Source organism: Prionailurus bengalensis, chromosome A2 (genome assembly GCF_016509475.1).
Source record: "Prionailurus bengalensis isolate Pbe53 chromosome A2, Fcat_Pben_1.1_paternal_pri, whole genome shotgun sequence".
Classification (NCBI taxonomy): domain Eukaryota; kingdom Metazoa; phylum Chordata; class Mammalia; order Carnivora; family Felidae; genus Prionailurus; species Prionailurus bengalensis.
In genome coordinates, this window is record NC_057348.1 from 11467738 (window position 1) to 11532339 (window position 64602).

The 64602-nt window shown below is 51.0% G+C and overlaps 3 protein-coding genes and 1 non-coding gene across 6 annotated transcripts; 3 read left to right on the top strand and 1 right to left on the bottom strand.

Moving 5' to 3' along the window:
• Positions 1 to 12252: 12252 nt before the first annotated feature.
• On the top strand, positions 12253 to 13310 carry LOC122486385 (olfactory receptor 1I1). Its single transcript, XM_043585818.1, is given in 6 exon segments — positions 12253 to 12373; positions 12376 to 12486; positions 12489 to 12903; positions 12905 to 13022; positions 13024 to 13264; positions 13267 to 13310. Coding segments are annotated over 6 exon segments (1050 nt in total).
• An 8961-nt stretch (positions 13311 to 22271) lies between these two features.
• Positions 22272 to 29234, top strand: SYDE1 (synapse defective Rho GTPase homolog 1). Of its 2 annotated transcripts, XM_043586872.1 has the most exons (9): positions 22273 to 22424; positions 24068 to 24409; positions 24510 to 25154; positions 25309 to 25523; positions 26122 to 26248; positions 26460 to 26620; positions 27203 to 27428; positions 27806 to 28191; positions 28815 to 29234. In XM_043586872.1, exons 1-9 carry the CDS (start codon positions 22337 to 22339, stop codon positions 28899 to 28901), a joined length of 2277 nt encoding a protein of 758 aa, XP_043442807.1. In that variant the 5' UTR covers positions 22273 to 22336; the 3' UTR covers positions 28902 to 29234. The 2 variants fall into 2 exon arrangements, with proteins under 2 accessions (XP_043442808.1, XP_043442807.1); XM_043586873.1 differs by having other exon boundaries at positions 22272 to 22424; positions 27806 to 29234.
• A 10-nt stretch (positions 29235 to 29244) lies between these two features.
• ILVBL (ilvB acetolactate synthase like) lies at positions 29245 to 39341 on the bottom strand. Of its 2 annotated transcripts, none has more exons than XM_043586874.1 (16): positions 39155 to 39341; positions 38474 to 38618; positions 37118 to 37319; positions 36868 to 36995; positions 36643 to 36781; positions 36436 to 36547; positions 33683 to 33782; positions 33444 to 33541; positions 33190 to 33326; positions 31832 to 31966; positions 30690 to 30804; positions 30408 to 30577; positions 30261 to 30331; positions 30110 to 30181; positions 29841 to 29946; positions 29245 to 29706 (listed from the first exon to the last, which is right to left on the bottom strand). In XM_043586874.1, the coding sequence occupies exons 1-16, from the start codon at positions 39193 to 39195 to the stop codon at positions 29531 to 29533; spliced, it is 1947 nt and encodes a 648-aa protein (XP_043442809.1). In that variant the 5' UTR covers positions 39196 to 39341; the 3' UTR covers positions 29245 to 29530. The 2 variants fall into 2 exon arrangements, with proteins under 2 accessions (XP_043442809.1, XP_043442811.1); XM_043586876.1 differs by having other exon boundaries at positions 38888 to 39328.
• A 606-nt stretch (positions 39342 to 39947) lies between these two features.
• On the top strand, positions 39948 to 40135 carry LOC122488868. Its single transcript, XR_006298779.1, has one exon. It is a non-coding gene; the product is annotated as a U2 spliceosomal RNA (small nuclear RNA).
• Positions 40136 to 64602: the final 24467 nt, after the last annotated feature.

The following is a 64602-nucleotide window of genomic DNA, read 5'->3' on the forward strand; positions in this document are numbered from 1 at the left end:
ATATCGTAAACTTATAAAATGTTATAGGTCAATTACATCTCAATGAAAAAATACACACGTACGATAAATTTGCCACTTTGTGCACAGGTACAAACATTTCTCTAGGAGCAGCATTGTTAAGCCAAAGGTATGAGCATTTTTATCTTCCATATGTTTACCCATTCACTGCATTAAAATAATTTATCACGCCCCTACCAAATGCCAAAAACACCTCTGTACTATAAATTCGTAATTTTCTTTAACGTGATTCTTTGCTTTCATTACTTAAAAGCAAACTGTTACCCATACGATGGAATATTATTTGGCAACTTAAAAAAGAATAAAGAACCTTGAGAACATTACGCTTTTAAAGGGGAGGCCACTCTGAGGTTTGGGAGGAAAAGCAAGGACCCACAGGCAAAAATGTTGAGGAAGGAGATTTTAACTTACCTCGGGAAGAATCTTACAGCACTACAAATTACCCCCACTGAAACCATCCAGCTCTGAATTCCAAGGTCTCCCCCCTCACTTCCTCGGAAGCTATTTAAGCAGAGCTCACCCACAACAATCCACAAAAGAGGCCATATAAATTACAGTGGTCAAAGCAATGCAAACTCCACCAGCCCCGCAGGGACCTGTTAAAACTCTAACAAATTCGCACAAAGTTTTATGAACTAATAGTAAAACTCCTGGTGGCGGAATGGCTGAATAAATTCTTACCATCTTGAGAAAACACTAGCTTTGTCAAAAGCTATAAAAATGTTCTCTACTTTTCATCCAGTAATTCCACTTTGAGAAAGTTATCAGAAAGAAATAATCCAAGGGGAGCCTGGGTGACTCAGTCAGTTTAAGCGGCTGACTTCATCTCAGGTGATGAACTCGCGATTCGTGGGTTCCAGCCCCGCGTCGGGCTCTGTACTGACCGCTCAGAGCCTAGAGCCTGCTTCGGATTCTGTGTCTCTCTCTTTCTCTTCCTCCCCCGCTTGCTCTCCCTCTCTCTCTCTCTCTCTGTCAAAAATACAGAATTTTTTTAAAAATTAATAAAAAATAAAACAAAGAAATAATTCAAAATAAAAGAAGAAAGGTTTAAGTGGTTACTTCAGCCTTATCTACAATTTTAAAAAGCAACAAAAAGGTTGAGTAAGTCATTATTTATGCACTCCATGGAATATTAAGCAGCCATTGAAGTGGTAATTATGTGACAGTAGAGAGGAGAGTGAGCACAGAATGTTAGGTAGGAATTAGCTCAGAGGAAAATGATACGTTCCATGCAGTTCCAACTGAGCTCAAAAAAATACATATATGGGCCAAAAGTAGAAGGAAACCAAACTATGCAAAATTCTCCAAATACAGCATGATTTTTTACACGTGCTATTTCTTCTGCCTGAAATGTTCTCTCACACACAGAGACACACACAGATGCACACATTGATATACACACATATAGACTCATATATACACATACGCCCACACAATACACAAACACACACACACACACATATGCACCTGAGTACACATACATACATAAGGATATACATACTTAAGCACGCATACCCAAACACATAAGCATACATTCATATGCACACGTAGACATGCCCACTCAATGCACATACACACATATACAAACACATATAAGTACACATTCACATACACCTTTATACATTTATGTGCATAGTATTATGGGTTAAATTGTGCCCTCCCCAAATTCATATGTTAAATTCCTAACCCCCAGGACCTCAGAATGTTACCGTATTTGGAGACAAAGTTTTCAAAGAGGTAAATTAAGGTTCACTGAAGTCATATGGATGGGCCATCATCCAATAAGACAAGTGTCCTTATAATAAGAAGAGATTAGGACAGTTACAGAGGGAGAATCAAGTGAAGACACAGGGAGAAGATGGCCAGCTACAAGTGCAAGTGACAGGCCTCAGGAGAAACCAGCTCTGCTGACACCGTGACCTCACACTTCTAGTCTCCAGAACTGTGAGAAAACAAATGTGCTGTGTAAGCCATCTGGTCCGCGGTACTGTGTTATGGCAGCTCCGGGAAGCTAACACACACACATACACAGGTGCCTACACAGGATGTGTTCATATATGTCCGTACACATGTGCCTACACAATACACATACATGCACATTCGCAGGCACGTGTGTGATCATATATGCATGTACGTGTGTGCCCACACAATACACACACACAAACACTCCCTTTCCTTCAAGACCTGACTCACATCACCACCTTTGTGAAGCATTCCCTGGCCCTTTCAGGTAGTATGAGTTGTTCCTTCCTCCATTACCTAACCCTTTAGAGAACTCTGTTCATTCCTTCTTTCATCCCACAAATACCAGGTGAGCCCTGACATTCCTCAAGGAGCCGAGAATACAGCAGTAACCAGACCCAATTTCTTCTCCCTGCACTTACACTCAAGTATAATGCTTACCTCATTGTATTAAAGCTCTTTGTTTATAAGCCTGTCTTCTTCTTCAGGCCATGAGTTCATGAAATATCTGCCAAATGATGTCTGTATCATAAGAGTAGGGGACTTGATGGATTTCTGTTGACCTCATCAATAGATGGATGGATACATTTGCCAAAATAAGTGTGTATGTGAATGTGTACTTACATGTATGTGTGGGGGGGGGCATGTTTATGTGTGCATATGAATGTGCACTTACGTGTTTGTGTACGTATACTTAGGATGGTGGAGATCTAGATTCCTTGGCTTGTTAACTTGGATTCTCCCAAAAGCAGACATGAAGACAAGATGTCTGATGCTTGTTTCTATTGGGAGACGGCAGTGGTGGGTAGCAAACTGGAGACATTTAGTCCATCTTTGCTAATGTGACTTTGGCTGACATAGGGAACAGTAGAGCAAACTGTCCAAAGAGGCCATCATTATAAATGACCAAGCAGAGGGCACCTGGGTGACTCGGTCAGTTGATTTCAGCTCAGGTCATGATCCCAGGGTCACGGGATTGAGCCCCACATCAGGCTCTGTGCTGAGCATGGAGCCTGCTTGAGATCCTCTCTCCCTCTCCCTCTGCCCCTCCTCTGCTTGCTCTCGAAAGAAAGAAAGAAAGAAAGAAAGAAAGAATCAAGGAGAGGTTGGTGCACTGACCAAGAAAGATGCAAAATTCTGGAAAGAGCATGCAGTGCTGGGTGGGATGCACTGAGAGTGCACTGAATACCCATTCAGGACAAAGGATCAAGACTTGGGAGGTAGGAGCGTGCATAGAAACAGTCCTGAGAGATGGACAGAAATCATTATGAACATCTTTTCACAGATAAAGAAACTTGAGACTCAAAACGTGACATCATTTGTTTACAGTTTTGCAACAAGTAAGGAATAGGGGTGACATTCTAACTGTGGTCTGCTTGCAAAGCCAGAGCTCTCCCTGTTCAGCTCACTGCCATCAGTGGAAAACCTTAGGGATGCCTGGTTACAGCAACAAATCTTTAAAGGTTTGTATCCATGATGCTGAAATAACCCAACGCCCACACACACACCCCACTAAGGGCACCAGCCTCTAGAAGCCCAGAGGTACAAAGGTACAAAGTCAGAGGCACATACATGGTTATTGGCCAGCTTTGCACAGTGAGGTGTGCTTGCCACCTGCAGGAGAGGCAGGGGACAGACTTGCTTAATGCTCCTTTTTACAGCCATGACTTCTACCTACAGGTATCCTGGTGACCAACAGCAACAACCAAAGCTAAGGAGTGGCACAGTCTGAAACTTTCTACTCTGTCTCCAGTGAATCAATTCCTCATTGTCTCGATAATTGATATACACACATATAATAAGCCATAATCAGGCAGACTGGTCAGAATAGCCTTTCTCTTCCCCTTTCCCCCAGCTAGACTTTACTCCTTCTTGGCTAGATCTCACTAAGGGCTATGACTCTGAGACTATAACACTGTCACCTGAGCTCTGAGGGAATGTGTCAGGTGCTGGAAACACACACAAGCCTGCTGAGCTCTAGAAGCCATCAAGGAGCTACAGTGAAATGACCATCGGCGCTTTTATTGAGTGCCAAGTGTATGCAATAGCTGCCCTATGCCCTTTATGTACATTGGGACTTATAAACCTCACAGCCTGCCTGCGAGGTAATAATAGTCCCATCTTCCTATCTCAGGTGAGGAAACGAAGGCTCAGTTGTACTTAATTACTTCCCAAGGATCTCACACCTGCCAAGAGGCAGAGCTAAGACTTGCCTGAGTTTAGCCACTACACTCTTCTGCCCCCCCAACACTCCCAGAGATCAGCAGGCATAAACAGGAGAGGGTGTCTAGCAGCAAGGAAAGATACCCAACAGACTGAGCTCAAGTTCAGACCCTATCATCTTCCAGCTCAGTGACTGAGCCAACTTCTCACAGAGGTTGTTTACTGAGCACCTGTGACATACATTCCCAGGACTTTGGAGTATTTTGTTAATCATGCTCACTCAAATACTGGATATCAAGTTTAAGGATCCTTTCCAAGAAAGAGAAACCCAGTTCAAAATAACCAGTATAGGGGCGCCTGGGTGGCTCAGTCGGTTAAGCGTCCGACTTCGGCTCAGGTCATGATCTCACGGTCCGTGAGTTCGAGCCCCGCGTCGGGCTCTGGGCTGATGGCTCAGAGCCTGGAGACTGTTTCAGATTCTGTGTCTCCCTCTCTCTCTGACCCTCCCCTGTTCATGCTCTGTCTCTCCCTCTCTCAAAAATAAATAAATGTTAAAAAAATTAAAAACAAAACAAAACAAAAAACAAAATAACCAGTATAACCAAGTCATACTGCAGAGCAGTGAAAAGCAGTGAACTCTTGTTATGCACAAAAACTGGAATGACTCTCACAAGTACTATGTTAAGTAAGAGACCACATGGGAGAAAAAGTATGTATGACTGTGATTAAATAATGTTCAAGCCAAGGCACACTAATCTAAGGTGTTAGAAATCAGAAAAGTGGGGGGCACCTGGGGGGCTCAGTCGATTGAGCGTCCGACTTTGGCTCAGGTCATGCTCTCACGGTTTGTGAGTTCGAGGCCCGCGTTGGGCTCTGTGCTGACTGACAGCTCAGAGCCCGGAGCCTGCTTCAGATTCTGTGTGTGTGTCTCTCTCTGCTCCTCCCCTGCTCACATACGGTCTCTCTCTCTCTCTCTCTCTCTCTCAAAAATAAATAAAGTTTTTTTTTAATTTTAAAAATAAATCAGAAAAGTGGTTATCTCTGGGGAGAATAGATGAGTGAGAATGTGGAGCAGTCATGAAGGGGCTTTGGGGTGCTAGATAGATGATAGGTAGATAGATAGATATATAGATAGATGATAGATAGATAGATAGATAGATAGATAGATTATAGATAGAGATAGATAGAGATAGATGATAGATAATACATAGATGATAGATAGATAATACGTAGATAGATGATAGATTGATAGATAGATAGATAGATAATAGATAGACGATAGATAGATTATAGATAGTTAAGTAGATAGATAGATAGATGATAGATACATAGGTGATAGATAATACATAGATAGATAATAGATAGATAGATGTTAGATAGATAGATAATAGATAGATAGATGATAAATAATACATAGATAGATGATTAATAGATAGATAGATAGATGATAGATAGATGATAGATACATAGATAATAGATAGATGATAGATGATAGATAAAATGTATACAGTTTTTATATAGCTTCTTATAAATATATAAATATTTTTATATATTAGAACACAGATAGTTTCTTATAAAACTTAAACATATACTCTTGGAAATATGAAAATGTATATCCACCCAAAAACCTGCACATGAATGTTCATAGCAGTTTTGTCTATAACAGCCCAAACTAGAAATAACCTTCAGTGAATGAGTGGATGAACACATTACAGTTCGTCTATACCATGGATACTACTCAGTCACAAAAAGGAAGGACATATTGATACATGTAACAACTCAGTTGAATCTCAAGGCTATTATGTCATGTGTTAAACGCTGAACTTTATCAAAAGCATACACGCTGCACGATTCCATTAATATAACATGTTGGAAGTGTAAAATAATGTGTGTACAAAGTATTCATTTTAGCAAAGACTGGAAACACTCATCAAGAGAAAATTGATTACATAGATGGTGGTACTATCTACTCGATGGGAAATAAAGAGCTGTAAAAAAAAATTACAGATATGAAAATACCACCAAAATCAATTAAGCAAGAACTGTAAGATTCAGAACACTATTATAGTTTGCTAACTTTTATATGCAGAAGGAGGGGAGAGTAAGTGTGTAGCAAAGGTGGGATTGTGGGAGTGAAGATACTCTGGCAGGTTACATAAGAAATCATTAATAGGGGCTGTTCATTGATGGCGGGCTTGTTATGAACTGGAGGGATGGGGATCCAGTTTGGGGGACAGCATTTTGTGATTTCACTGTAGGACTATTTTCTTTTTTTTTTTTTTAACGTTTTATTTATTTTTGAGACAGCAAGAGACAGAGCATGAACAGGGGAGAGACACAGAGAGGGAGACACAGAATCTGAAGCAGGCTCCAGGCTCTGAGCTGTCAGCACAGAGCCCGACGCGGGGCTCAAACTCACGGACCGTGAGATCATGACCTGAGCTGAAGGCCGCTTAACCGACTGAGCCACCCAGGCGCCCCACTGTAGGACTATTTTCTAACCAAGAATGAGTATCACACAATTTTTTTAAGTGTATTTATTTTGAGAGTGAAACAAGTGGTGGCGGGGGGTGCCAGAGAGAGAAGAGAGAGCAAGAATCCCAAATAGGCCCCTCACCACAGGCAGGGCTCAAACTCATGAACTGTGAGATCATGACCAGAGCCAAAGTCAGATGCTTAACCAACTGAGCCACTCTGCCCGCCCCCCCCCCGAGTATCACACACTTTAAAAGTTAAATTTTTTAAAGACAACAGAAAGCCAATGGACGAGAAGGTTAAAAAAAAAAAAAAGATCCCAGGAGATAGAGAGGCTCCCCCCTGGGGTGGGGGGGACAAAAATTGGGGTCATGATGGAAACACCCAACACCAAAAAACAAAGGTTCACCAACATTGCTGGTGGCAAGGATCCAACAAAGATTTCCTAATCCCATCCTAAGTGGGCTTGGTAGAGTTAACGAAGATTGAGCCCTTCATGTGGCTGATAGGAGGGTGTTTTTTGTTTTTTTTTTTTTAATTTTTTTTTTAAGTTTTATTTATTTTTGAGACAGAGAGAGACAGAGCATGAACGGGGGAGGGGCAGAGAGAGGGGGAGACACAGAATGGAAGCAGGCTCCAGGCTCTGAGCCATCAGCCCAGAGCCCAACGCGGGGCTCGAACTCATGGACCGCGAGATCGTGACCTGAGCTGAAGTCAGACGCTCAACCGACTGAGCCACCCAGGCGCCCCAAGGAGGGTGTTTTTAACAAGGATGTGGATTCAAGTCCCAGTTTCAAGTACAGGACCTGACCTATGGCAGGTGACCAGGAAGTGTTTGATAAATTCATTTATCTGATCTGAGATTTATTACTTTCCTTGGTGAACCCAACAGTATAAATTCCCTTCCTCGTGGAATCAAGACATTGGGTCAGACATCTGAGTACTCCGTGGAGGGCTTGGACCTTCAAACCACCCTGCCTAGGAATTGCCAGGAGGCCCAGTCTGGGCTAGGAGGGGATTTTAGGGGGGTGTCCTGTGAGAGTGAATCCCTGGTGATTTCTCCATTTCCTCGCCCTCTCCATCATCCCAAAGTGCACTTACCCCAGAGAACAGGCCATAAGTAGCAAGAATAGAAACAAAACAATGAGCATCTTCTTTCTTAACAAGGAGCCATGGGGCTAGCGTCCCCCAAGGGCCCCCAAACTGTAAGTATCCTGTTGTGTCCCTGGCCCCCTGCTCACCTGCCCCAGGCCTGGGTGGACACATGATTCCCCCACACACACAGACATCAGACTCGCCCCAGCCATCACAGCCTCAGTGGTCTCCTGTGCCCTTCTTGAGGGCTTAACGCTGACCACAGGATACCCTGGAAGTCAGTATAAAAGGAGGTTGGCCAACACCATCCCCTTGGTGATACTATCCTGGTAAGTCAGTGAGGGATGGAGAAGGGAATTGAGCTGGTTGGGGCTGGGAAAGAGGAATCCCTTTCCTTCTTGGATGCCCAGAGAGACAGGAGTGTCTGAGACCAATTCTGCACCCTCTGAATGGACAGAGGACACACACTCTGTGGCAGCTCACGTGAAGAAAACATTTAGGGTCTGCAGCTGAGGGACATGTGCACAAATGGGACAGCTTTCTCCACTGTGGTGCTCATCTAGATGTGGTCCCCGGGGCGAGCAGCAGCACAGCTCCCAGGAACTTCCTAGGGGCGTTGATTATCGAGCCCCACCCAAGATGCTCCAGCCCTCTACGAAACACTGACACAGCTCAAAGTGGAGAACCACTACTCTAGGGCAACCAAGGACTTCACACCAACAACCAAGGACAGCTGCAAATACATTGCCAGGAAGGGACTCTCAGGAATAGTCACAACCCACAGCATCCCCTTACAAAGCCTCCAATGCAACTCTGAAAAATCTTCAAAAGTAATATAAGGGGGGTTTTATTTGTTTCTTATTTTTAAGTCTATTTATTTTGAGAAAGAGAGAGAGAGAGAGGGCGTGAGCTGGGGAGGGCTCCACACTGCCAGTGCAGAGCCTGATGTGGGGCTTGAACTCACCAACCGTTGAGACCACGACCTGAGCTGAAATCAACAGTGAGACACTTCCCTGATTGAGACACCCAGGTGCCACAAAAAAAGAGTAGTTTTGCCAGAGATTGCCAAGGAGGCGATTATGCTGTTAACCTTCCTAAAAGCCCCCTTCCAACACCTCTTCCACCTCCAAGGGTTCTCCTCATAGCAGATACTTGCACCTCTCTCTTATTCTCACAACCTCTCGGGGTCACCTGTAACCTTTCTTATACACACCTATCTACCTACTCTGTTCTCCCATATACGTCCTGATCCCACTTCAGCTAACCCTAAATCTTTCTGGAGACCAATATTCCTTGGAAGGCAAGGAGACGATAATTTTAGATGCTTGTGGTTGAATCGTTTTCCCTAGCACAGTGTAGCTCTGAAATGCCTCTCATCACGAAGCACACTCTCAGAGAAGCAGTGGCTGGTGAGAGAATAAGAATAAATCTGTCCAGATGGGAGTAGAGCCATTACAAGCGGAAGGCCCCTACCATCGCTCTCAGCCTGTGCCTCATTGTCAGGTATGACCAACACTGTCTCCCTGCGGTGGGTGTTGAGAGACCCACACATAAAGAACCAGTGGCTCCTTTTTTTTTTTTTAATTTTTTAATGTTTATTTATTTATTTATTAAATATAATTTATTGTCAAATTGGCTAACATACAGTGTGTAAAGTGTGTTCTCGGTTTTGGGGCTACATTCCCATGGTTGATGTTTCCATACAACACCCAGTGCTCATCCCAACAGGTGCCCTCCTCAATGCCTGTCACCCATTTTCCCCCTCTCCCCCACGCCCCCCATCAACCCTCAGTTTGTTCTCTGTATTTAAGAGTCTCTTGTGGTTTGCCTCCCTCCTTCTCTGTTTGTAATTATTTGTTCCCTTCCCCTCCCCCATGGTCTTCCGTTAAGTTTCTCAAGATCCACATATGAGTGAAAACATATGGTATCTGTCTTTCTCTGTATGATTTATTTCACTTAGCAAAATACCCTACAGTTCCATCCACGTTGCTGCAAATGGCCAGATTTCACTCTTTCTCATTGCCAAGGAGGATTCCATTGTATATATAAACCACATCTTCTTTATCCATTTGTCAGTTGATGGACATTTAGGCTCTTTCCAACACTTGGCTATTGTTGAAAGTGCTGCTATAAACACTGGGGTACAAGTGCCCCTATGCATCAGCACCCCTGTATCCCTTGGGTAAATTCCTAGTAGTGCTATTGCTGGGTCTTAGGGTAGATCTATTTTTAATTTTTTGAGGAACCTCCACACTGTTTTCCAGAGTAGCTGCACCAGTTTGTGTTCCCACGAACTGTGCGAGAGGGTTCCTGTTTCTCCACATCCTCTCCAGCATCTGTTGTTTCCTGAGTTAATTTTAGCTACTCTAACCGGTGTGAGGTGATATCTCAGTGTGGTTTTGATTGGTATTTCCTTGATGAGGAGTGACGTTGAGCATCTTTTCGTGTGTCTGTTGGTCATCTGGATATCTTCTTTGGAAAAGTGTTTATTCATGTCTTCTGCCCATTTATTCACAAATATTTATTTATTTGTGAGAGAGAGAGAGAGAGAGAGAGAGAGACAGAACATGAGCATGGGAGGGGCAGAGAGAGAGGGAGACACAGAATCCGAAGCAGGCTCCAGGCTCTGAGCTGTCAGCACAGAGCCCGACGCGGGGCTTGAACTCACAAGCAATGAGATCATGACCTGAGCCAAAGTCAGACGCTTAAGCAACTGAGCCACCCAGGCGCCCCACATTTTTGTCATTTTTATGAAAACAACTCACCTTTGAACAATCCAGGCTGTGTCTGGGAGTTTTGTTTTGAATAAACTTCTTACACAGCTGTTTAACACACTATAACAATGCGTCTTTCACTGAGGGTTTCAATTGCTAGTGATAGCCTGTCTAGAACATGAGAAAATACAAAATTTCTTGTCCTGGAAGGCTACTGCTAATGTCAAAATGTACTTCCAAAACGCCATTGGCTTTAAATCTCCAAGTATACTTTTTTTACCATGAAATTCCTCTTTAAAATCTCCACTTAACCAGCTTTCTGGGTTCATCCATGGTCTCTATCTCCCCCTGAGAATGGACTGGGTGCTGTCCCAGTATGCTGAATGCTCGTGGCCAGAAGGTTAGTCACAAACCTGCCAAAGCATTTCTGCTCTCATCAGTTAAGTTGAGTTGAATTGTTTTAAGTAATACCAAATATGACTGTACTGGTTGTAGTTGCTGCTGCAATTGTATCATTTAATTCAATGCTATAGAAATAAAAGAATTGCAGGAAGGGGCGCCTGGGTGGCTCAGTCAGTTAAGCATCCGACTTCAGCTCAGGTCATGATCTCACAGTTTGTGAGTTCGAGCCCCACGTCAGGCTCTGTCCTGACAGCTCAGAGCCTGAAGCCTGCTTCAGATTCTGTGTGTCCCTCTCTCTCTGCCCCTCACTCATTCTGTCTCTCTCTCAAATATATATATATATTTATATTTATATATTAAATATTTATATATTTATATATATATTTATATATTTATATATATATCGCAAGAGAAGGAAGGGAAGGAAAGGAGGAGGGAGGGAGAGAAATGTTTTTTGATTAAATCCAAGTTGAATGCTTTAGAAAGACTTCATAAAAAGGAATCACTAAAAAAACAATTGCTGTCTAATGAGATGTGAGCAAGATAACAACATAACTGAGGTGTAAAATCATAAAAACCTGCAAGGCTTCTGTCCTTGGATTGTTTCGCAAGGATCCCCAATATCTTGTTCCACATTAGTGGAGCAAACTAGAGCATAGCAAGAAGCCTATGGGTATGACTCAGGCAGGAAAGGTGATCAGGCAGATTCACCATTGATGCGTTCATACCCAGAGAGAACACTGTGGTCCTCATCAAAGCCCGGTGAATAAATTTACATTCTTGACCAACGTTAAAATTCGAAAAGTATGTTTGTGCATATTTGTGTTCCCACGAGATGTTTAGCACTGGTCCTCATCACAATGGATGAGAGGGGTTTTACTGTAGTCATGATGTGGCAGCAGAGCATAAAATGCCCCTAATAAATGTGGCATTCATTGGAAGCAGAAGAAGAGTGCTATCTGTCCTTATATCCTTAGTCATTAACCTGAAATGGATGCTAACATTGCATCACGTTCAGGAAGGATGACTGAAGGCAGGAGAGAAAATAGAGAACGACAGAGGGAAAGGAAGAGAAGGAAGAAAAGAGAGTGATCGGGTTCCCTTTTTCTGTGCTGGGTTTGGTTTAGGTTTGATCCAGCTTCATTGTGTTTTCTGCAAAGCATTTTTCCACTGGGAAGAAATAAAACAACAACAAAGGTATTTATGGGCAATTTCTGAGTTGTCTCTAAACAACCAAGTTAAGTTTTTGAGATGCAAACTATCTCAGGCATGGTCGGTTTCATTGGGGACAAACAGAAACCCACAGATCTTCACAGAATGCTACAACCTCCAGGCCTGGAGCTCCATATCCAACTTCCAGCTTTATGTTGTTTTCCTCTCCTTTTCCCTCCCCTGTTTCCTCTGCAGTCGACACAGGCTGTCAATGGAACCAAAACACAAAAAAAATGAAACAGCAGTCTCAGAATTTCTTCTTCGGGGAATCTCAGAAAGGCCAGAGCATCAGATGCTCCTCTTTGGGCTGTTCCTCTCCATGTACCTGATCACTGTGGGAACCTCATCATCATCTTGGCCATCATCACAGACTCCCACTTCCACGCGCCGATGTACTTCTTCCTCTCCAACCTGTCCCTTGTCGATATTTTCTTCTCTTCCACCACTGTCCCAAGATGCTGGTGAACCTTCGCACCCAGAGCCGGGCCATCTCCTTTGTGGGCGGCCTTGCTCAGATGTATGCCTTCCACCTGTTCAGGACCATGGACAGCTTCCTCCTGGCCATGATGGCCATTGACCACTTTGTGACAATTGTCCACCCTCTACACTACTCAGTCATCATGAGCCCTCGTGTCTGTGGGTTGCTGGTTGGGGGGCCATGGCTGATCACCAGTCTCCAGTCATTCATGCACACCTCCCTCATGGCTCAACTGACCTTCTGTTCTGGCTCCGAAATCCCCCACTTCTTCTGTGATCTCATGCCCCTGCTGAAGCTCTCCTGCTCTGACATGCACACCAATGAGCTGGTGGTTTTTGCTTTTGGCATCATCATGGGCATCAGCCCCCTCTCCTGCATCCACCTGCATTTTCTGGGCAGTCTTCAAGATCCCTTCTGCTCAGGGCAAGTGGAAAGCCTTCTCCACTTGTGGCTCGCACCTCACCACAGTGTCACTGTTCTATGGCACCATCTGGGCCGTGTACTTTGCAGCCCACATCTGCCACTTCCTCCCAGAAGGACAAGGCGGCTGCCCTGATGTGTGGGGTGCTCATCCCCATGCTGAGCCCCTTTATATACAGCCTAAGGAACAAGGACATGAAGGCAGCCCTGAGGAAGTTCATCAGCAAAGCAGTCTCCTGTCAGTGCTAGGTCAGAACGGTGGTTGTCATTTACCGTGTTCCAGAACCACTGTTGGGTGGTGAGAACACAGAGATACATCCCATCCCTGCCCTCAAGGCATTCAGAGTTGAGTGGGGGACAGAGATGTGTGAATAAATCATTATGGTACAACATGGTAAATGTGTCACAAAAGTTGAATGGAAAGTTATGGGAACCCGAAGAGAGAGATGTGTGTTTTCCCCATGGTTTGTCTTCCCCGTGAAGATCAGAAAAGTAGTCTTAAATTCGCCCTCTCTGGGCTATTGGGCTTATGGGATTGCTACGTGGGTAACACTAGTTGAACAAAAGATTGGCCACACCATTTTAATATTGATAAAGACAACACATATTAGCCAGTTACATCACCATGCTTCCCAAGTGACTCGGAGAAGGACATTGAAAGCATCTGTTGAGATTAGCTCACTTATCATTCGTGTCAGCAGCCACCAGCCTCGGTCTCACAGGGGCCTTGTGGTCACATCTTGTGTCCATGAGTTTGGAAATCATTGTCATCAACAGGCCTCCCATGTGCACCTCTCCTCCAGGTCCATCCATCTGACAGAGTTCTTTCTCTTATATTCATTTATTTATTTTAGAGAGAGAGAAGAAGAAGGAGGAGAAGAAGAAGAAGAGAAGGAGGAAGGAGAAAAAGAAGAAGGAGGAGGAGGAGGAGCAGAGAGAGAGGAAGAAAGAGAGGATCCCAAGCAGGCTCTGCAGTGTCAGCACGGAGCCTGATGTGGGGCTTGAACTCATGAACCACGAGATCATGACCTGAGCCGAAGTCAGATGTTTAACCGACTGAGCCACCCAGGCACCCCCTGTTTTTACATTTTTAAGTGGTTGGGAAAAAACTAAAAGACTACTCTATGACAGACTGAAATTATATAAAATTCTAATTTTAGTGCTCATGGAATTTTATGGGAACACAGCCACACCCATTAATCATCTATGACTGATTTCAAATTACAGGACAGAGCTGAATAATCTTGAAGGACACTTCATGTTGCACAAAGCCTAAAATGTTTACTATCTGGCCCTCTACCAAAGGAGTTTACTGACCCCTTTTCTATAGAAAACATAGAAATTGATACCCAAGTAGATCCATGAATCAGAAGCATCAGCTTCATGGGGAGTTTGCTGGAAATGACGCAAACGCCATCCCAAACCATTGAATCATAATTTAACAACAACCCAAGGGGCTTATATGAACCTTAAAGTTTGGGGATCACGGGAATCAGTGGGGGGGTGGAAAGAAGGGAAGTAGCGATTTGGGACCCAAATAGGCCTTCAGTTCAGAGATACAAGAGAACCATATCTGGGACATTTTTCCAAAGACATTTTCCATGTTTCCCTTCCATAAACACCGCCCTGGAGAGGAAGGTCCAAAGACCCCACCAAACGCTTTCAAAGAATTGCAGCTACAGCTGGAGGACGTGGCCACCAGGTGGCGATAGTGCCGTTTCACAAAACGGACTTAAAGTTCGGTTTTTCAGAAACCTTTATCCTGGCTGTAAACTGGCCCAGTTCCCCCGACCTCCCGCGCAGTCGTGCTCTGGGAGGGACGGCATGTGTAAAGTTCCTGTGGTGGGACCGAGCCTGGGTTGCTCAGAGAAATCACGGAAAGGTGTGTCCCCAGCCCACAGAGGTGTGGTCACTCACCGCAGGGATTGGTCCACAGGGCAGAAGGGACCAGAACATTAAGCAGGGATATAGGGAGGGCTTGTGCTTCTGAATAAATCCACTGGTGAACCATACCATGGATTGGGGGTCAGGAAACGTTCTATAAATGGCAAGAGAGAAATTATCAGCTGTATAGATCCTACAGCCTCTGGCACAGTGGTTCACCTCTGCTGTTCCATCATGGAAGCCACCATCGACAACACATCAAGGAATGGGAGTGGATGAGAACCCATGAAACTTTATAGACATTGAAACTTGAATTTCAGGGGCGCCTGGGTGGCTCAGTCGGTTAAGCGTCCGACTTCAGCTCAGGTCACGATCTCACAGTCTATGAGTTCGAGCCCCGCGTCAGGCTCTGGGCTGATGGCTCAGAGCCTGGAGCCTGCTTCCGATTCTGTGTCTCCCTCTCTCTCTAACCCCCCCCCCCCATTCATGCTCTATCTCTCTCTGTCCCAAAAATAAATAAACGTTAAAAAAAAAGAAAAAAGAAACTTGAATTTCATATAATTTTACATGTTGTGAAATATAGCCTTTTTTTTTTACTGTTTCATTAAAAAAATGTATTGACATCAAAATGATTCAGAAAGACTCTTAACCAACATCCACCTTCTGTGCGCTTCTCTCCCCCAGACTGTAGTGATAAAATATAGCATGTGCCTTCTATATTTTCAAGAAAGTCAAATATGTTGCAAAAATGGATCTGGCTGTTTGGGTTTTAGTGACTGGCATTCGGTTCACTCCTCTTCTTCCCCCTGCCCCCAGAAACCCTCCTACACACTTGCCTCTTCTAATTTGACTACCTGGCAATGCAGGATCCCAATGTATCTCAACTACCAAATTATTTCAGCTGTCGCCCACAAAGAAGAAATCAGGAGGAGGTTTCTACCTTCTCTTTCAACTGGCTGGGCTCCAGGGTTGCAGGAAAAATAATAATAACTAAGTTGTGAAACAGAAAATCCTGTCTAAAATCTGCCATCCAGTGTGAGCTTTCTAATATTACCTATTGTCGGACGCATTAATGCTACGGTTACCACTAAGCCTACCTTCGTGGATACTAGCTTTAAAGTTTTGATTATCCAACAGAATTATCAAAAGTAGCCCACAAAATGTTTTTCTTTTTATTTGTTTCCAAACATTTTAAACTCTTAAAAATCAGGGGTGCCTGGGTGGCTGGGGCGCCTGGGTAGCTCCGTTGGTTAAGTGTCCAACTCTTGATCTCGGCTCAGGTTATGATCTCACAATTCGTGAGAGTCCCAGAGTCCCACTTTGGGCTCTGCGCTGACAGCGTGGAGCCTGCTTGGGATTCTTTTACCCTCTCTCTCTGCTCCTCCGCCATTTGCACGTGGGCTCTCTCTCTCTCTCTCTCTCAAAATAAATAAATAAATGAAATTTTTTAAAAAAATCATTCATAGCTTGAGAGCCAGATTTGGCCCACAAGCTCTAGTTTGTAAACCCTGGCACATGTGGATGGGAGTGACAAGAAGCAGGGAGACCAAAAGGGACCAAAGAGTAAGAGATGAAATGAGCTGAATCCCAGCACCAGACAAGGAAGGGACAGGTGGTGCCACAGGACCTTTGCATATGCTAATGCCTCCTTAGCTTTGAGGTTTCGAGGCAAACCGCACTTCCTCAGGGAAATCTTTCACCCCCTCCTTATCTCAGCTATGTCAGGTGCCCAAATACATTCACTATTCCTCATTGTCCCCATCACATCAGTGATTTGGTATTCATATGTGTGATTCTCTCATGAGAATCTATGTCACCGACTGAACTGTGAGCTGAGAAATGAGAGACTGTGTTTTCTTGTTTATCTTGCCCAACTCCATACCCCCATGCTTAGTACATTGGTCACTCGAAATATATGTGTCGACTGAGTGAATGAATTAACAAATGAATGGATGAAAAAATGAATGAATAGGGACGCAGTGCAATGACAAGACTCTAGGAGGTAGTCCAGGTTGGAAGAGAGGCATCTAATAGTCAAGGTTAAGTTGCTGTGGTATGCAATGTAAACTCTCCCTCTGCTCCCCCAGCCTCAGTAAAGGCTGTTACACACCCAGGAGCCCTGGTGAAATCAAGGAGAGAAGCCAGTGCACCTCCTCGTAGAGACCAGAAAGAGTAAGCTCACTATGAAACTAACTCAGCGATAACAGAAGACCATGAGAAAACAATCATCTAGTAATTCTCCAAAATCTCAGCAAGGTGTTCGAAGGGGGTTGAGCCGATTTATCTGAAGAAGTAGAGTGGCCCTGGCCAGTATGAGAGCACAGTAACACTTCTTTCTCTATACATGGGACTTTATTGGGTGACGCAAAGCAATTTGGAGACTCGGACCCTGAGGCTCAGAGAGGGAAAATGACTATGCCAACATCATAAGCTAGATCAGGGCAGAGGGGGGGATTCCAATCCAGCATAGTGTGACCCCAAGACTTGACCCCTCCTTCCACCGTGCTGGATGCCCTCTCAGGTGAGTGCCCAAGGTCACGCTGCAGCCCCATGTGGGGCTCAGTGTGGGGGGGGACAGGGGCAAACGGTGGATCAGCTGGTGAAAAAGAAAGGCACGTCCAGGAAGGCACGAGGAAAGATGCAGTAAGGCTACAGCCTGAGGCCCTGGAGGGGAAGCTCCTACTTTTAAACGTACGTTTAGATTTGGGGGGAGTCACTCCTATCTCTGTGAACCTAGTGGGTGGTCCCCAAGACCACCCTCAGGTTCAATGCTTCCCTAGGAGTCACAGGACTCAACAAAATTGTTACACTCACAGTTTATTACAGGGAAAGGATACAGATGAAAACCAGCAAAGGTAAAAAGCACATGGCGGGGAGGGTCCAGAAGAGACCAGCCAACAGGGGACCAGTTGTCCCCTCCCTGTGGGCTTGTATAGACGCACTTAATTCTCCCAGCAATGATGTTTGACAACACACGTAGTATATTGTCAACCAGGGAAGCTCCTTGGAAAAATATTCCTCGTCCAGAATTTTCACTGAAGGTAGGCCTCTGTATTATCGTCCTACGGCTGCCATAATAAAACACCACAGACAGGGTGACTTAAACAAGAAAGATTTATTATTTTCTTGCAGTTCTGGAGGCCAGAAGTCTGAGATCAAGGCATCAGTAGGGCTGGTTCCTTCTGGGGCCTCTTTCCTTGGCTGGTAGATGGCCGTCTTCTGTGTCCTCATATGCTCTCCCCTCTGTGCACACACATCTCTGTGTCCAAACTTCCTCTTCTTATGAGGACACCAGTTACCTTGGATTAGTTCCCACCCTAAAGATTTCATTTGTTTCAATCACTGTTTAAAGGCCCCATCTCCAGATACAGTCACATCCTGAGGTACTGGGGTGGGGGGGAAGGGGGAGGGAGTCAACATATGAATTTGGTGTAGACACAATTCAGCCTATAACAGCCACGTAGACATGGTTGACCACCCATGTGGCTGGCCTTGGTTATTCAGTCTCTTGCCCTTCTAGAGGTCAGACTGATACCTCTTGGGTCAGTGTGGCCCAAGGTCCCCACTATAAACCACGTGGTTAGCATGGCCCCCCAGGTATACAAAGGGATTCTTGTCAAGTAGGATACTCCAAGGGCTTAGGGGCCACCTCCCAGGAGCCAGTCAAGGGCCAGATCTTTCTGTGGACAATGCAGTAGAGCCCAGAGACCTGGGAGAGAGGAGAGAGAAGGTAAGGAATGACACGGGGTCTCTGCCTGGCTCTGCCCACCAGGCCACTTGCCCCACCTAACTGGTCTGTCACCCCTCTCCAGGCTGCCTCCCCTTCCTGTGGAACAGCCAGAGGTCCTGCAAGCTGGACACCAATGGCAGCTCTTGGCATGCCAGCTGGTGGCCAGTTGCTGAACGTGTCCTGGGGCCTGTGCAGGGGCCTGGAGAGCAGGAGGGCCCCGCAGACCTACAGCTGATGGAAGGAGGGCTCTGCACAGGGAGCTGGGGGCTCTGATGCACCTTAGCTTCCACTCTACAGCTTGTCTGCTGGGCTTTGCCGAGGGCCACTGAGAGGCTCCTGCCAAGATATGCCGCCCCACTAACTGCCTGCCAGGTGACGCCACATTCCGCCTCAGGAAGCTGCCTCATGGTGCCTTGGCCACCCTCTGCCCCTCTAGGTGCTTGAAGCCACCCTGGTGGATGTCTCTGAGCAGCCACCTGTTCCCTGGCTCCTCTGAGGATGGACTCCCAGCCAGGCAAGTGCCTCTTCACCCTGGAAGATACCTCCTGCAGGTGAGCTGTGGGCACAGGGGCAACTGAAAAGTGGGTGGGGGGAGCTGGGAGCCTGTTCCCCATAACCTTCTCTATCTTCTAGTCCCGGGAACAGAGGGCCCTAGGGAGATGGCATACAGGAGGCTTAGCCCACAGACACACACCCCACCTCCATTGTCCCCACCCCCACAGCCTGGATAAGAGGGGGCGCATAATTCTTCCTTTTGGATGGATAAGGAAACGGAGGCCTAAAGAGAATGTCTGCGTTTAGGGCTCCCAAGAAGCTGACTCTGAGATAAGGATTCAAGTGCAGGAAGTTTATTTGGGAAGTGATCTAGGAAATGCTGGAAGGGGGGTGGAGGAGTGAGAAAGGGAAGGGAAGAGAAGGAAGGCAGTAAAGAGTGTGCTGATATTCAAGTTTCCAGTGTGGGCAGCTGGAACTCAGTCCCAGGGGAACCCATGGGGGTCAGTGTGGAACATACACATCAGTCATCCCACATGAGGGGTGAGGGAGCTGGGGTACTTATCCACCACCCCCCACGGTCTGCCACAGGGGTGCAGAGCTCTGTGCAAACCTCACCAGCCCCCTTTGCCTGCATTTCTTCTTTCAAAAAATCCCCATTCTGCTGGGGCTATCCATCAAGCAGCCAGCGAGAGCATTTGGGGGAAAGAGAATACACACACACACACACACACACACACACACACAGGCTCCTAAATCCAAACAGCAACTACCAAAATCCAGATTAATAATTGTACACACTTCACAAAATTTGAAAATTAGTATACATAGCCATTTTATTAACACTTACCATGAATTTCTGGTTGTTAAGAATCATAGCAGACTGTGAATTAAATGAGCTACAATGTAGACAAATAAATGTAACAGGGAAAGTGCAGAAACACAGTCAAAGGAGTTTACCAAAAATGAAGATTAATGTGGTACATGTTTTTTTAAGTTTATTTATTTATTTTGAGAGACAGAGAGAGCAGCATGAGCAGGGGAGGGGCAGAGAGAGGTGGGGAGAGAGAATCCCAAGCAGGCTCAATGCTGTCAGTGCAGAGCTCGATGAGGGGCTCAACCTGATGAACCATGAGATCATGACCTGAGCTAAAATCAAGATTCACATGCTTAACCGACTGAGCCACCCAGGCGCCCCAGTGCTTGAATGTTTTTTAATCATTTGATGGGTGATTCTAAGGGCTGATCTCATCCCCACATCAGCCTCTAGCTTCTTGGAGGTTCTGGGGTACCCTCCCTGATGGGGCCCTCTTCCTGTACCCCCTGCCTTGGACTTGTGAACAGGTGTTGTGTTGACCCTGACCTCTCTCCCCACTGTCTGCAGCTATGTCAAACACATCTGGGGTGAATCCTACTGCTCTTCAGCCTGATTCCTCCCAAACACACACATCCAAGACAAATGAACATAACCTGAGAGATGTGTAGGACACTAACAAGAATACTAACATACGCATAATGGGAGTCCCAGAAGGAGAGAAAAGGATAGAAAACAAAAATAGTTGAAGAAATAATTGCACCAAAAAAACCCCCAAAAAACCTCCCAGAGTTGATGAAAGATATGAATCTACACATCCAAGAAGCTCAACAAACTCCAAGTAGGACAAACACAGACATCCACTCTGAGACACATGATAAGCAAACACTCACGACCTCCTCTTGTGCAAACCTCTTGGCCACCACCCCCTCCTATCCAGGCCTCTGGTACCTGGCACCTGATCTCCCACCTGGACATTCAGCAGTGAACAAAACAGGCAAGCCTCTGGTGGAGTCCCAGGTTAGACAATTAAGCAGATGAACTAGAACAAAGCATTGGAGCTATTAAGCTCAGGCTGCGACAGTGTTCAGAGAAATGAAATACAATGAGGTAATAGTGAGTGGACAGTGGTGGGTGTTGAAGGAGGGCCTCCCAAGGAGGCGCTTTTAGAACTAAAGAAGAGAAAGAGGCAAATTCGGAGGAACCAAGTCTTCCCACACAGAGGGGACTACTTGTGCAAAGGGATTGGGACAGTTTGATGTAAAGGAGGACCAGAGAGAAGGTCATGGCGAGCAACGGAGACAACAAAGGAAATGAGGCTAGAACTCTTACTGGGAATCTGGGTTTTATTCTAGGCGGGATGAGCAGTCATGGAAAGACTACAGCAGGGGTGGGGCGTGCTGGAATCTGACTTCAGCTTTTTAAGTCGACCCTGGGCACTGCACAGAGAATGAAATGTAGGTGTGAGGCAGCTTACATTTTCCAAGGTGGCCACAGTATCTCCCAGCCCACATCCTGTTCACAAGGTCACCCTGACACATCGCCCACTGAGAGGAGTGGGGTCTATGAATCTGGCTCCAGAAGTGACACAACGTGACACCCAAGGCTGGGTCAAGAAAGGTGATGCAGCATCTGTCCTGTTCACCTTCGGAGTCCTGGGTGGCCATGAGTGAAGTCTGGTCATCCTGACTACTGACCTGCTGGGAAGAAGGCCGGACCGTAGGGAGAGGCCCACGTAGCAGCCCTAGTCCACAGCCTGTGAAGAGGTCCCAGCCCTCAGGACCTGTGAGTGACCGTGCCTCCAGATGATTCCAGCCACGTCTGTTGAGTTCCCCCTGAACCATTGATTGAGTGGAAACAAGCAATGTCAGCTCTGGCCTGCCAAAATCCCTTACCCATGGCACCTGTGACATAAAATGGCTTTCACACCACTAGTTTGGGGGGTGGCTTGTCAAACATCAGTAGTAACCGGAATGGGGGTGGGAAAGTTAGGTGGAGGACGGAGGCGCCCCGAGGGGCATCCAGGATACCAAAAAAGAGGAGCTGTCATGGAAAGGAGAGAGGCCAGGGCTTGCACCAGGCTGGGGCAGTAGATGGGGGGGGGATAGGAGAGGAAATATGGGCAAGATGCGTTTTGAAGGTAAACCCAGCATGACGCGCTGTGTTCCATCACCAAAGCAGGGTGGGTAAGAGGGAAGACGAGGGCTGTGCCATGATAGTCCCAGGGGGAGCGAGGAAGGCAGCCTAGAGCCCCCATTCCCTCCCCACCCGGCCCGGGCGACTACATCTCCCAGCATCGCTCGCTCAGGCCGCGGGAAGGGGAAAAAAAAAAAAAAAAAAAAAAGTTTGGGCCAAGCATTCCCGGAATGCGCTTCCTGCTGGCGCGGAGCGGGGGGCGGGCGGGGCGGGGAGGGGAGGGCAGGGGGGCGGCGCGGCCGGAGCCCGGGGCGCGCACTCGGCCCGGCCCGGGCCCCAGCATGGCCGAGCCGCTCCTCAGGAAAACCTTCTCCCGCCTGCGGGGCCGGGAGAAACTTCCCCGGAAAAAGTCGGACGCGAAGGAGCGCGGTGAGCGCGGCGGGGGGGAGGGGGACGGCGGAGGAGGGGGCGCCGAACCCCGCCTGGCCCGGGAGGGTGGGGGGGTCCTGGAGCCCCGAGGAGGGCCGGCTGCGGCGGCTAGGGGAGCCCCGCGGAGTCCCCTGCGGCCCGGGGTGGGGGACCAAGAGTGGGCAGGGGTCCTGGAAGGAAGGGGCTGGGCAGGGGGAGAGGGGGCGCGGACCGTTATGTGCGCCCGGCCGGGGATGCCAGCGCTGCGGGCTCCTTAGGAGGCCCGGGAGGGGGGCCTCGCCCCTGACAGGAAATGGGGCCGAGACCGAGCGCCTGGAGGGCGGAGGGGAGGAGGAGTTGGGAAGCTGGCAAACGGGCCCCAGTCAGGCCAGGCCGGGGACACTCTGCGCCCCTCCAGGATGGGAGATGGGTGGCGAAGTCCTGCAGAGGAGGGAGAGGGGCGGTGCATCAACCCCAGTAGCCACCCGCCGGCCCCCTCCTACCTATTAACCAGTGACTGCAGCTGCACCCACCTTAGGCAGCCCCAGGAAACTGTCCCCTTTATGCAGGAGGGGAAACTGAGGCACGGAGCTGTTGGGTAATTTGCCCAGAGCCAATGAAGTGAGTTAAACAGCGCTTTGGACTATGCTGCTAATAGAGACCCCCGAGGCAGAGTCCAGGGTGTTGGAAATCAGAGTTGACCAGAGGAGGGACTCTACCAGCCAGAAGACAGGATCTTGAGGAATTGGGAGCTGCGTGGGACAGAAAGTCCCGGGAAGGAAGGTGTTAAAGGAGGGAGGCCTGAGGACTCCACATCTGAGCTCCCCTACCCCCCCCCCCCCACCGCCGCCAGCCCTTCCCAAAGATTCCCAAGGCTCCTAGAGCAGAGAGAAGGGACCGGGGTGCCCACGCACAAACACAGACAGGAAACAGCCCAGGATGTCAGAGAGGGGAGGACGGTAGAACAGAGGAGAGGCCCCAAGACATTGACCATGGGGATCTGGACTGCACTGAGAGACAGGGCCCACTCCAGGATAGGGAAAGAGTTTGGAAGACAAGCTCTTAAGAGGTGGGGGGTTGGGGGGGGGGGATGTTGCAGGAATGGGAGGACAGAGCACTAGCCGACGTGCCTGCTCCTGTCTTCCTAAGGAAGCAAGCCAGCGTTCACTGTGGGCTGTGTGCTTGACCGTAACCTGGATGCCTAGGAAGCATTCCCCACACCGAGCTCTCTGATGCCTCCCTGGAGGGGGCATTGACTAGCCCCCCCCATTTCACAGAAGGCCACTGAGGCTCAGAGATGGAAAGCAATTTGCCCAAAGCCACCCAGTAAGAAGGGACAGGAGCAGGGCTCCATGCCAGGGGTGGGAGGTAGAGCTGAGAATGCAGGGCCCAGGTCTGGAGAAACCCCACTGGACCCCTGAGGCTGAAGGGCAGAGGGACAGAATCCCGTTTGGGACCCCAGGAACTAAGGGGGGGGGGGGCTGTAAGCTGGCAACCAGTGAGACTGCTGGCCTGTGCCCGCCCATTCCAAACAAACAAGTGGAGTGAATGCCAGAGCCGCGTACACCCCAGCCCTGGCCCCTGCTGGGGAAAGAGCTCTTCGCTGGGGCTGCACTGGGGGCAGCAGGCAGTAGCTGGGTGTCACTCCCCTTGCTCTCTGCCAGGCCGGCCAGCCCAGCGCCCGGAGCCCAGTCCTCCAGAGCCAGAGCCCCACGCCCCCGAAAAGTCCCAGGCTGGGGCAGAGGGCCCCCCTAGCCCCGAGGCATCCCGGAGCCCAGCTCGGGGGGCCTACCTGCAGAGCCTGGAGCCCAGCAGCCGCCGATGGGTGCTGGGTGGGGCCAAGCCACCAGAAGAGGCTGCTTTGGGGCCCAGGGCGCCCGGCAGCGGGGAGCCCGCGGGTGAGATCTGGTACAACCCTATCCCTGAGGAAGACTCCAGACCCCTGGCACCTGAGCCCCCGGGGCCACAGCCAGGCTCAGCGGAGCCAGAGGACCCAGCCTCGCAAGGTGAGCACAAGCCTCAGACCTCCGGCCCCCCAAGATGACCACAAGCCTCACCCCGGTCCCAAGCCCATGCTTCTGACCCCTGAGGTATGCTGTTCCCCAGGCGCGGCCCCTGCCAGCCCCCCAGCCAAAGCCTCCCGCACGAAGTCCCCCGGCCCAGCCAGGCGCCTCTCCATGAAGATGAAGAAGCTGCCTGACCTTCGGCGCCGCCTGAGCCTGCGGGGCACCCGGGCGGGCCGCGAGCGTGAGAGGGCCGCCCCCGAGGGCTCCGTCATCAGCCGCTACCACCTGGACAGCAGTGTGGGGGCCCCTGGCCGGGCGGCAGGGGCTGGGGCCACACGGGGCCCTCGGGCCGGTTACCTCAGTGACGGGGACTCTCCGGAGCGCCCAGCGGGGCCCCCATCGCCCACTGCCTTCCGGCCCTACGAGGCGGGCCCCCCAGCCCGAGCGCCGCCCGCCGCACTCTGGGGCCGCCTCAGCCTACACTTGTACGGGCTGGGGGGGCTGCGGCCGGCACCTGGGGCCACCCCCAGAGACCTGTGCTGCCTACTGCAGGTGGATGGGGTGGCCCGGGCCCGAACGGGGCCGCTGAGGGGGGGGCCCGACTTCCTGCGGCTGGACCACACCTTCCACCTGGAGCTCGAGGCTGCCCGGCTGCTGCGGGCCCTGGTGCTGGCATGGGACCCCGGTGTTCGGCGACACCGGCCCTGTGCCCAGGGCACTGTGCTGCTACCCACGGTCTTCCGAGGTAGGATACGTGGCCGCAAGGGAAGAGCGGTTGGCACAGGACTCGGCTCACCTTTTCCCCCAGAGTGTCCGGGGCCTGGGGGGTGGCTTGGAGTAGGGGGCTAGGGCACAGGAGCCTGTGGGGGCAGACCCCACAGGCCTCCTTGTGTCTTCAGGGTGCCAGGCCCAGCAACTGGCCGTGCGCCTGGAGCCCCAGGGGCTGCTGTATGCCAAGCTGACCCTGTCAGAGCAGCAGGAAGCACCAGGCACAGCTGAGCCCCGCGTCTTTGGGCTGCCCCTGCCGCTGCTGGTGGAGCGGGAACAGCCCCCCGGCCAGGTGCCCCTCATCATCCAGAAGTGCGTTGGGCAGATCGAGCGCCGCGGGCTGCGGGTGAGCCCCTTGCCCCATCCCAGCTGGCCCCCAGACCTCAGACCTACACCCCCAGGACACCCCGCGTACAGAGGCCAGGCCTTCCCCACAAGTGCACCCTGCCTGGGACACTCCTAGCTCCAATCCCAGCTTAGACAAGGGCAGAAGGCTCCCCTAGACCATAGCACCCAACCCAGAACCCAGGGTCCCAGACCTTCTGGAGCTCAGAGCCTGATGGGAGAAAAGACACGATCCCCGAAACTCACAAGTGTAAAACTGTGGCTGGGACAAGAGGGGAGAAGCAGGGAGAGAGCAGGTCCTTAAAGCAGGACCTGACCTCTGGTTGGGGTAGTCAGGAAAGACTCCCCAGAGGAGGTGACAAGTGACCTGAGGACAAGTGAGCCAAGCAGAGGGCTTACGCGGCCAGCTTGTTCAGGGAGCCATGGTGGGGACACCACGACAGGTGTCAGAGGAGCAGGAAGGCAGCTGGTAAAGCTGCAGCCAGCCCCCAAGCCCTCAGCCCACTGCCACCCTGACCCGGGCCTCCAGCCCTCAGCCCACCCGGCCCTCATCAGTTTGTAGCACTGGCAAGAAGACATCTCTCTGCGCCCACCCCCAGGTGGTGGGGCTCTACCGCCTGTGTGGCTCGGCAGCTGTCAAGAAAGAACTTCGGGATGCCTTTGAGCGGGACAGTGCAGCCGTCTGCCTCTCCGAGGACCTGTATCCCGATATCAATGTCATCACTGGTCAGCATGCCCCTGCCTACCCCCGCCTGCTCCCCATTCAACCTTCACCTCAAGGGAGTCCCTGTGGTCCCTCTGGGACCTCACCCTTTTCTCTCTGGCTTTGTTTTCATCTTCCTGTGCCTGCCCTCCTCTTCCCCCTCCCAGCCCCAGCTGACCCCTCCAGACTCAGAAGCCAGGGGTGCCCTGACCAGAGTGGGCCCTGTGTCCACAGGCATCCTCAAGGATTATCTTCGGGAGTTGCCCACCCCGCTCATCACCCAGCCCCTCTATCAGGTGGTGCTGGAAGCCATGGCCCGAGGACCCCCAAGCAGGGCACCCTCCAGCACTGAGGGCACCCGTGGGCTCCTCAACTGCCTGCCGGATGTGGAGAGGGTGAGTTGGGCCTGGTGGGAGTGGGCAGGACTCATAGCAGGCTGACACCAGTAGAGTGTTTCATCCACACCTGAGCCCATGATGTGCACGAGCATGTGGCTATTAGGTGCTATCAGAATCCCCACTTCATAGCTATGGAAACCTAGGCCCAGAGCAGTTGAGTGAGTTGCCCAAGGTTGCACAGCCAGAACATCACAAAAATGGAGGCTCTGAATACAGGTCTGTCAACCTACCACAAGGGAGGTTCCTGGCTGTGGAATCCTAGAGAAGTCCCGACCCTCTGTGCCTCAATACCCTCATCTGTAAAATGGAATTAATGCTAGCCCTGACTAACACACAGAGGAGTGGGTTCAAATCCAAGCTCTGCCATTCCAAAACTAAGTTACCTTTGTCCTCAGTCTCCCTTCCAGCAAAATGGGATCATAATAGTAGTATCGAAGCCTTAGCTCGGCCATCAACCACTATGAGATCTTGAGTTTCCCCACTCCGGGCCGCGTTCGTCTACCCGCCCTCCCCCCCCCCCCCCCACCAGGTGTGACAGGGGACCAGTCAGCCTCACGATTCCCAACCTTCTTCTCTCAGGCCACGCTGACGCTTCTCCTGGACCACCTGCGCCTCGTCTCCTCCTTCCACGCCCACAATCGCATGACCCCGCAGAACCTGGCCGTGTGTTTCGGTCCCGTGCTGCTACCGGCGCGCCAGTCACCCGCCAGGCCCCGCATCCGGAGCTCTGGCCCGGGCCCTACCAACGCTGTGGACTTCAAGCGCCACATCGAGGTGCTGCACTACCTGCTGCAGGCCTGGCCAGGTGAGCCCGCCTCCGGCCCTCACCACCAATCAAGGCCAGGCCGCCACAAAGGCGCTTTCTCGGGCGACGAATCAGAGTCTCGAGCTTCAGGCATGCCACGCCCCCTCACCAGGGTAAACCGGTACCTGGTAGCCCCGGCAACCCGTCCAGCTAGAGCCAATCCAAGCTTGACGCGGTCAGAGGCCTCTTGACACGCCCTTCAGAGGGCCGGTTGCCTAAGCAACCAGTTCTAGCTCCGCCAGTGAACTCGCGATGCGGTTGCAGGGCTTTTCTTTCGTCAGGGCCAATCAGGGGCCTGGTTACCTGGGCAGCCAATCAGAGGTCTGGCTTCTCGCGTGGCGCGTGACGCCGTCACGAGCCCCGCTCTCCCTCCGCAGATCCCCGCAGGCCCCCGGAGCCTCCGGACGTCGCCCCGTACGTGCGGCCCAAACGGCAGCCGTCGCTGCACTTGCCACTCGCCAGCCCCGAGGTGGTGACTCGGCCCCGCGGCCGGGGCGGCCCCGAAAGCCCCCCGAGTAACCGCTACGCGGGTGACTGGAGCGTTTGCGGGCGGGACTTCCTGCCGTGCGGGCGGGACTTTTTGTCCGGTCCGGACTACGAGCACGTGACGGGCAGCTGCAGCGAGGACGAGGACGCGGGCGAGCCGGCGGGCGCCGCTGACTTCGACGATGACTTCGAGGCGCCCTTCAACCCGCACCTGAACCTCAAAGACTTCGACGCCCTCATCCTGGACCTGGAGAGAGAGCTCTCCAAGCAGATAAACGTGTGCCTCTGAGCCGGGCGGGGCGGGACCCCGGTCACTGGGGCCCCGGGCTCCTGGCTGCTGAGGCCGTGCTCCATCCAGCCTTGAAGGGACCAGACCGGTCACTCAGGCCCTGGTCCCGGCTGCTGGGGCGTTGCCTAGTGACCAGCCAGCCCGTTGCTGAGAATCATTCCTCGTTTCCAGTGCTCGCTATTGGGGCATTGGTTGCATAGGCTGGGACTGGGGATTTTCGGGACCAGCCGTCGTGGCCATCTTTTCTGAGTACCAAGGGCTTTTCCCCTTGCTGCCAAAGGCACTTCTCCCGCTTGCTGGGCTGGCCTCTCTTGCCTCCCCTTAGCCAGGGAAACACCAGTTACTGTGAGCATCACCCCAGGGTGGTGAGACACTCCCCGCCTCCCCACCCCCCCCCCCCATGCCCCGCGCCAATCCTCTTGCTGCTGCCAACCAATTCAGTATTAGCTTTAAGCACTGCACTCTGCTTCTCCCCTCCGCGGAGGGCCCAAGGACTATGGTGAGGTGCTGTTTGGGGCAGGGTGGGGGAAAGCCCCTATCTGGGCTCTGGCTGGATAGGGGCAGCTGGGGGCTTTTAGAAAAATAGCTGGTTTCCCCACCCTCTCTTCCAGGGAAAGCCCCGTGATTGCCTCAAACCAGGAAACGGAGATAGCAGAGCCTGGCCCTTCCCCTCCCCCATTCTTCCTCCACATCCCTGAAGAAACTGAGCACTTACAAGACCTCCCTGTGGAGGGGCCCCACCTGAAATGTCAGGCTGGGGGCACTTTGGTACGGAACATATTTATTGCCTCCGTGCGTGTGTGTCTGTGTGTGAGGACTAGTGTGCATGGGTGGACACGTCTGGAGCAGGCGTATGGGGCTCTTTCAGGGACCTCTGAGAGGGAAAGAGTTCGCAGTGGCCAGACACCCTAAAATCCCCAGTAATGGAGCCACAGTGGGCCCCAGAGCTCCAATGGGAGAGTAGGGTCCCCTCCTGTCTCCCCCACCTTCCCTCACTCCCATCTTTGTGGACAAATAAATCAATATGCACACGTTCTGGGATGAGTACTTGGGCCCACACGGACCAGAAGTGGTTTATTAAGCGTGGAAGAGAGGAAGGGAGAAAAGGGCAGTTGTCCCCCGCAGAGAAAAAAAGCCCAGGAGCTCCCGGGTGCTGCCACGGAGCTTCTCTGAGCTCTGACCCCTGCAGCCCCACCCTGTCTTCTTGGAGGGTTGTGGAGTCAGTGGACCTCATAGGCCAGGTCCAGGTAGGCAAGGATGAGGCTCTCAACCAGCTAGGTACAGTCCAGGGGTGGGAAGGGAGCCAAGGGTACTGACCCATGAGGCCCTACACAGCAATGGAGCCATCTCGGAAGTCTGTCCTCCCAATGAGGATGTTGACCACAACCGGGTGGCCATCTCGGCACTGCTGTTGAGCGTCACGAAGCACCTCGACCACCTGATCTTTCTCCCGGGAGAGCAGCAAGCCCTGGGCCCCAAGTCCCATGGCTGCCTTGTGATAATCTGAAAGGAGAAGTCCAGTCAGATGGTGGCAGGCACCCAGCCCGCCATGCAGTCAGCCCAGGAGAGGAACACATGCCCATCCATCCGGGCCTGAAACAGCCTCCCCCCGTCTCCAGCCTGCCCAGGCCCCTCACCGGTGTAAGCCAGGCCACAGGCTACATTGCTGCCCAGACAGGGCACCTGCTCCCGAGAGATCTGGGTCCAGCCAGCATCATTCCCCACCAAGGCAATCACTGGGATCTGCAGGGAGAGGGAGAGGCCAGCCCACAGCCTTCAGTTTCAAGGCTTGGCCAACCAGAGGGCAAAGACAGGGACAGGCAGAAGCAGCTCCCTCCCTATCCCGGCCCATCCTGACAGCTCCCAGGACTCCAAGCCCTCAGCGTCCCTCGGGCAGCCCAGTCACCTTGTGTCTCACAAAGGTGTCAAATTCAATGAGGCTATAGCCAAAGGCTCCATCTCCAAACAGGCACCACACCTGAGCAGGGAACAAGGCTGCTTGAGTACCTCACTACCCAGGACACGGCAAGCCTCCTGCCTCCAGCGCCCTGACTCACCTCGGCATCTGGCCGGCACAGTTTGGCCCCGAGTGCAAATCCTGCACCAACCCCCAGCGTCCCAAAGGCCCCTAGGGAAACCAAGAACACGTGGGTAGAAAGGGGCCTGGACCGTACAAGCCATCCCAGGCAGAGGCCCTTCCTTACCAGGATCGAGCCAGCGCAGGGGGCCACGGGGTTGCACCAGGTGGGCGGCAGTGCCCACGAAGTCTCCACCATCAACCACCAGAATCGTGTTGTCAGGCAGAATCTCTTCCACAAGCTGCAGTACCCGCACCGGGTTCAGGTGCTGGCCTACAGGCGTCAATGCCTTCTCCCTGCCAGACAGAGGTGCACATCAGCAGGGCCAGCAGGAGAGCCTGCCGGGAACCCAGCCCCTCCTCCCCCCCCCCCCCGCCCCGCCCCGTGTCCACCACACCCGGCCCCCACCGGAAGGTCTGCTCCTTCTGCCGGTCAGCTTGTCGAAGCTCCTCTGCCCAGTCTGAGGCCCACGTCTGGCCCTTCAGGCCCTCCGCCAGCGTCACCACAAAGGAGCCCACGTCTCCTACGGAAGGAAGAGAAAACAGCTGCAGGGAAGTGGCCTCCTGCCCTCCCAGCACCAAAGGCCCGAGGACAGCAGGAATCCAATAGCAACAGGAGGCAATAGCAGGAGGCAAGGTGCCAGGCCAGGGATGCTCCTAGAGCAGAAGAGGCAAAACACTCCCCACAGTCTGCCAGAAGCAGGTCAGGGCAGCCAAGGCCAGAGAAATGAAGGTTTAGGAAGCACTAAGTGGGTTAGAAACCCAGGCAGCCTCGTCACCCGCCTCCTCCTCCTCACACCCTAGATCAGGCAGTGCTGTGAATTCTGCCTTAAAACACATCACGAAAAGCACCTCCATCAGCCAAGCACGCTGCTTTTGAAGTGACCGATAAACAGGCCAGTGATATATACACTTTCCATCATCTCCGTCTTCGAAGTGATCCCACAGAGGCTCAGAGAAGCCGAGTCTCTCATCCCGGTCCATCCCCGCTCCAGGCCTCGTCGTTTCGGCCCTGGCCTGGTTTAACGGGCCCCTGGCCTCCACCTGCCCCCCTCCAACTCGCTGCCCACCAGCTGCTACAGTAGACCTTCCCGAGCTTGAATGCAACAGCGCCACTCCTCTGCTTGACACAAGAGCTCCGTGTAGCCTACGCTGCGGCACAGTGTCCTTGGGACGACGGGCAGAAGCAGGGCACAAAAGGCTGTGGGAGCAGACTGAACAGGGAAGGTAGGACAGGACAACAAAAGCCTCGGAGGCCAAGGAGGCAGGTCTCTGTCCTCCGGGCAGCAAGCAGCATGGGAGGATTTGCAGCCAGGGGCGTGATCACATGCATGTTATTCCCAGGCCTCCCCTCGTACGCACACCCCACCATCTGTTCATCCAGAAGCACCCATCAGTCTGAGAGCCACAGGTATGTCTCCAGCTGACCGGATGCCCGCCGGGGCAGGGTTCAGGCCTTGCTCACAAGCACCCAGCTCAAGCCAGCTGCAGCAGAGGCCAAGAGAAGGACCAGGAAGAGCATGTGTGTGTGAGGGGGTACCGGGCGCTCACCCTGCACGGCTTCCTGGGGCTTCCAGAACATGTCTGAGTTCATCAACATCTCTTTCCGGTTACGGTTGACGATGATGATCTTGCTGCTGCGGCTGAGGACACGGCCGTAAGACAGGCGGAAGTCGCACACGATTCCTGGCGTGGGAAGCGGGGTCTCAGCGGCTGCAGGCCCAGTGTCCCCACTACCTTCCTTCACCCACCATGGCAGAGTAGATGCAAAAGTGACCCCCATTCTTCCTTTCTCCCTGTACGGGCTGGCCTCGGCACACGCTTCGGTCAACAGGCTGTGGCAGAATGACGGCAGGCACTCCTGAGACCAGGCTTCAAGAAGCCTTGTGGCTGCCACTGTCTCTCTCTCTCTCTCTCTCTAAAACACCTTGCTCTAACCCTCCTGCCTGTTCTCATCCTCCACCAAGTGAACAAGCCCAGGCTGGCCTGCTGGATGATGAGAAACCTGGAGGAAGATGTAAGGAGGAGTCAGAGAAGTCAGTTAGCCCAGCGGAGGCCACGTGAGCCCAGCCTAACGTCAGCCGAGCCCAAGGATATGCGCCTGCCCGCCCCGGATCAGCCCAGATGCCTTCTTGCCTCGCCAACTACAGACCCATAAAGGAGTCCCACCAACAGCAGAAAAACTACCGCCTAACCCACAGGTGGAGCTTGAGAAATAAGTGCCTTTTTTCAATGTTTGTTTATTTTTGAAAGAGAGAGAGTGCGGGGGAGGGGCAGAGAGAGACAGGGCGACAGAGGACCCAAAGCGCGTGCTCCAGGCTCTGAGAGCAGAAAACCCGCCGCGGGGCTCAACCTCACAAATGGTGAGATCACGACCTGAGCCGAAGTCGTACACTTAAGCCCACTGAGCCACCCCGGCGCCCCCATAATAAGCGCATTTTAAGTCACTGAGTTTTGGGATGGTTATCACACAACCGCGAACCGATACAACTATTACACGGTGGCCAGGACTCCCCTTTACACGAAAATGCGCACGCCGCACGCGTACATGCTGTGTCCATCCTGCACAGAGCACACACGTGCCAACGCTGAATGTGAACACTACAGGTGCCCACTATCTGTGCCTCTTCCTCCATGCAGGGCCGAGCCACGCGGCCCGACCGCGAGCTTGCCAGAACTTCCCTGGCTGGATTTCAAGTACACGGCTGTCCAAACCCGGGCAAGGGACAAGGGGCAAGGGGCAAGGGGCAAGGGGCGGGCCCAAGGTAAGAGGGTGAGTGCTTACGAGGGGAGGGTGCCAGTTAAGTACCTGACTACGAGGGGCAGGGCCACAGGGGGAGTGGGGAGAGGAGCAGGGGTGGGGCCTGCAGGGAGGGAAAGGGGAAAGGGCAGAGGAGGCCGAGGCCCACCTGCCAGGAGGACCACGTCTGCTTTCTTCAGAGCAGCGCTGCGGTTCTGCCGGATGTGGAGGGGGTGGTTGCGGCCCAGCAGTCCTCGTGCCATCCCTCCCAGGAAGCAGGGGATGCCAAGGGTCTCCACGGCAGTCCTGGGGGTCCAGGCAGAGCAGAGGGGAGTGTAGCCAAGGGCATGCCCCCACCCCACAAGGCATCCGGAGACCGGGGACCAGGGATATGACAGCAAGGGCGGGGCTGAGGGTTCTCACCGAAGTCTGTCAGCAGGTGTCGGGGGCAGCAGAGCCTGGCTCCCCAGCACAACAAGGGGCCTTTTGGCTCGGCTCAAGATTTCCACACAGCGCTGAACCTGGGATTAGAGACGGGGCTCAAAGAGCCAACCGTGTGAGTCACCATCAGCCCCCAAGATCCAGGCCCCACTACTGACTCAGAGAGAGGCCATCCTGCCAGGTGGGGTTCCTCAGGGAACCAGGGAAGAGAGGCGATTCACCTGCTGGGGGGATGCCTGCGGAATGTCCAGAGGCAGAGGCCCCTCAGGCCGAGGCTCCCAGGCTCCTGCAAAGAGGTTGGCCAGGTGATTCTCTAAGTACCTGCAAAGATGAGAGGAAGAGGCAATTACCAGGATTAATGGCTGGGGTTCTGGGAGCTGAAGGAGGCCGGGGTCGAGGCGGGAAGTGAGACAGGCACACAAGTAGGTGAGCCACACCCCAGACAGACAAACCCCAGTGGCCGAGTCTCCAGCCGCCTGTTGCCCCTGAGAAGCTTCTGGCGACCACTTAACCTGACACAGACCCTCAGAACCAAGTGACACAGGTGTGGAGTGCCAGGATCAGGGCCACGGCTGCAGAGTGAAACACCCAAGGCTCCACGCTTCCTAGCTGTGCGACTGGGCAAGTGACCTAACTTTTCTGAGGTTCCTCCTCTGTAAAATGGAAAAGGGAATCTCTCTCCCAAGGTTTACTATCTATCCATTCAGGATATAAAGCACTTTGCAAAACACTCAATCAGGGAAGGCCCTCAAGCCTCTTTTTTCCGGCTTCCGACACCTCCTTCTGTCTCCTTACTCATTGGGTCATAGGGCCCTGACTTCCCATTTGGGCCTCCAGGGCCCTGGAGACACAGAGATAAATCTTGCCCAGATCTGCATTCAAGGAACATCCAATCCAGCCAAGAACAAGACATGTGGGTGTCGGCAAAAAGGAGTCGGAACCAGAAGCTTCTGTTTCTCTTTTGAGGAGGAACCAAGAATACAGAGAATGAGAAGAGGCCAAGGAAGACACCATGGTAAACCCCAACACAGAAAGAAAGGCAAAGGAAGAGCCAGCCCAAAGGGCTGAGTAGCGGCAGCCCAAGAGAGGAAAGGAGAATGGAAGGGGGGGAGGGAGGACCCAGAACCAGGGAACAAACAGGCTGCTGTCACGGCCACAGAACAAAATTGCTTAAAAGTTCAGCCTACCTCGGGTGCCTGGGTGGCTCAGTCAGTTAAGTGTCTGACTCTTGATCTCGGCTCAGGTCATGATCTCACGGTTGATGAGATCAATCCCTGCATCAGGCTCTGTGCCGACACTGCGGAGCCTGCTTGGGATTCTCTGTCTCCCTCCCTCTCTGCCTCAACCCTGCATGCACCTTGCTCTCTCACTCTCTCTCAAAATAAATAAATAAACTTTAACAAACAAATAAACAAACAAAATTCAGCCTACCTGGCATGGACACCAGCCACTTCCTATCTGTTCAGGACCTCTGAATCCCCCTCTGTATTTGTGGTTCCCTAGCCAGGTTGGAGAAAGGATGGGAGACAGCTTGCCTTACACCTGAAAGGACACTGGACTCAACCCTATTCTTATCTAAGACAATGGCTAATTAGTCACTTCAGCATTTTACACTGTCGAAGCGATCGTGCTTTATTCTTCACAGAATCTTAGTCTAGAGAGAAAACCACGCTACGCTTCTTCATTTTACAGACAGGCAAGCTGCAGTCAAGAAAGGTTTAATCACAACAGGATCGTCAAATTATGACGCTGTCCACCTTAAGCCTGCACAGTCCCCTATGTCAACTGTATTTCCATTAAACTGGCGGGGGGTGGGTGGGGAAGGCTTAATCACTTGCTCAAGGTTAACACAGCTAGTTACTGGCTCGGGATTCAGACCCGACTCTCTGAACTTTCATTTCATTCCCTGTAGATGGCACATAGCTCTGTGGATAAAGCATGGGAGGCTCCTCCAGGCTGAATCCTCGTGTGCCATTAACAAGCTGGATGACTTCCTGCCAGTCATTTACCCCCTTTGGGTCCCAGTTACCCACTCTATGAAATGGGTGTAGTAACACCTCACCCTCTTCACTCAGTGTTGTCACAAAAGATATGTGAATAAAGTTCTACCCCCCGAAATGGTCTTCAAGGGACTTCTCACGTGCCCAGGCACAGGGGCCTGTCTTGTTCGTGCCGGTCCTGGTACCTGGCACACTGTGGCACTCGCTAAATACATGGAAGGGGCATGGCAGGTAGAAGAGCAAGGACAGGCAAAGGGAAGGGACAGAGGGGAAGGAAGAGGAGAATCGACTCTCCTTCCTGTGCCGCTCTGGCCAGGCCCATCCCAGGGGTGGCCAAAACCAGATACCTCTGCTGGGGATGTGGCCCCACATGGAACCCCTTCCTATCCTCTCCACTGAAAGAAGTCCCCCCTCAACCTTGTAGCTCTTCCAGGAAAACCTTTAAGCTTATTCCTTATTCTGCATCCCACAGCTACCACTCAAAGCCAGGCCACCACTGCCTCTCATCCCAGGGCCGACAACCCCTCCTCCCTGGCCTCCCAGCTTCCACACAAGCCCACAGTCCGTTCCCCAGCAGCAGTCAGAGGGAACGTGATAAAAACCTGAATTGGGGTGTGCCACACCTCTGCTTTGGACCATATAATGCTTCTCGATGGATCTCAAAGTAAAAACAAAACCCCAGGTCCTCCCAGTGGCCCCTGCTGGCTGCTCTGAGCTCAACCTCTGCCCCTCTCCCCTTTGCTCACCTGCTGCTGCCACAGAGGCTACTTTGCTTTCCCAACCCACCAAGTTCGCTCCTGCCTCAGGACCTCTGCATATGCTAGTCCCTCTACCTCCAATGCTCTTCCTAAGGCTGGTTCCCCTCAGCTGATATGCAAACCAATGAATGAGTCAAAGGAGTGACAGAGGCTGGCGAGAAGTTACAAAAGAGGGCAGGGGGCTGGAGAGGGCACGGTGGGGGTGAGGCAACTCACCAGGTGACCATTCGAGCCACGAGGCCCTTGGGCGGCTTGGCTGGCACCATCTCCTTCTGGACAATGAAGTAGGGGTACAGCACATCAACGGGAAGCTCCACAAACACTGGGCCTGTGGAGGGGCAGGGAGGATACTGAGCCTGCCATGCCTCCCTGGACCCAGGCCTTAGGGCCTGACCACCGCCCAGCCCCCCCCCCCCCACCTACCTGGGGTCCCCGACTGGGCAGCCACCATCGCAGCCCTCAGGGTGGGCACGATGTCCCGCACCCTCCGCACAGAAGCACAAAACTTGCACAGTGGCCTAAACAGGGCCATCTGATCAATGGCCTGGAGCGCACCCCGGTTCTGGTGGAAACAGAGGAGGCCAGAGTCAATACATGAGACCTTTGAGGCTCCCCGGGACCCCCGCCATCCACCCAAGGGCAGGGCACCTGCAGCAGGGTGCTGGCGGCCCCACCCAGAAGCAGGACTGGCGACTGAGCTATCTGGGCATTCTTCACTGCAGTCACCGTGTTGGTGAGGCCAGGGCCCGCTGTCACTGCTGCTACGCCCACGGTCCCTGAAATACAGAATACATCACGGCCCTGCCCACCCTCCCGGCCACCTCTGAAAAAACTCTGCCCTGCAAAGACTTCCCATCCCACTCTCACCAGCCCTCCACCCTCTCTGCTCTGCCCTCACCGGTCAGGCGGGCCACAGCATCAGCGGCAAAGACAGCTGTGACTTCGTGGCGTGTGTCCACCACGCGGATGCCCAACTTCTCACAAGCCACCAGTATGGGGGAAATGTGCCCGCCGACCAGGGTGAAGAGGAACCGCACGCCGTGGGCCCTCAGCACAGCTGCCACATTCTCCCCGCCATGCTGGATGCTCGCCTTGTCCACCTGGGCCCAGGGAGGGAGAGGAGCACAATTACCAAGGACCAGGGCAAGAGGGCCAAGGCAGACAGGGAGAGGGCACTCTCACTCCCCCAGGAAGGAGGGCAGGACAGAGTCAGGGGTCAGAGGAACTTTGATATTGGTGAGGCACATATCATACTATACACAAGGCCCAGAGTAGGGCAGGCCGTCCTCGTACAGCTAAGGGAACCAAGACTTGCCCTGGCAAGATTCAAAGTCCCATAGAACCAAGGCCCTTGAGCGCCCCCTTCTGTTACACTGCCTGTCTCCGGGGACAGTAGGCCAATGAGGGAGAGGAGAGGGAAAGTGGATCCCCAGAACCCAAAGTAGTTTGGCCAGGGGCCATCTGCTGGGACTCCAGAACTGCCTGCCCTCCAGGAGCTAGTGGCAACTGTTGATCCCAGCCCGCTAGGCTTCTTCCCACTCACTGGGCAGGCCCCGCTGACAGGCTGCCAGCCACTAAGCACCTGGCAAGGGAGCGGCCTGCTGGCACAGAATATGCTGAGGCTTCTGAGCCTCGGCTTGTTCCCAGCCCCGCACACCAGAGGCCTTTGCCTTAAATCTCCAGAAATCCTCAAGGCCAGTGACCTTGCTCCCGTTGCTATTGGGAGGGGAAGGGGTGGACTCCTGAGGGAGGAGCCAAGCAGTTCAGGGTGAGATCCGTGGGGTCAACTGTTCCCCAAAAGGCCACCTATGACAAGTTACCACACAAACTCTCTGAGCCTCAGTTTTCTCTTGTGGAAAATGAGTACAGAAACAAAAGCACCTCTAGGGGACGCGTTGAGAAGTACATGACATCTCTCACAGCTACCCCTTCTGGTGCTACCTTTGGCCCACTCTGATCACGTCGGGTTTAGGGAGCTGCGCTCAGTGAAAAGGGCTCTTGGCCTCTGGGGAAGGAGTAGGCGGGGCGCTGAGTACCCGGCAGCTACCGCCCGATTTATCTCTGCCTACAGGCAAAGTCCAGGGACCTGTCTGCAGACTGCCGAAGCATTAAGGGCCGTAGACAGAATTTCCCAACCGAGCCCCCTAGATTAGTCGGGCCTCACTTTCTCCTGTAAAATAAGTGAGCTAGGAGTGCCAGGAGCTCCTTCCTTCTTTGGCTGCCCCCAGCCCGCCGCTGACCTATGCCCCCGCACCTTGTGCATCAACTGATAGAAGAGCCCCAGGCGGTGCGCGCAGCCCAGCAGGGCGGCCACTAGCGTCCCGCAGGCCAAGAGCAGGAAAGAGGGGAAGAAGCTCCCAGCAGGGGCGGCGGCCGTGAGGGTCTCCATGACTCGCCACCTGAAAGAGAAAGGACAGTGCCAGCAGCTAGGCGCCGCGATCTTTTCCGGAAGAAGGTTCCCCGGCCACAAGGCTCCCGGGCCACGCCTCTTCTCGCCAGTTTCGGCGCCGCCACGACACCTACGCGGTTAGGCTCTGGGCGAGGCCACGCCTCTTGGGGGGCCAGGCCACGCCTCCCGCGGCGCCAGCCCCCTTCCTTACGTCACCACCAGCACCAAAAATTGGCCACCACAGGCAGTTTTGGCCTCAAAATAGTGCTTCACACTTACCTGTTTCTCAAAGAATAGATGGGAAGCCCCGCCTCTTTTACACCTGGGTCCAAATCTCAGCCCCAATGGTGAGCCCGCCCACCCCAAGTCTACACCACCTAGAAGGACGAGGCCACGCCCCCAAGCTAGCGGGCGCGCCCATCCCTTAAAGCTAGACCTCTGCCCTCTGCGAGCGCCCGAGCCTGACACCCGCCCCAGGCCGTGGGTCAAGGTCACATCGCAACAGGAGGCTTCTCTGACCCCCAGGATACTTCGGCCTTCACCTACGGGAAATGGCGCTGACTCCAGAGGAATTCGGTGCCCTTCATGTCACGTGACCCAAACGCGCGGCTTGAGGGGGCCGGGCTCCGAGCCTGCAGCCTTGTCCCTTTCTCTCACTTGGGTCTGCGGCGCCCCGTAGTCCGGCCTGAGACGCACGCGCAAAGCTGTAACCACGCTCTGGGTTACAAGCATCCCCTACAAAAGCCCCGTCCCTACAGGCCGCCTCAGCACAAGTCCCGCCCTCCCCCGCCTCTCATTGGCTCGTACTGCAGGCCTAACCCCTTTCTTTACATGAGACCACGCCCCTTGGCATTTTGTATAAGCCGCGACCGTGTGGAGCCGGCTTTCCACGGCCTTCCGTTGGCCCCCACGTTTCTGTCCGTAGTGTTCGGGCCTTCCAGCCAGCCAGCTTTCACACCAGCCGTGCCGAATGCCCCTCAGGTCGGCCAGACCGGGACGTCACACGTCGCTCCCCAGATCCACCTTCTGCAACCACATCCCAAACAAGCCCGCCCCTCGCCCTTGCACAGGCCCCGCCTCCCATCCCACCAGAACCCTGCAAGGGCAGAGCTTCGCCCCCTAGCTCGTAGGCTTGCCTCTGCGGCTGGCCCCACCCCCGCAGGCCCCGCCTTCTTTCCCAGACCTTGAGGAGTTTCTGCCCCGAGTGGAAGGGAGGAGACGCTTCGACGCCGGTGGTCCTTGGCTCCAGCCATCTGGCCTCTAGAGAATGATCTCTCCACCAGCGAGGGGGGAAGTAATTCTGGTACTGAGCACCCTGCTTCCTTCCAAAACAAATCTAGTTGTTTCTCGGCCTTTTAGCTAAGATCAAGTGTAGTAACTGTTGTCAGATTGACATCAGATACGTCCCCTATCCGAGGATAATATATTAAATGGATTTTTGGAGCAGGGAGTTGGAATAGGAGCTTGCTCCGCCCACTTCACCCATCCACGTGGTACTGCAGTACATCCAGGAACACTGCACCCGCCTGTGGGGGGAGAAGATAAAGATTGTACCATTTTAACATTGGCCCTCATCCCTTGTCAACTTCAGGGATTTCCCTCTGAGGATTACACCCTGTTGTTAATTTTGTCTTATGTTGAAATCATTCCTACTTTTCATTTCACCCATTAAAAGAAAGAAAAGAAAAGGAAACCCCTTTGCCCCACATTTTCCACTTATTACTGTCCCTTTGCACTTTAAAAAAAATTTTTTTAATGTTTATTTATTTTTGAGAGAGAGAGAGTGTGTGAGTGGGAGAGGAGCAGAGAGAGAGGGAGATACAGAATCCCAAGCAGGCTCCAGGCTCTGAGCTGTCAGCACAGAGCCCAACACAGGGCTTGAACTCACAAACTGTGAGATCATGACCTGAGCTGAAATCGGACGCTTAACCCACTGAGCCACCAGGCGCCCCCGCCTTTGCATTTCTTTTTAGCAAAATTCCTCCAGTGAGTTATCTACATCTGCTGTCTCCATAAGACCTCCATCTATTCCCTCTTCAACCCACTCCAACCAGACTCCTCCCCGCCACCCCATGAGAGCTGTTCAGGAGTATTCCAAGAGTCTCCAAACCCCTCCTTCTCCCTCCTGTCTCTCATCTACCAGCTCAACCCCACTCTCCCTGTATATAATTAACAGGATAAAATACAAACTTCCTAGACAGGCCTTCCAGTTGCAATTAAATTCTGAAAGCCAATAATGAAACAGTGATCATTTTTGTTAAGCACTTATTACATATAAGGGCTTGTTAGCCCTGTAACATAGTTTATGTTATTAATCTCTCCATTTACAGGTGAGGAAACTGAAACACAGAGAGGTTAAGGAACTTGCTCAAGGTCACACAGCTTGTAAGTGATAGAGGCACAATGTGAACTCCAGCCGTGCTGCCCCCAGACTGGGAGGACCTCAAGAACAGGTACTGTGCTTCAACCACATGGCTTCCCCATGCTTGTCACAGGGTATAGCATTTGAGGACCACCCAGACACCCTTGCACTTAACATTGGATTTTATTCTAAGTGAATTGGAAGGCCAGAGAGGATTTTGAACAGCCTAAGTCACACCAAACCTGCACACAATTTTTCAGAGGGGCTTTATTGGTAATAGCCAAAAGCTAGGAAAAAACCAAATGTCCCTTGTGAAAATCAGTAGAATGAAACCTCATTTAAAATGGAGCTGGGAGGGTCGCCTGGGGGGCGCAGTCGGTTAAGCGTCCGACTTCAGCTCAGGTCACGATCTCGCGGTCCGTGAGTTCAAGCCCCGCGTCAGGCTCTGGGCTGATGGCTCAGAGCCTGGAGACTGTTTCCCATTCTGTGTCTCCCTCTCTCTCTGCCCCTCCCCCGTTCATGCTCTGTCTCTCTCTGTCCCAAAAATAAATAAACGTTGAAAAAAAAAATTTTTTTTTAATGGAGCTAGGAGGCCAGAAGGGGAGCTCACACACCCTACCACTCACCATCAACTGTAAACTAAGACTTACCTTGCAAGTCTTGAGAACAAATACCACTGAACTAATCCAGCAGAAGGAAGAAAGGTCTTTCTCCTCCCCAGCAACAGCCCGACCAAGGAGAGACTGTGACCCCACAGCCATGAAAAAGCCACTATACTTTGAACTCCCAGTTTACCCCAATGGACTTTTGGTTTATAGCAGCTCCTCCCAACCCTCCCTTTTCCTCTCTAAAGAACTTTCCTTGCCCATGTGCCTCAGACTTGCCTGTAGATTGCGGTGGCCTAGGTATCATGAATTGTAATTTTCCGGTCTTCCTGAATAAGCCCATTTTTGCTGATAAATAACTGACAGTTTTATTTTATTTTTTTAAGTGTATTCATTTATTTTGAGAGAGAGAGAGAGTGAGCAGGGGAGAGGCAGAGAGAGAGGGGAAGGAAGAGAATCCCAAGCAGGTTCCACACTGTCAGCGTGGAGCCCAAAGTAGGGCTTGAACTCATGAAATGTGAGATCATAAACAGCCGAAATCGAGAGTCAGATGCTTAGTCGACTGAGGCACCTGGGGCCCCCAACTGACAGTTTTATTTTTAAGGTTAATGCCTTCAACAGGTGAGTGGTTAAACTGTGATCCACCCATACCATGGAACACAACTCAGCAACAGAAGGCAAGCTACTGAAACACACAACGACTTAGATGAATCTCAAAATAATGATGCTCAGAGAACAGCTGTGTGGTTGCCAGAAGTTGGGGTGGGAGGAGGGAATGGGGGTGAAAGTGGTCAAAAGGTACAAATACCTAGTTAAAAGATAAATAAATCCTGGGGATGGAGACCACAGTTACCAGTATTATATCATAGATCTGAAAGTTGCTAAGAGAATGGGTTTTAAAAGTTCTCATCATGGGACGCCTGGTGGCTCAGTCGGTTAAGCGTCCGACCTCAGCTCAGGTCACCATCTCACGGTCTGTGAGTCTGAGCCCCACGTCGGGCTCTGTGCTGACAGCTCAGAGTCTGGAGCCTGCCTCAGATTCTGTGTCTCCCTCTCTCTCTCTCTCTCTCTCTCTCTCTCTCTGACCCTCCCCTGCTCATGCTCTGTCTCTATCTCTCTCTCTTTCTCAAGAATAAATAAACATTAAAAATTTTAATAAATAAATAAATAAATAAATAAATAAATAAATAAATAAAAAGTTCTCATCACAAGGAAAAAAATTGTAATTCTGTGAGGTGATGGATATTAACTTACTGTGGTCGTCATTTTGCAATATATAGGTATATCAAATCATTAGTCGTGGACCTTAAAGTACAATGATATATGTCAATTTTACCTCAAAAACAAACAGGCTGGGGGAGAGTATTCTCTATCCACAAGCTAAACACCCATACAAAGTTATGCTGAGTGAAGGAAGTCAGTCTCAAAAGGTTACATACTATATGATTCCATTGATACAATATTCTGTAAGTGACAAAACCAGAGGACAGATGAGTGGTTTCTGGGGACTAGGGTAGGATGTGACTATAAAGAGGGTCACACAAGGGAGTTTTCTGGCATGATGTTCTGTACCTGGATGACGACAGCAGTGGCATGTGTTAAAATTCATTGACTTGTACACTAAAAAAAAAATCTATTTTAATATATCATACTTTTAAGTTACACATATAATTGCATACACATGCGTGTATAGAGAGAGATATACACACACAATGTAAACAGTTTTTTTAAGATACATTAGCAGGGGCACCTAGGAGGCTCAGTTGGTTACGTGTCTGACTTTTTTTTTTTTTTTTAAATTGGTTTTAATTTGTTTTAATTTTTTTAATTTACATCCGAATTAGTTAGCATGTAGTGCAACAATGATTTCAGGAGTAGATTCTTTAATGCCTCTTACCCAGTTAGCCCATCCCCCATCCCACAACCCCTCCAGTAACCCTCTGTTTGTTCTCCATATTTATGAGTCTCTCATGTTTCATCCCTCTCCCTGTTTTTATATTATTTTTGCTTCCCTCCCCTTGTGTTCATCTGTTCTGTGTCTTAAAGTCCTCATATGAGTGAAGTCATGATATTTGTCTTTCTCTGACTGACTAATTTCACTTAGCATAATACCCCCCAGTTCCATCCACATAGTTGCTAATGGCAAGATTTCATTCTTTTGATTGCAGAGTAATACTCTTTTGTATATAAATACCACATCTTCTTTATCCATTCACCCATCCACGGACATTTGGGCTCTTTCCATACTTTGGCTATTGTCAGTAGCACTGCTATAAACATTGGGGTGCATGTGCCCCTTTGAAACAGCACACCTCTATCCCGTGGATAAATGCCTAGTAGTGCAATTGCTGGGTCGTAGGATAGTTCTATTTTTAGTTTTTTGAGGAACCACCATAGTGTTTTCCAGAGTGGCCGCACCAGCTTGCCTTCCCAAAGTGTCTGACTCTTGATTTCAGCTCAGGTCGTGATTCCAGGGTCATGGGATCCAGCCCCACATCCGGAGCCTGCTTGGGATTCTCTCTCTCTCTCTCTCTCTCTCTCTCTCTCTCCCTCTGCCCCTCTCTCTGGTTTGTGCGTGCTCGCTCTCTCTCTAAAATTAAAAAAAAATTTTCTTAAGATACACTAGCAGAAATAAGACTAAGAAAAACAAATACCATCTGATTTCACTTATATGTGAAATCTACAAAAAAGAAGAAGGAGAAGGAGGAGAAATAGACAAAAAGCAGAATCCGCCATATAAATAAACTGAGAGTTGCTAGAGGGAAGGGGGATAGGAGGATGGACAAAATGGGTGGAGGGGAGTGGGGGACACAGGCTTCCAGTTATGGGATGTGTTAACCACGAGAATAAAAGGTACAGCGTAGGGAACACAGTCAATGATATTGTAACAGTGTCATGTGATGATAGCAGCTACCCTGACGTGAGGACAGCATGAGGTATGGAGATGTGGACGCTAGACTGAACACTAACATAATACTGCGTGTCAACCATCCTCAAATTTTTAAAAAATTAACCAAAGATCCACTAGCATCAAGAAATTTACCAATTTCTTGAAGTAACCGGTAGCCTTGAAAGAGAGTTAGGAGAAGGAATAGGTTCCTACCTGTGCGGCGCAAAGTTTTCTTGAACACCACATGCAGGAAATATTACTGTTAGGCGCTTCACATTTGGGGAAGCAGTGACCTTGCCAGGCCTTCATATTCTCATCAAGCCTCATTTATGAGTTCCAGAGACAACATAGGGTCTGAAAATGGCAAAGAGAGATCATCAGTTCAATTGCTGCATGTAATGACCTCCAAGAGAAGGAGAAGGGAAGGGACCCTCCCATGTCTCCAAGAGTGGTTTGCAGGTAAACGGGTCCAGATCTCCAGATCCTGGTTCAGTGGCCAGTGTTTCTAAATGCTCATACATAAAATGAACAAATCAGGACACTATAGATGCTGGAGAGGATGTGGAGAAACGGGATCCCTCTTGCACTGTTGGTGGGAATGCAAACTGGTGCAGCCACTCTGGAAAACAGTGTGGAGGTTCCTCAAAACATGAAAAATAGACCTACCCTATGACCCAGCAATAGCACTGCTAGGAATTTACCCAAGGGATACAGGGGTGCTGATGCATAGGGGCACTTGTACCCCAGTGTTTATAGCAGCACTTTCAACAAGAGCCAAATGAGGGAAAGAGCCTAAATGTCCATCAACTGACGAATGGTTAAAGAAATCGTGCTTTATACACACAATGGAATCCTACTTGGCAGTGAGAAAGAATGAAATATGGCCTTTTGTAGCAACGTGGGTGGAACTGGAGAGTGTTACGCTAAGTGAAATAAGTCATACAGAGAAAGACAGATACCATATGGTTTCACTCTTATGTGGATCCTGAGAAACTTAACAGAAGACCGTGGGGGGAGGGGAAGAGAAAAAAAAAAAGTTAGAGAGGGAGGGAACCAAATCATAAGAGACTCTAAAAAACTGAGAATAAACTGAGGGTTGATGGGAAGGTGAGAGGGAGGGGAGGGTGGGGGATGGGCATTGAGGAGGGCATCTGTTGGGATGACCACTGGGTGTTGTATGGAAACCGATTTGCCAATAAATTTCTTATAAATAAATAAATAAATAAAATGCTCATACTGCCTTTGAGAAGGAGCTTGAGGTACCCAGAGCTCCTTCCAAATTGCTGTAAGACCTTCCTTGCTTCCACCTGCTTGAGCCAATGGCACCCCCTGGGGCCTCCAGCCATTCCCAGGAGGTGCAAGTCATACACGGGTCCGAGCCCCCTCTAAATGCCTAAAAATGAGGGGCGGACCCACATTTCCATCCACCCAAGCAGAGAAATGAAAGCCAGTCAGTCCTCAAGGCTGGAAAAAATAAAGTCCACAGAAACCACAAAAATAGGCATACCTCCAAGGTATCACAGATTTAGTTCCAGACCACCACGATAAAGCAAGTCAAATGAATGTTCTCGTTTCCCAGAGCGTATCAAAGTTGTGCTTACACTGTAGTGTAGTCTGTTACGTGCGCAATAGCATCGTGTCTGAAATAACAAATGCACATACCTTAGTTGAAAAAGACTTTATCCCTGGGCACCTGGGTGGCTCAATCAGTTAAGCATCCAACTCTTGATTTCGGCCCAGATCGTGACTTCAGTCATGAGACTGAGCCCCACGCTGGCCCTGCACAACCAGGCGTGAAGCCTGCTTGAGATTCTCTCTCCCTCCCTCTCTTTCTCCTCTCTCTTTCTAATATATATATATATATATGTATATAATACTTTATTGCTAAAAAATGCTAACCGTCATCTGAGCCTTCTGAGAGTCGAAATCTTTTTGCTGGTGGAGGGTCCTGCCTCCACGTGACGGCTGCTGACTGATCGGGGTGGTGGTCGCTCACGGCTGGGGTGGCTGTGGCAATGTCTTAAATAAGACAGTAGTAAAGTTCGCTGCGTCGAAGGAGCCCTTCTTTCACGAGCGACTTCTCTGCAGCATGCGATGCTGTTTGGTGGCATTTCACCCACGGTGGGACTTCTCTCGGAATCGGAGTCCGTCCCCTCAAATCCCGCTGCCGCCGCCCCCTCCACTCTGCCTCTGTGACGTTCTGAACCCTGTGTCGTCGTTCCAACCGTCTTCGCGGCATCTTCACCAGGAGCAGATTGCAGCTCAAGAAGCCTGCTTTCCTCGTCCGTTAGAAGCAACTCCTCTTCCGTTCAAGCTTTGTCACGAGATCGGAGCACTGCAGGCCTATTGTCTTCAGGCTCCACTTCGGATTCTAGTTCTCTTGCTCTTCCCACCACACCTGCAGTCACTGCCTCCACTGAAGTCTTGAACCCTCAAAGTCATCCGTGAGGGCTGGGATCCACTTCTTCCGAACTCCTGGTCACGTTGATATTTTGACCTCTTCCCATGAATCACAGATATCCTTAATGGCATCTAGAATGGTGAATCCTTTCCAGAAGGTTTCCAATTTACTTTGCCCAGATCCATCAGAGAAATCACTATGTAGCTAGCTATAGCTTTACAAAATGTATTTCCTTTAGGGCATCTGGGTGGCTCAGTCGGTTAAGTGTCTGACTTCAGCTCAGGTCATGATCTCCCAGTTCATGGGTTCAAGCCCCACATCGGGCTCTGTGCTGACAGCTCAGAGCCTGGAACCTGCTTCGGATTCTGTGTCTCCCTCTCTCTCTGCCCCTCTCCCATTCACACACACTCTCTGTCTCTCTCTCTCTCAAAAATAAATAAACATTAAAAAATCAAAACATATTTTTTTTTATTTTAGAGAGAGATAGAGTATGAGTTGGGGAGAGGGGCAGAGAGAGAGAGAGAATCTTAAGCAGGCTCCACGCCTAGCATGGAGTCCGATGTGGGGCTCGATCCCACGACCCTGGGATCGTGACCTGAGCCAAAGTCAGGAGTTGGACACTCAACTGACTGAGCCACCCAGGTGCCCCAAAATGTATTTCTTAAAGAATAACCTTAGAAGTCAAAATTACTCCTTAATCCATAGACTGCAGAATGGATACTGTGATTACAGGCCTGAAAACAATATTAAACTTACTTTACATCTCCATCAGTGCTCTTGGGTGACCATGCACATTGTCAACGTGCAGTCTTATTTTGAAAAGAATTTCTTGCTTGCTTGCTTTCTTGCTTTCTTGCTTTCTCTCTCTCTCTCTCTCTCTCTAGCAGTAGATCTCAACAGTAGATTTAAAATATTTAATAAACCATGCTGTAAACAGATAAGCTATCATCTGGGCTTTGTCGTTCCACATATAGAGCATAGACAGTCAATTTAGCCTACTTCTTAAGGGCCCTAGGACTTTTGCAATGGCAAATAAGCATTGACTTCAGCTGCATTAGCCCCTAACAAGAGAGTCATCCTGTCCTCTGAAGCTTCGAGGGCAGCCATTGACCTCTCCTCTCTAGCTCTGAAAGTCCTGGATGGCATCCTCTTCCAACCAGAAGACTGGTCTCCACGTACAACCTGCTGTTTAGACTGCAACCACCTTCGTGAATGATCTCGGCTAGATCTTCTGGATCACTTGCTGCAGCTTCTGCATCTGCACCTGCTGCTTCGCCTTGTGCTGCCGCGTCAGGGGCGATGGCGTCTTTCCTGGAACCTCGTGACCCGACGTGTGTCTGCTAGCCTCCAACGTGAGAGCTTCCTCACCTCTCTCGGCCTTTGTAGAATTACAGGGTTAGGGCCTTGCTCCGGACGAGGCTTCGGCTTAAGGGAACGTCGTGGTGGTTTGGCCTTCTGTCCAGACCTCAAACTTTCTCCACATCAGCAGTAACACAGTTTTGCTTTCTTGTCACTCATGTTTGTTCACCGAAGGAGCACTTTTGTTTTAATGTTTATTTATTTTTGAGAGAGAGAGAGACACACACAGAGTGCGAGCAGGGGAAGGGCAGGGAGAGAAGGAGACCCAGAATCCGAATCAGGCTCCAGGCTCTGAGCTGTCAGCACAGAGCCCAATGCGGGGCTCCAACCCATGAACCGTGAGATCATGACCTGAGCTGAAGTCAGACGCTTAACCGACTGAGCCACCCAGGCGCTCCAGATCCCACATTTCTTTCAGATTATTTGTAATCTCTCGGTCTCCCAGGGTCCTCCCAGTGGTCAAAGCTGCTAAGGGCACATACCACTTGGGACTGAATCCCAGGTGGCTCTTCAGTAGCCATGGGATATGGGGCCAATCTTTTTAAACTCTTGGACCCTTCATGTTACTCATCAGTATAATGGAAATAATAATCTTGCTTCATGGGAGGATACAATTAATGTGTTGCTACTTGTCTACCAGAAATTATTCTCAGTTTCCTCCTTTAAAAATCGAACTCCTGGGGTGCCCGGGTGGCTCAGTCAGTTAAGCGTCTGACTTCGGCTCATGTCATGATCTCGTGGTTCATGGGTTCAAGACCTGCGTCGGGCTCTGTGCTCACAGCTCAGAGCCTGGAGCCTGCTTCAGATTCTGTGTCTCCCTCTCCCTCTGTTCCTCCCATGCTAACAGCTCAGAGCCTGGATCCTGCTTCAGATTCTGTGTCTCCCTCTCCCTCTGTTCCTCCCCTGCTCACGCTCTATCTCTTTCTCAAAAATAAAGATTAAAAAAAAAAAAAAAGGTTAAGGCAGTCAATTTTCTGTCCAGTGTATTTCACCACAATAAAAGAAATGGGGGGGTGGGGAACTGTGTCCAGGGAAATCTTTGGCTGTACTTGCTTGTACTTGGAGCTGCCTGGACACACGAAGCTGGGGCGCCAGCTAAATATTTTAGAGAAACTGTAAGATAAAAGACTGTTGACTGATTGGCTTATAAAACAATGCCCCAAGGTTGTACCCTAAGGTCCCCCAAACCATAGCCGCAGGGAATGAAATGAGAAAGCTCGAGAAGTGGTGATGAGGGCCAGAGGTCAGTGAGGAGCCTCACACAGGGCGGAGCCCAGGACCAGGGAAGACAAGGGACCGAGAACTGGCAAGCGGAGGAGTCTCACAAGCCCCGCCTAACAAGAACGCTAAGTTGCTAATTTCAGTGAGGTCTGTGTGTCTCCCGTGCTTCTGCTGAAGCTTTGTCATCGTCATCGTCTTCGTCATCGTTGTTCACTGCGGTTGCAACATTTATCCCACATCTAAATTGGGTTTTTCTTAAGTTCCTAGGTCGCCGGAACACGAGGAGCCACTACAGGGCTTGAAAGACCCCTCCTATTTCAAACACTGTGCAGCGAACAGATGAGTCGTGTGGGGCTGCATCCCCGGACAGGGGTGCTGCGTGTATGAGAAGGAGGGGTGCGTGGGTATCATACTGTGCTGAATACAGTGGCACCAGTCTTTCTGGTTCTGCCTGTCTAGGGAGGTGCCTTCAGATGGTTCAGTATCAGGATATTTGCAAGGCAAACAAACCCTCCTCTCGCTAATGCTGACTGCGTAACTTTGCACTCCGTTCGTCAGTTTCAGCCGTGGTCAAATACACATAACACAAAATTTGCCATCTTCACATGTAACCCACTTACACGTTTGCGGGTCCGGTTCAGTGGTGTGAAGTACGTTCACGTGGTTGTGCGACCATCCCCGACGTCCCTCTGTCCTTGCGTGGCCGGCTGGTTTCATTTAGCATCATGTCCACGTGTCCTCAAGGTCCGTTCTTGTTGCAGCTTGTGTGAGAATGTCCTTCCCTTTTAAGGCTGAATGATGATAATAATAGTCTATGGACACACCACATGTTGCTCATCCATGTATCTATCGGTGGACAGTTGCGTCCAACTTTTGGCCATTGTGGAAAACGCTGCAGTGAACGTGGGTATACACATATGTCTCTGAAACCCTGCTGATTCTTTTAGATAAGTACCCAGAAGTAGAATCACTAGAAAATCCTACTTTCAATTTTCTGAGGAACCGCCACACTGTTTTCCTGGCCAACGCTTGCCATTTTCAGGGGGATGGCGGTGGGGGGGGGTGTCCTAACCATCCTAATAGATGCAATCATATAACTTTTAACTCATCATTTTGTCTAGACTCATTCTTTCTTGGACTTTTGCAGTTTTTCCCTCAGCAAAGAGAGAGGATGAAAGTCCTATCCTGCCACAAACACACACATCAAATTCCATTTTCCCAAAAAGGGGGATTAAGGCAGCCCAGTAACACTAAAGGAACACTACAATCCATGATTCCCAACACGGTGTTCGTGTATCATGGTAACTAATTGGTTTCTAGAACAATCCCCGAGGGTCCCCCAAAATTCTACTAGCAGGAAGTGAGCTGAGAAAAGCTTCAGGAGTGGCCATGGGAGACGCAAATCAGCAAGGAGACTCTCATAGGTAAACACTAGATTTGGAAAGAAACTGGGCCATCTTTAGTCCCTTTAACTTTCCAAATCCTGACCCTCAGTCCTATGCCCCTTGGTAGTGGCAGTGGGTGTGGTGGGAGGTATCACAATTCTTCAAACAACTCTTTATACAAAAGACTTATCTGATACTATGGAAGTCGCCCAAGTGCCCATCAATAGATGAATGGATAAAGAAGTGATGTATACATATACACTGGAATATTACTCAGCCATCAAAAGGAATGAAATATTGCCATTTGCAACAATGTAGAAGGAACTGGAGGGTATTATGCTAAGCGAAATGAGTCAGTCAGAGGAAGACACATATCCTGTGGTCTCACTCATATGTGGAATTTAAGAAAGAAAACAAAGAAGCAAAAGGAGAAAAATGAGAGAGAGAGACAAATCGAGAAACAGACTCTTAACCACAGAAAGCACACTGATGGTTACCACAGGGGAGGTGGGGGGTGTGGGTGAAACAGGTGATGGGATTAGGGAACACACCTGTCGCGATGAGCACTGGGCGATGTATGGAAGTGTCCAATCACTATATTGTACACCTGAAACTAATATTACATTGTATACTAACGAACTGGAATTTAAGTAAGAACTTTTTTAAACAACATGTTAACGTTTATTTACGTATTTTGAGAGAGACAGAGACAGCACAAGTCGGGGGGGAGGGCAGAGAAAGAGAGAGAGAGAACCCCAAGCAGTCCCCACACTGCCAGCCTAGAACCCGATGTGGGACTTGAATTCACCAACCATGATCATGACCTGAACCGAAACCAACAGGTGGATGCTGAATTGACCGAGCCACCCCTAAAAGAAACATTTTAAGAAATCTTATCTGATAAAGGACTGTCATCTAAAACATACAAAGAAAGCAGAAAACTCAATAAGAAAAAAAATTGATGGTTAAAATGACAAAATTTTGGTTACTTCAATTTTACCACCATAATTTTTTTTTTTTTTAATTCTCCCTACTTTCCCTCCCATCATACAACACGGACAGAACAGGTCCAATGGGAAGAGAGCTATACAATCGTGGACACAACTGCATTTCAGGCTTCGATCCTGACAGGAAAAACAACCAAGGGCAGGCAGCCTGGGGCTGGTTCAAGGCCCAGAACCAGGAGCAGAAAACCGGGGCCCCCACGTGGGTCCCGCGATCACCGAGGACCGCAGGAGGTGGCAGATGGCCACACAGCGGTCCTAACCCAGCAGGGCGAGGAGGAAGCAGCCCTCGCCCCTAAAAGATGGGAGAAGGCTCTGAGCGAGACCAAAGGAAGCGATGCCTGAGCCCCTGCCCAGCCCGCCTCGCAGCCAACATTCGCTGGGCAGGATTCGCGGCGCCACCTGCTGGTGACCTTGCTGCACTGCAGACGGCGCTGCATGCCCGCCAAGCCCAGAACAAAAGGAAGGACCAGGCGGCCTTTCCCTGGACTCCACGGTGGGTCTCAGCCCCTGTCAACTGCCTCACTGGATAGGCGATTTCATTCAAGGTTGTGGGAGGGCCCCCGGCTTCCAGGTGGGGAGACTGCGCGTCAGGAGGGGTACACGTCCATGAAAAAGCTACAGAGGGCGATGTGGATGGGCGGTCTACTTAAAAACCCCGCGGCTGCGCGCCAGGCTCCTCCGCAGAGCCACCCGCACCTCCTTGTTGCGCAGGGTGTCCACCACGGGGTTCAGCAGCGGCGTCACCACCGTGTAGAGCACAGCCACCAGGCGGTCCTGGTCGGGCTTTCCTCCGGACTCGGGCCGCGGGTAGATGATGGAGGCGCGGCCAAAATGCACAATGACCACGGCGAGGTGAGGGTGGAGAAGGCCTTGCGCCGGCCGGCTGCCGAGGGGATGCTCGCGACGGCGGCCGCGATGAAGGCGTAGGACAGCAGGATGAGGAGGAAGGAGACCAGCACCATGAGGATGCTCAGGAAGAAGATGGCCGGTCCCCCGCCGCCGCTGTCGGAGCAGCTGAGCTTCAGGACCGGGGCGACGTCGTAGAAGTGCTCCACGCAGCCGCTGCGGCAGAAGGAGGAGGAGAAGATCATGCTGGTCTCAATCAAGGCCACGGAGAACCCGGAGCAGAAAACCAGGCCTCCCAGGCAGAGGCAAACCGACGGTCTCATGATCACCGAGGGCCGCAGCAGTTGGCAGATGGCGACCTAGCGGTCATAACCCATCAGGGTGAGGAGGGAGCAGTGGCTGCATCCCAGGCCCAGGAAGAAGCACGTCTGGGCCCAGCAGCCAGGGATGGAGATGGCCTGGCTCTCCAGGAGCTGATGAGCCAGCATGTCGCGGATGGTGATGAGCACGTAGCAGGAGACGGGGACAGCACTGCCAGGAAGCGGCACATGGGAGTGTGAAGGGCCCGATCCGTGGGGATGATGGTGATGATGGTGACGTTGCCCCCGGGGGGGTCACCAGGTATGTGACAAAGAACAGCGCAAAGAGGGTAGTTCTCAGGTCGGGGAGGTGGGAGAAACCCACCAGCACAAACTCGGTCACCAGCTGAAAGGGTTGTTCTGTGTCCTTCACCTTGACCACGCCTCCTGCTCTGGAGTCACCTCCCGCTCACCTGCCTAACAGGACTCCAACCCTTCCCCAGCCAATCAGCTGAGGCCACAACCCTTCCCCAGCCAATCGGCTGAGGCCATGACCCTTCCCCAGCCAATCGGCTGAGGCCACAGCCATTACCTCACCAACTGCCCCTAGGCCCCAATAAAACCTTTGTGCTTTTGAAACTCGCTCTCTCCCTGGTATCTCACCGCTGCCTCGGTGCAGGTAGGGGATTGAGCTCGAGCTAGCTCGAATAAAGGCTCTTTTGCCTCTACATCGGACTCGGCTCCCTGGCGGTCTTTGGGGATCACGAATTCTGGGCATAACACAGCCAGGTGGCATTTTCTTCCTGCTTCTGGGGAGCCTGAGAGGAGAGGACAAGAGAAAACAGAATGGGACGATTTGGTAAGGACCTGCCATGCATCCAGGGCTGAGGGGTAGGAAATTATCCCTGATTCACACAAAAGGAAAGAGGCTCAGGTATTACGAAATATCACCCAGCTAGCAAATGTCGCTTCAGTAGACAAGAAAACCACACACGTGGAGACAACCCAACTGTCAGCCAATGGATGAATGCGTAAAGATGTGGTATAGGGGTGCCCGGCAGGCTCAGTGGGTAGGGCATGAGACTCTTGATCTTGGGGGCGGGCGGAGAGTTCCAGCCCCACGTTTGGTGTAGAGATTACCCTAGAAGAAGAAAAAGAAGGAGGAGGGGGAGGGGGAGGGGGAGGGGGGAGATGGGAGGAGGGAGAAGAAGGGGAGGAGGAGGGGAGAAGGGGCAGGAGAAGTGGTATATACACACGATGGAGTATTAGCCAAGGAAAGAAGGCAATCCTGCCATTGGGACAGCATGCATGGACCTTGAGGACATTATGCTGAGATGAGTCAGACGGAGAAAGACAAATACAGTGTGATATCACTCATAGCACGATTCTGTAACAGCCCAGCTCTTAAAAAAAACAGAGTAAAATGGTCACTGCTTAAGAGTCTCTACCAAGAGGGGGACGCCTGGCTGGCTCAGTCAATGCAGCATGCGACTCTTGATCTCAGGGTCACGAGTTCAAGGCCCATGTTGGGCATGAAGCCCACTTAAGATAAAAACATGGGACATCTGGGTGGCTCAGATGGTTAAGTGTCCGACTTCGGCTCAGGTCATGATCTCGTGGTTCGTGAGTTCGAGCCCACCATCAGGCTCTGTGCTGACAGCTCAGAGCCTGGAGCCTGCTTTGGATTCTGTGTCTCCTTCTCTCTCTGCCCCTCCCTGGCTCGCTCGCTCTCTCTCTCTCTCTCTCTCTCTTTCTCTGTGTGTGTATCTCTCAAATACAAGTAAACATTTTCAAAAAATTTAAAAAAAAAAAATCATGCTGAGTGATAGAAGCCAGACACAAAAGCCACATATTTTCTGAGCCCATTGACATGAAATGTCCAACATCGCTGACTCCACATAGACTGGCAGCAGGGAAGTGGCTGCCGAGGGCACGGGGAGGAGGGGACACGCAGGAACCACCCGAGGGGACGGGATCTCCTCTCTGGGTGATAAAAATGCCCTGGAAAGAGACAGCGGTGATGGCTGCACAGCTCTGTGACCATGCTAAGTGTCACTGAGTTGTACACTTTAAAATGGCTCATTTTACGTTATGTGGATTTGACCCCAACTTTGAGAGAGGTGGCATTTCCTTTAAAGCGTCAGATCGGCAAAGACTGGAGAGGAGAGCGAACGGTGTGTGGCAGCCAGCGTCAGCAGCGCCTGGTCCCCACCCCACCTCCACCTGGCCGCTTGGAGGGACACAGCCCATCTGTAGACACCACAAGTCCTACCTGGGCTCTACAATTCCACCTGTACGCTCTCCTCGTGAAGAAATGGTCCAACTCACATGTACAAACATGTTCGTGGCAGCATTATTGAAATTTAAAAAGAAAGAAAGAAGAAAGGAAACAAAGAAAGAAAGAGAAAGAAAGGAAAGAGAAAGAAAGAAAGAAAGAAGAAAGGAAACAAAGAAAGAGAGAGGAAAGAAAGAAAGAAAGAAAGGAAGGAAGGAAAGGGCTTCTGGAACACCCAGTCCCTCCGGAATGGAATGTTCCCCTTCCTTTATTTTCAGATCTCGCCTCTAGGGCTGGGGATGAGCCAGGGTGGCTTCACCATGGTGGCAAAGGTCCCACATTGTCACTTGAAAGAAATTTAAAATTTTTTTTAATGTTTATTTACTTTTGAGGGAGAGAGAGAGACAGAGCGCGAGCAGCGGAGGGGCAGAGAGAGGGGAGGGGACACAGAATCTGAAACAGGTTCCAGGCTCCAAGCTGTCAGCACAGAGCCCGATGCGGGGCTTGAACCCACGAACCGCGAGATCTGATATCATGACCCGAGCTGAAGTCAGACCCTCAACCGACTGAGCCACCCAAGCGCCGCTCACTTGAAAGAATTTTAAAAATCAGCCCAGAAGATAGGCGAGGGTAAACCAGGTAAAGGCAACTGCCTGTGCAAAGGCCCTGGGGCTGGACTCTGCCTGGAACAGGAAGATCCAGGAGGAACAGAGAGAGAGAGAGGGAGCAAGAGGGAAAAAGGAGGTGAGGCCACAGAGGGGACAGGGGCATGTTGCTACATGTCTGTTGGGTCACAGGGAGGACTTGAGCTTTTATGCCCATGGCTGTGGGACCGATGGAGGATTAGGTACAGGTGGGGAGACGTGACCTGACTCAGCCACTGAGAGAGAACAGGGTGTAGGGGACACAGGTGAACACTGGGGACCAAGGAGGAGGTGGCCGAGCCGGTCCAGGTGAGGGATGATGGGGGCCGGACCAGGGCAAAGGCCAAGGAGGTGGTGAGAGTAGCCACGTGGAGCCCACTTCTGGACACGTGGAGCCCACTGGATTTCCTGACGGGTTGGCCGCGGGTGTGAACGAAAGAGCAGACTATGGGAGCTGACAGAGCGGCATCGGAAGGGCAGGGTGACACGGGTCCAGCCAGGGGGTCTGAGGGGACTCTGTCATCTCCAGAAATGCTGGGGACACACGCGCTGAGCACGGACAACTCAGACAGGCAGAGGGCCCCTCTCCTTCTGCCCCAGCCCCCAGCCCCCGCCCCGGAGAGAGGGAAGAAGAAAGAGGGAGACCTGGAATGTGGCCGAAACTTAACCCTGCAGCCACTGAGGAGCCCTGACTTTTTGCCTCAACGTGTCCAAATGTCACTGTCCAGCTGTGACAGGCGAGAGCGCTTAATCAAACCATGTCAGGTTACAGGACAAGAGAGTGCCCTGTCTGCACCCTGGGGACCTGTGAACATTGCGGCCACGGGGAGATCCCCGGGCCAGCTGCTTCTCGGGGACAGAGTGAGCAGGAGCCAGCGGGCTGTGAGGTCTGCGGCTCCGCCCAGGGCCACGTCACGGGAAGGTTCTAGAGTCGTACCCTTTCCTCTCCCTGCTCTCTGGGAACCCTCCGGCACAGGAGCCCCTTCCCCGCCACCTCCCAGCCCCCACTGCCATATGAGTGTGTGTGCGTTTGTGCCCCTGAAACTCCAGGGAACACGTGTGTGCACGTGCGAGGGATGCGTGCAGGTGTTCAGAGCGCACCTGAGCACGTCCAGCTCCCACGGTCTGCGGGCACCCCTGCGCGGACCAGGTGCTGTGTGCAGGTGAGCGTCTGTGGCTTTGCAGGGTTCTCCTGGAGGCTCCCCCAAACGTCCCTCCCTCCCCCCCGGGGCAGATGTCGTATTCTCCTCCGCTCTACATTTTGTCATCCACAGAAAACGGAACTGGACGCCTGTTGGGCAAATGCCATCCCCATCCGTCACCGTTGGCTGTTTTCAGGTTCACAGTCGCTCTGGCATTTCTCTCCCCCGCCCCCACCCGCCCCACATCATTTTCAGGCTTCACCCCCAGGGCCAGGGATGGACCACAGCGGCTTCTCCAGCTTTGCAAAGGCTCTGAACCCACACTCACCATGGCCGAGGGAGTGTCCCATGCAGGGTGCCCGCATCATCATCGCTCCCTGCTCACAGCCTAAGAAGGGAGGGGCTGAGGACCCGGGTTCTATTTGCAGGAGGGGTCTCTGGAGCTCCTGTCCCAGGGGCTCCCCAGCCACTAACAAGCCCCCCCCCCCGCCCGCCCCCAGGGCTCAGGCTGGTGACTCCCTGCGGATTTTCTCCCTCCTGGCAACTAGAGACCCCAGGGCCTGCTTCCCCAGCCCTCCCCCCCCACCAGGCTTTGATGGCAAAAAGTGGGGGAAGAACTAGTTATGATTGATTTGTATGGGTGGAGATCACACATGCACTCGTCACTCGAGCAGCGCTCCCCGGAGCCCATCAGCGCCCGCCGTGGGCTGGGCAAGGCTGCTGCCCTGAGGAAGACGCATGTGCACGTGCACGCGCACACGCACGCACATGCCCTGCCCCCAGGGCAAGCTGGAGGGAGTGGATACCTTGATGTTCTACAAATGTTGCCCAGGCTGAACTCAGAGTGACCCCAGCCCTCTCGACCCCTCTCCCTGCTCTCCCCAGAATTAAGAAGTTGTCAGATGTCCTCTATTCTTTCTCCTTCCCTGCCCCCCACAGCCCCCCCCCCCCAGGGCATCCTTCTCATCCGGCAGAAGCCTACAGCACCACCTCTCTCCTGTCCATCCTTTGTACTGGACACCAGGACAGAAGGCTCTGGCCGTGGCCCCTCTCTACTCAGAGACCTCCCTGGCTCCCCCTTGCCCCCAGAGTGAAGTTTCAAATTCCCCATGTTCACGTTCAAGACCCTTGTGATCTGACCCCTGCTACCTTCTCTAGTTCCCAATCCACCCACCGTTCATGCACACAGATGCACGTGCATTTATTCAATTAATAATAAGGAAGTGAGGTACAGACACAGCCGTTCCGACTTGCTGACCCTTCCTCCGAGATTTCCAGGCAGTTTCCCATTATTTTGCCCCTCCCCAGGCTATTCTCTCAGGAATTTCTTTTCCCCTCCTCCTAGACTCCAGGCAAACTCCTACTCCTCCTGAAAGACACAGCTCTCCATCACCTCCTCTAGGAAGCCCTCCCTGATCACTCCAAGCTAGTCACCTGCTGCATCCGTACTCCCACACAGCCTGGGTTTCCTCTTCACACTGCCTGTGTCCTTGTGTGTCTTCCCCTAGCCTCTGAGCTCCCTGGAACTGTCCCCATCCTACTCCACCTTCTAGAAGCTTCAGACCCAAATGAGGAAGTCCCTCCTTGCCATGGCCGCCTCTCTTGCTTTCCATGGCATCTGCTTTTTCTCTACCTCTGTGAGCCACCCTTTCTCAGACTCTTCCTCTCCCACACAGCTCCTAAAATTAGAACACCCTGAGTTCAGTCCTAGACCCTCTTCTGTCTCCCTAGCTGAGAAATTTGTCTTTTTCATTTTCCCCCAGCTTTACTGAGATCTGACATATAACGTTGTGTATGTTTACGGTGTACAACTTGCTGATTTGATACACTTACATATCGCAAAATGATTACCACCAAAGTGTTAGCCAACACCTCCATCCCATCATGTAATTACCATTTTTTCATGTTCATTTATTTTTGAGGGAGGGAGAGGGAGCACAGGCCGGTAGCAGGGGAGGGGCAGAGAGAGGGAGACAGGAGGTCCGAAGCAGGCTCTGCACTGAGTGGAGAGCCCGATGCCCATGCCGGGCTGGAACCACGAACCACAAGATCATGACCTGGGCCAAAGTCGCCGCTTACCTGACGGGGCCACCCAGGCGCCCCACCATTTCTTTTTTTTTTTTTTTTTTTTTTTTTTTTTTTTTTTTTTTGGTGAGATCATGCTAACTACTCTCGTAGTGTCTGTTCAAGTATATGATACAGTATATTGTTAGCTATAATCACATGCTGTGCATTAGCTCCCCAGAACCTGTTAATCTTATCACTGGAAGTATGCACCCTTTGGCCAACATCTCCCCATTCCCCCCACCCTCCTACCCCTGGTGGCCCCTACTCTATTCTCTGTGTCTCTTTGGAGTCCACATATGAGTGATATCGTTCAGTATCTGTCTTTCTCTGTCTGAGTATGTCACTTGGCATAATGGTTCATCCAAGTTGTCACAGGGGGCTTTCTTTCTTGTGGCTGAAGAGCATCCCATTGTGTGTGTGTGTGTATATGGATACATATACATTATAAATAATGTATATTATATATACAATGTATATATACATACACACACATCTTTATCCATTCATCTATTGACTGACATTTAGGCTGTTTCCATATTTTGTTGTTTTCTTAAAAAACATTTTTTAACATTTATTCACCTTTGAGACAGCGAGAGACAGAGCATGAGTGGGGGAGGGGCAGAGAGAGAGGGAGACACAGAATCCCAAGCAGGTTCCAGGGTCTGAGCTGTCAGCCCAGAGCCCGATGCGGGGCTCACACCCACGAGTGAGATCATGACCTGAGCTGAAGTTGGTCGCTTAACCAACTGAGCCACCCAGGTGTCCCTGTTTTATTAATTTTTTTAATGTCTATTTATTTTTGAGAGAGAAAGCACGCGAGCTGGGGAGGCACAGAGAGAGAGAGAGGGACAGAGAGGCTCAGAAGCAGGCTCGGTGCAGACGACAAAGAGACCGACGCAGGGCTCAAACTCGTCAACCATGAAATCATGACCTGAGCCGAAGTCGGATGCTCAACCAACTGAGCCACCCAGGTGTCCCTACAGTATGTTATTTTTAAAAATAAAAAAAAAAATTTTAAGTGGGAAAAGACTTGAACACACACTTCACTGAAGATGATGAATCTTGGGGCGCCTGGGTGGCTCTGTTGGTTGAGCGTCCGACTTCGGCTCGGGTCATGATCTCACAGTTCATGAGTTCAAGCCCCGCATCGGGCTCTGTGCTGACAGCCCGGAGCCTGGAACCTGCTTCGGATTCTGTCTCCCTCTCTCTCTGCCCCTCCCCCACTCGCTCTCTGTCGCTCTCAAAAATAAATAAGCATAGGGGGTGGGAGGGAGGGGAAAGTGGGTGACGGGCATAGAGGAGGGCACCTGTTGGGATGAGCACTGGGTGTTGTATGGAAACCAACTTGACGATACATTTCATATTTTTTTTTTAAATTGTTTTAATTAAGAAAAAAATTAAAAAATTTTTAAAAATAAAATTCAAATAAATGAATAAACATTGAACACATTTTAAAAACATGATGAATCTTCAATGAGCACATGAAGAAATGCACTCATTTGCACATTACACGCCATGAAAAGCACAATGAAATACCACCGTATCACCGGAATAGCTGACACCAAAGAGTGTGACAATTCCAAGCGTTAACAAAGACGCGGACATCTGCATAGGTCATACTTTGTCGGTGGGAACACAACACGTACAGCCGCTTGCGAAAACAGCTTGACAGTGTCTTAAAAAGTTGACAAACACCGTGAAACCTGGCCATCTCACTCCTGAGAAAAATGCCGCAGAGAAATGCACACACATCCATATAATGAACGTTCACGGCAAGTGTATTCATGACACCTAAAACCGAAAATTACCGAAATGTCCCTAAGCTGAAAAATTGTAATATATCGGTCACACGCATCACGCATACTGTTGTCAGCAATAAAAAGGAACACACATAATGATCGACACATCTAATGATATGGATGAATCTCAAAAGCAGTATGTTGAGTTTTGAAAGCCAGATTCAAAAGGCAACGTGCTGCATGACCCCATTTGTAGGAAACTCTAGAAAGGCAAAACTGTAGTGACAGCAGGTCCGTGACTGCTAGGGCCAGAGGTGTGGAAGGGGATTAGCACACAGGAGTGTGAGGAAACACGATTACAGTAGCGGTTTGATGACGGTATGCACTTGTCCAAACTCGTCACGCTTTACACTTAAAATCGATTAGCCTTACTATATGTTATGCCTCATAAAGCTGAACAAAAATGAATGAATGGACACATGATAGATAGATGATAGCTACATAGATAGATAGGGGCGCCTGGGTGGTTCAGTCAGTTAAGTATCCAACTTCGGCTCAGGTCATCTCACGGTTCATGAGATCGAGCCCCACATTGGGCTCTGTGCTGACAGCACAGAGCCTGCTTGGGATTCTCTCTCTGCCCCTCCCCTGCTCTCTCTCTCTCTCAAGATAGATGATAGATAGATAGATAGATAGATGATAGATAGATGATAGAAAATAGATGATAGATAGATAATAGGTAGATAGTAGATAGATAGATAGATAGATAATAGATAGATGATAGATAGATGATAGATAGATAGATAATAGATGATAGATAGATAGATAGATAGATAGATAATAGATAGATAGTAGATAGATGATAGATAGATAGACAGATAGATGATAGATAAACAATAGAGTGAGCAGGATATAGGAAAGGCATGCTGCTGTACCTTGGGCTTGCAATGGTAGAGAGACTTTACCACCCTTAGGCCAGAAGGGCCAAGGGGAAGGAGAGGGAATAATTACCCAAACTCACAGAGGGCAGCTAGATGGAGAGCACCACAGCTATCCTGCAGGTGTGGAACCAAGGAAATAAATACATTCTATTCCCTAATCTTCCACCCCATTGGCCAAATCCAAGTGGCAGCCAGAGGATAAAGGAGCCCGATGGTTCCTTCTACCTGAGTCACCCTCCCAAGCACAGAACAGAATGGAGAGAAGGGTGAGGGTAGAACAGAGGGGCAAAGAGCAGACACACAGCTATTCTATCACTGTCCTTTCAGTCAAGAAGTCAACTAGGAGAATGAATCCAAGTGTCTCTGAATCTTGTGGGTACCAGTAAAGTCACATGCACATGGATCTTCGAACCCCGCTAGCTCATTTTCCTTAACCACTGCTGCAGACTTCCTGTTCTCCCACCTGACACCCCGAGAGAAGACTCCCATGTACTTACAGAAAGTTGGGTCCACCAGATATGAAAGTAGCTCCCCTTTGTGAGACAAGCGTCTCCAATGCCCTGTTTACATAAAGTCAGGGTTGCATGATAAAGTAGGCAGTGTGGGTTGGGAGAATGACTTTTTCTTCCCTCGAGTAGCACTCAGAAAAAAAGGATCCCCAAAATGGCTTGCACTCCAACAGACATTTTGGCTTCTCCGCCCCAAGAGTCAACTCATGTACACAGCTAAGATGGACTTCTCTTGGGCCAAGGATTCAAGTGCAAAGGATTTGTTTGAAAAATTATCCCAGAAACATCCAGTCGGAACATTTCAAAAAGGAACACCCCAGAGAGTCTCAGTGAGGAAGAGTTAGTTGCTGCCATGGGCAATGGGGATCAATCCCAAAGGGCATCCTCTGAGGCTGCGCAAACACACCTCTGAATTTCTCCCACAGAATAGAAAGGAGGCGAGGGTGTTTATCCATTAGCTCCCGACCACCCCTCGTTCTTGAGGGCTATTCCTGCCCCATGCAAAAGAAAGCCACGGGTAGAGAGTTTTAGGGGTTCCCAGACTCTGTCAACCTCTGTCAACATCCACAGGGACATAGTGGACACCCACTATACATCCTCTAACTAGCTCAAAATTCCAGAAGAGCAGAGAGCAGGCCATATAAGTCATCATTCTACCCCCAACAACTAGTCCAGGCTTTGGCATACAGTAAGCACTCAGCAAGCATGCAGAGGCTAGATGAACGTGCAGAAAATAAACTTGAGACAACAATGAAAGAGATCATTCCATCTCCAAAGATTTAGCCAAAGGAAGAGAGGTGGCATGAACACTTGGTTGCTTCCACAGAATGCCTGCATCTGCAAACCTGGTCGTCCCTGAACATACGCCACGTCCAGTTCCAGAGCAGAGAATGATTGCTTTAAGGAATCCGCACATTCCATGCCCCATTGCCCTAGTGACTCGTTCATGCAGCGGTGCTCAAAGGCAATCCCCCCCACTCCCAGGGAACAACTGGCATGTCTGGAAGCATTTCCGGTTGTCACAATGGAGGAGAGGCTGCTGCTGGCATCTAGTGGGTGGAGGCCCGAGGTGCTGTTAAACATTCGACAATGCCCAGGGCGGCCCCCAGAGCAAAGAACGATCGGGTCCCAGATGCCAATACTGCCGATGTTGAGAAACCCCGAGTTAGAAGATGGATGCCTGACCCGGTTGAGGTCACTACAAAATCCACCTCGAAACTAGAAGCTTCTCAATTCTCTGGAAAGTGCAATATGGTCTGTGATCTTTGCACCTACTTTGCTAACACAGAAGGAGGGCGATGCTACATAGTAAGGGTACTATGTGGAGCCCGAGGGTGAAACTGATACCCAGAGAAAAAGCTGTAGAGATAAAGAGAAACTCAGAACTTGTTCACCTACCTCATTTGAGTTGCTAGATCTGATCTTCCTGAAGCTGGTCCTTCTTAGTTATATGAGCTAATAAATTCCTTTTCTGTTTAAGCCTATTGAGTAGGTTTTTTGTGTCACTGGCAACCAAGAGCACTCCAAATTGGTAGAGTAGGCAGTTAGCTAGATATGAGCAGGGAACAGATCCTTTCTGATAAAAAGAGAGGAAATCAAATTCCAAACAGCGGAGAGAGTCAAGGGGAGGGGCTGGGGGGGGGGCGTTCTTCCCTATAACTGTTGCCCTCCATAGCTTCATAACTTCATACATTTACATCGCGGTTTTGACACCCCTGCTGTGGGAAGGCTGCCGTGAGGGTTCCACAAGGACCATATAGGGCCCCCAATGCCCCCCTCCCAACCGGCAGGAGGAGCCCCTTAGATGGTTGGAGGCAATTAGAGACTCCCCTAGCTATGACCTATAACCCATGCAAGTATAAAAAACAAGACAACCCTGACCCCTGGTGTAGTTGCCATCCGTAGGTCTCTTTAACTGCCATTCAACTCTCACTTACTTGAGAGTTTAGCTCTGAATTCTTTCTTGGCAAAACTCAAGAACCGAGGTCAGCGTGGAGGCAAGGGAAGGGACCTGCCGATGACAAAATGACAGGAGGAATCAGTGAACATTCTCCCATCCTCCTTTCCCGGAGGGTCCCAGTGCAAACACAACCTTGTTTAGGGGCACAACTGGTTGCAAGACAGAGAAATCCATCTACACTGGTACGTGCAAAGGAGTACTGATTACACACGTGCAGCATTGTCTCCAGAACCCAAGGGAGCACAAGGTAGAGGTGAGATTCATGCAGAAGCAGCATCGGGTACTTAGGAGGCAATTATTAAATACCTGTTGGTGCCAATGGAATGCACGCTCAATTAACTA

What these genes read in the sequence shown, in the direction of transcription:
- SYDE1 (XM_043586872.1), top strand. Translation starts at nt 22,337, where the DNA reads ATGGCCGAGCCGCTCCTCAGGAAAACCTTCTCCCGCCTGCGGGGCCGG. An exon ending in GTCGGACGCGAAGGAGCGCG is followed by an intron (nt 22,425 to 24,067) that starts GTGAGCGCGGCG and finishes GCTCTCTGCCAG; the next exon opens with GCCGGCCAGCCCAGCGCCCG. An exon ending in AGCTCTCCAAGCAGATAAAC is followed by an intron (nt 28,192 to 28,814) that starts GTGTGCCTCTGA and finishes CCTCTCTTCCAG; the next exon opens with GGAAAGCCCCGTGATTGCCT.
- ILVBL (XM_043586874.1), bottom strand. Translation starts at nt 39,195, where the DNA reads ATGAAGGGCACCGAATTCCTCTGGAGTCAGCGCCATTTCCC. An exon ending in TCTATCAGTTGATGCACAAG is followed by an intron (nt 37,320 to 38,473) that starts GTGCGGGGGCAT and finishes CCCTGGGCCCAG; the next exon opens with GTGGACAAGGCGAGCATCCA. An exon ending in CAGAAGGAGCAGACCTTCCG is followed by an intron (nt 30,578 to 30,689) that starts GTGGGGGCCGGG and finishes TCTGTCTGGCAG; the next exon opens with GGAGAAGGCATTGACGCCTG.